Source organism: Mus pahari, chromosome 22, assembly GCF_900095145.1.
Source record: "Mus pahari chromosome 22, PAHARI_EIJ_v1.1, whole genome shotgun sequence".
In the NCBI taxonomy this organism is placed as follows: Eukaryota; Metazoa; Chordata; class Mammalia; order Rodentia; family Muridae; genus Mus; species Mus pahari.
The window spans coordinates 23,592,418-23,649,516 of record NC_034611.1 but is presented as its reverse complement, the minus strand read 5'-3'; the positions used below and the strand labels follow the sequence as shown (position 1 = coordinate 23,649,516).

Here is a 57,099-nt window from a genome sequence, read left to right as displayed (position 1 = left end):
CTATTTAGATCTATTTAGGTTCTTTCTTTTTTTATTTCTCTCTCTCTCTCTCTCTCTCTCTCTCTCTCTCTCTCTCTCTCTCTCTCTCTTTTCCAACATGGCACTTTTATTGATTCTCTGGAAATTTCACACCGTGAACACTGTGATGGTTTGAATAGGTATGGCCCCCATAAACTCCTGTATTTGAATGCTTGGCTCATAGGGAGTGACACTTTAAGGAACCATGACCTCATTGAAGTGGCCTTATTGAAGGAAATGTGACACTGTGGGCGAGAGCATTGAGGTCTCCTCAGCTCAAGTTATGCCCAGTGTGACAGTCTCCTCCTGGCTGGCTTTGGATCAAGATGTAGCTTCCTGCCATGATGGTAATGGACTAAACTGTAAGCCAGCCCCAACCAAATAATAGCCTCTGTAAGAGTTGCCTTGGTCAGGTGTCTCTTCACAGCAATTACACCCTAACTAAGACACATCCTGATCACACTCATTTCTCAGTCCCCCCATGTCTGCCCCTCCACCCTTGTGTTATCTTTATGCTCATTGGAGCATGGGTGGCCTGCCCCCTTTGTAGAACTGGGTCCTTCCCCTCCAATTTGCCCATCAGAAGTTATCAGTTGTGGAGAGATACACTTCAACATCCCCACATCACGTTTAAAGAGTTCTCTTTGATGCTGTCCTGTCTAGACTGTTATTTTGGGGGAGGGGAGTGGCATCTGGGGTAGGGGTAGGAGTTGTCACAGAAGCCTTCCATGTCCCTCCCTCTCAACTGTGCATCGGCAATCACAGCGATCAAAGCAAATGTAGCCCCATGTTCCAGCAGGAGCAGGGATCATGCATTCCACAGGATTTCTGGCAACAGCACAAACCACAAACACAGTCCCTGGCTACAGTAGCACATGGACCAGACAAGGCCCTCACTGGCAGCTCAGACCATGCACACCATCATCTATGGCCCATCTTCTAAAGTTGCCACCACCTCCCCAAATAGTGGTTCTAGTGAAGTACCAAGCCTTCCACACAGGAACATTTAATATTAAAATTATAGATTTACTGAATCAAGTACAAAAGACAGGGCTCCAATTTCCTGAATTGGCATTAGCTCCCTACAGGAGTTTGCCTAATGTTTAAAACATTTGTTCTAGTCTCTGCGTATGGAATATTTTTAGTGTGAGAGTCCACACTAAAAATAACCTTTTGCAAATAGTTCTTAAACGAGGTCTCAAGAAGGTGGTGCTCTGGGCACGGTATGGCTAGCATCCTTTGAATTCTCAGCAGCCATGACTACCAAGCCTCATACAAGATTGATCCCAGTGACACCCTCTCATGATGGAAGATATGATGAGACCCAGCCCCTTCTTAAGGATGTTAAGCAGTGAACAGTTACTGGAAGAGAGATAAACTTACAGTAGTGTGGCCCATGGTCCTATAGATAACCTTTCACTGCATGCTCCTGTAAGTAACCCTAATTAAACTCCTTGGTGCTCCTAGCTTATTTCTTTGGTTTTTCACTGGTGTCTTATCTGGGTATTTAGACACTTGTTAATCTCTCCATCCCACTCAGCACTTGGTGCTAGAACATGGGCATGATAGAACTGAAGGTGAGTTTTTTTTGTTTCTGTTTCTGTTGTGTATGATGAGACATGTGATTAAAGCTAAGCAGTCTGAAGGTAGAGCATTTGCAGGGAGACTTTTTTTTTTTTTTGAATGGTGTCTTTCCCCTTGTGGTATGGACTGGTCTGCCTTCTAGCTGCACTATCCTTGCTATGGCTGACAAGATATGCAAACAAGGCAGATGGGTCTAAAGCAGGGCATCCGTGAGGAGAATGCCATGGTGGCTATTTTCTGTTTATGTGTGTCAGCGTACCTCGTAGATGAATGGGGTCTACCTTGTGAGTATGGGGATGACCTATTATGTGACACTGTTCCTTGGGATATGTGTGTGAACAATTGTCTACTCACCACCAATAGGAAACTGGTGATGGACCTGCATAAGGACACCACAAAAGTCCCACTTGCCAAGTCAGTAAGATTTACAGGAATATGGATGAGGAGTTACATACAGGAGAACAAATGACTCAAAGCCAGTTGCATCAGCAAAATCCCAACGCAGCATGGCGGACAGCTCAAGAAAGCTGGAAACCTGGAGCACATCAAACAGCCTTCAGGCAGTTCAACAAGTTAGAGTGCGTACATCAGTTGGTCCTAACTGTCCGAGTACTCCAGTGTGTTTCTGCAGCATCCAAGTGCTCCATTGAAAACTACCTTCTCTGTGGCTAGGCTTGTCTGAGAGTATCTCTCAACAGTCCTTACTGTTTACAGATGCTTGGGAAGTGTCTTAGTCAGGGTTTCTATTCCTGCACAAACATCATGACCAAGAAGCAAGTTGGGGAGGAAAGGGTTTATTCAGCTTACATTTTCATACTGCTGTTAATCACCAAAGGATGCAGGACTGGAACTCAAGCAGGTCAGAAAGCAGGAGCTGATGCAGAGGCCATGGAGGGATGTTCTTTACTGGCTTGCCTCCCCTGGCTTGCTCAGTCCACTCTCTTATAGAACCCAAGACTACCAGCCCAGAGATGGCACCACCCACAAGGGAACCTCCCCCCTTGATCACTAATTGAGAAAATGCCTTACAGCTGGATCTCATGGAGGCATTTCCCCAACTGAAGCTCCTTTCTCTGTGATAACTCCAGCTGTGTCAAGTTGACACAAAACTATCCAGTACAGGAAGGGAGGACTCTAGTGAATCTGGTCAGTTTTGGGGACATCCTGACACTTCTGAGTTGCTTGTTTTCTGAGATTAATGAGTTTCCCTGTAGGATGGAGTGTTTGCCTCTCTTGAGAAATCCTGTGTTGTTAGAAGTTTCTCTCCAAGATGAAATGTCTTTCAGGGAAAATTGCTATATAATTGCCCAAATGACTAATTGGTTAGAGGGTATATTGCAATTCCTCCAAGTACCATACAAGGGATAAGGTCATAAACAGATTGTGGCCTCAGTTATGTGGACTTTACTCTCCACAATAAGATCTGCCCAGTACGATGAGACTGAACTGCCCATTCAGAAAGACCTTGTGTACAGGAGAAGTTACAATGAAAGAACAGGCTTGTCCTCTGCCAAGCCTCTGCCACTCGGAATGAAATGCAGGTTGGGCTAGAATAGATAATACAAATGAGGTCTGTGCCTAGGATCCACAAACATGGAATCCATGTGAAGGATCAGGCAGTAAAGAGGGACAGAATATGCAGAAGTGACAGGAGAGAAACTTTTCAGGTCACATCTTTAATATGCCTTGAGGAAGGACACATGAAATGGCATGCAGATGGGGGCCTTAATAGTGGTTAAATATAGGCAACTATGATAATCAGCGATATTCTGTCTTTGAACTGTTTAGATTGGGAAACACTTCAGTCTTTAAATTTAAAAAAAAAAAAACCTAGATTTACTTTTATCTTTATGTCTGTGTCTGTGTATGTCATGTGTGTAGGTGTGCAAAGAGACCTAAGGAAGCATCCATGTTCTCTAGAGGTGTCGTTTCAGGAAATTGTGAGCTCCTAAGCAGATTCTCTGAACTGAGCTCAGATCCTCTGGAAGAACGCCTGAGCCATCTCAACGGCCTCTGAGGAATACTTCTGTATAAGAATCAAGCAAGGGCTTCACAGCGTGGCTCATGAGGCAGTGGGATGTGGAGTAGATGGAACCAGGCCACAAGTGTGGAAAAGCGAGAGTAGTGGAACTTCCCATTCCTCGTTAAGTCCAAGACGACATACTCTGAAGCAGTCTGAGAGAAATCAGTCCCTTAGGAACTGGCTCACGAAAGGAAAGTGGTCAGGGACACTTGCTTATTGCTGACAAAAGTCTCCATGTATATAAGGTGCTAAAGGATCTTAGAGGGAGGACAGAGAACGGGACATGCCCCATGTGGCATTTGATGGCCAGTTCACGAGATCAGACTGGACTGTTGACAGGAGACTTAGGAAGGGTTGCTACAGCACTGAGTTCCGAACTGGTACAGCTGAGCCCCAGCCCGAGACACAGTCTTTATGAGGTAGGAGAGACGCTGGTAGACCTGGATGAATTAGACTGGCATATAATCAAGTTTGTAGAGTGCTAACGCCGTTGGAAGAAAGAGAAAGCTCCGATATAAAACCTTGTCTAGGTTACAGGAAAGCAAGGGCAGCAAGATTTCCAACGTGCTTCAGGAGAAAAATTGACAGAAGGCAAATTCAGTATGTCAGCCCCTGGAAGGCTTCAGTCCCGAGCAAATATTATTGAACGGGTGACCAATACCACAGTAAAGATGACTAAGCTTCTTCTAGGGTTGGGCAGTTGCCACGGACCGGGCTCAGTCGGCCTCTCTCAATGCGCGGAAATTAGGGTTTCCGTACTGGAGTGGATGTAGCAGGCAGTTAGGACCACTCCCCTCTCCTTTCGCTCCACCTCCCAGCAAGCTGCGGACTTTTCTCTCCTGCCGGGAAACTCTGCTGGTTGTGGAAATTGTTTGCTTAGCCCAGGGTTCTCCCCGCAGGCAGATAATCAATGAAGAATAATGTTGTGGGGGTTTTCACCAGAGAAAACTGCTCAGGTATGGGTTTAAGCCAAAAGGAAGTCTTTACTAGCCAGCTGGTGACTACACTGGGTATTTGAGATCCCAGGGTGAGCTGGGTGAGCTTTTAAGCACAAAACCATGCCCTGGGTTGACATACTTCAGTTAACAAGAACAGTTAGCCCAAAGCAGAACTACAGAAGCCAAAAAAGCAAGGTTAGGACATTTAGAGACTTTCCCATAATTACCGTCTTGGATGGATTCGAGTTTTAGTTTTAGTTTTAACAGGTGGTGCTATCTACATGCTGAGTTGCATGGCTTGGATGGAAGAATCTTTCACCATGAAGTCGGTTGTGCTGAAGTCTGGTGCCCTGTTCCAAATAACATCTAGCTGCAGCTCAAGCCCAGAGACTATCAGACCTGGGGAGCCTCTGGGGACACAGCAGGTGAGGGTATGCATGCACTGACCCTTGGCCCTAGGCCATTAGAGCCAAGAAGGGCCTCTCAGGGCCATCTGGCCTAGTGAAAGTGCTGGGAGATTCATGACAGCCCTCTGTGGAAGCACTCCAAGTTGAGCTGCTGTGTGAGAGGCTGACTAAGGTAGTGCCTGCCCTCTACTGCTATAGCCAACACTGATATTTTGGAGAAAGAATTGGTACAAGTGATGAAAGCATCCCATGCTCCAGTCATGGAAGATAAAACAACTTTTTTTTTTTTAGTGCGTGGGTTTTTTTTTTTTTCTTTATTAGATACTTTCTTTATTTACATTTCAAATGTTATCTCCTTTCCTGGTTTCCTCTCCAAACCCCCCTCTATCCCCTTCCCCCTCCCACTCACCAACCCACCCACTCCTGCTTCCTGGTTCTGGAATTTCTTTCTTTACCAAGTTATCATTGAGTAGAGTGTTGTTCAGCTTCCATGTGTATGTGGGCTTTCTATTATTTATGTTATTATTGAAGATCAGCCTTCATTCGTGGTGATCTAATAGGATGCATGGGATTATTTCAATACTTTTGTATCTGTTTAGGACTGTTTTGTGACTAATAAGGTCAATTTTGAAGAAGGCCTCATGAGATGCTGAGAAGAAGGTATATGTTTTTTTTTTTTTTTTAGGATAAAATTTTCTATAGATATCTGTTCAATCCATTTGTTTTATAACTTCTGTTAGTTTCACTGAGTCTCTGTTTAGCGTCTGTTTTCATGATCTGTTTATTGATGAGAGTGGGGTGTTGAGTCTCCCACTGTTTTTGTGTGGGGTATAATGTGTGCTTTGAGCTTTAGTAACGTTTCTTTTATGAATATGGATGTCCTAGTATTTGGAGCATAGATATTCAGAATTGAGAGTTCATTTTGGTAGATTTTTACCTTTGATGGGTATGAAGTGTCCCTCCTTGTCTTTTTTGATAACTTTAGGTTGAAAGTCAATTTTATTTAATATTAGAATGGCTACTCCAGCTTGTTTCTTCAGACTGTTTGCTTGGAAAATTGTTTTCCAGCATTTTACTCTGAGGTAGTGCCTGTCTTTGTCCCTGAGGTAGGTTTCCTGTATGCAGCAAAATGTTGGGTCCTGTTTATGTAGCCAGTCTGTTATTCTATGTCTTTTTTTTATTGAGAATTAAGTCCATTGATATTAAGAGATATTAAGGAAAAGTCATTGTAGCTTCCTGTTCCTTTTGTTGTTAGAGTTGGGATTCTGTTCATGTGGATATCTTCTTTTAGATTTGTTGAAATATTTTTTTTGCTTTTTGTAGGACTTAGTTTCCTTGTGTTATAGTTTTCCCTTTGTTACTCTTTGAAGTGCTGGATTTGTGGAAAGATACTGTGTAAATTTGGTTTTGTCATGGAATAGTTTGGTTTCTCCATCTATGGTAATTGAGAGTTTTGCTGGGTATAGTAGCCTGGGCTGGCATTTGTGTTCTTTTAGGGTTTGTATGACGTCTACCCAGGATCTTCTGGCTTTCATAGTCTCTGGTGAGAAGTCTGGTGTAATTCTAGTAGGTCTGCCTTTATATGTTACTTGACCTTTTTCCCTTACTGCTTTTTAATATTCTTTCTTTGTTTTGTACATTTGGTGTTTTGATTATTATGTAATGGGAGGACTTTCTTTTCTGGTCCAAAGTATTTGTAGTTCTGTAGGCTTCTTGTATGTTCATAGGCATCTCTTTCTTTAGAGTAGGGAAGTTTTCTTCCTTTGACAAAATACAACACCAAGAGGTGAAAATCAACAAAATAGATAAACCCTTAGCCAGACTAACTAGAGGGTACAGGGACAGTACCCTAATTAACAAAATCAGAAATGAAAAGGGAGACATAACAGAATCTGAGGAAATCCAGAGGAAAGTCTTGGAGAGATCAGGAATTCATTGCACATACATAATAAAAGACATGTATAGTAAACCAACCACCACCATTAAATTAAACCAAGACAAAATGGAAGCATTTCCACTAAAATCCGGGACAAGACAAGGTTTCCCACTTTCTCCCTCCATATTCGATAAAGTACTCGAAGTTCTAGCTACAGCAGTAAGACAACAAATGAATATCAAGGGGATACACATTGGCAAAGAAGTCAAGGTGTCACTATTTGCAGATGATATGATAGTATATATAAACAACCCCTAAAATTCCACCAGAGAACTGCTATAGCTGGTAAACAACTTCAGCTAAGTGGCAGGATATAAAATTAACTCAAACAAATCAGTAGCCTTCCTTTACACAAAGGATAAACAGGCTGAGAAAGAAATTAGGGGAACCACACCCTTCACAATAGCCACAAATAATATAAAATGTTTTGGTGTAACTCCTATGAATAAGTTTATGATCTGTATGACAAGAACTTCAAATCCCTGAAAAACAAATTCAAAGAAGACCTTAGAAGATGGAAAGATCTTCCATGCTCATTGATTGGTGGGAATAACATAATGAAAATCTTACCAAAAAAAAAAAAAAAAAAAAAAAAAAAAAAAAAAAAAAAAAAAAAAAAAGAAAAGAAAATCTTACCAAAATCAATCTACAGATTCAAAGCAATCTCCATCAAAATTCCAACCCAATTCTTTACAGACATAGAAAGAAAAATTCTCAACGTCATATTTTTCATATTTTCCAAAAATAAAAAAACAAAAACAAAAACCAGAATAGCCAAAACAATTCTCAAGAACAAAAGAACTTCTGGGGTACCACTATCCAAAACCTCAAGCTATACTAAAAAATAATGCTAATAAAATCCACATGGTTTTGGTGCTAACAACCTTTTAACTTCCTTATCTGGTAATACCTGAGACCAACTGGAATTTTCAAGGAATGGAGGGTTGTGGGACTTCATTTATTATAGTATATGTGTTAGTGTGTGTGTCTATGTAGGTCAGCTTTAGGGAGTCATTTTCACCTTCTGTGTAGAGGCAGGGCCTTTCTTGTTTCTGATGCTGTGTAGCCCACTCCAACCTGTGTGTTCTTCCGACTTTCAACTCATATTCTTGTCCTAGACTTTCATTTCACTGAGATTACAGACATACACCACCCCATCCAGCTTTTTAGTGAGTTCTGGGGATTAAACACAGCTCACCAGGTGTGTAGGATAAATGATTTTATCTGCTAAACCTTTTCCCAGGTACCTAAAATTGTTTCATTTCATAGATTTGAGGCTGAACTATGAGTGTTTTATGAACTTAGGAAAGCACCTGAATGCTATGTAAACACATGCCAACAATTAACTATGTAAAATCCGGGTACATGGACTGCAAGGGCTAGGCTCAGCTGTAAAATTCTTGGTAACCTTATGGATGTATAAGACATGGGATATACAGCAAGGTGAGCAAGAAAAATCCAATGGCCTGTGCCTGAAAATATTAAAACAATGGCTAAAGAACTGAAAGAAGTTACCTTGTTTGAGTTGAGAAAAAGATGTTCCCAGAAACCATAGGTTATTAAATAAAAGTTCCAGGGTCAGGGAGTGGGCTACTTTCTCTATCGGTTTTGGCCATGAAGGCTGCTGTAACCACTAAAACAATCGAGGCTACTCCACTTGGGTTTGTTGCAAACTAGGACCAGATACTAGGACTCTGTTACTGGAGACACTGCATGCTCTGGCTAGCTGGGATTTAAGTGGAATCTTATTACCCATTGACTAGCCTGTGTAGTTCCAGGTGTGTGTGTGTGTAGTCATTTGGGGAAAACTGCCATCAGTAATCCTACTTAGACATTGACCCAAGGTAGCTAACTATAAACACAAAAGGCTGAATGTAATGCGTACATTTGGGGTGCACTTTATATGGGTACAGTTATTTGCTTTCTAATTTTTTTTAAAGATTTATTTATTTATTATATGTAAGTACACTGTAGCTGCCTTCAGACACTCCAGAAGAGGGCATCAGATCTTGTTAGGGATGGTTGTGAACCACCATGTGGTTGCTGGGATTTGAACTCCGGACCTTCAGAAGAGCAGGTGCTCTTACCCACTGAGCCATCTCACCAGCCCTCTAAATTTTTTTTTTTTGAGAAGGGGATCTCTCTACATAGTCCTTTCTGTCCTGAAATTTAGTAGGTAGACAAATCTGGCTTTCAAACTCACAAAGATGCACCTACTTCTGCCTCCGGAGTGCTGCATTAAGAGTGTGTACCACCACACCCAGCGCTAACCAGATTTAAAGTCAGTTCCACAAGAGGGAATTCTTACCTGGTGCTATAAACCAGGGCACAGGCCGGAAGATGGGAAGTCGTAGGTCCTCGTGGTAAGTATTGCTTTTTATTAAATGGCTATGAGGTGTTTGCCATTACTTTCTGACTATCTTGCTTGTGTTCATAGATTGCTTGCTATCATCTTAGTCAAAAAAATTTTTCTTTCAGTGAGTGGTACATAGATTCAAAACTAGTCTGAATGCTAAAGCTGACTGGTTGATGGTTACCCACATGTAACTATATGCGATGAAGCCTAGTAACATTCTATCATGGAGAAGTGGGGGTTTCACAAGGCTCTGTCCTTCCTGGAGGATACAGACATACTTACAGCTCTCTGGGAAAGAGATTCTGTTTTCAGTGGTTAAATTGGTCATGCTCTTGTAAACAACCCATTTTTCTAAACAACAGAAAGCCACTTTTCAAGGTTTCTGTGCAATGCTGTGTTTCCCATGGCAGAGTCCAGCCTGAGCCAAGGCCGCACCGCTGTCTTGGACCCAGTCAGGAGGCCTGTCCTTTTGGGGTGCTTAGGCTTTTTCTGATTGGACCTAACAGAAAGCAAAATAGAAATTAAAATGAGCTCTTTAAAAAGAGTTTAAAAAAATTCTCATGAAAGTCCATATATTAGAAAAACAAACAGTCTTAAGTCAATAGTAACAGTTTCTACTATAAGAAACTAGCTGCAACAAAATAAAAAAAAATGAAGGTTAACAAAATAAACAATACATGTCAGACCTAGTGATTTCAGAGGGAGCACAGCCTTGCCAAAACCTTGATTTTGGACTTCAGTATTCATAATCATGAAACAAAATATTTATTTATTTATTTATTTTGGTTTTTCGAGACAGGGTTTCCTTGTATAGCTCTGGCTGTCCTGGAACTCACTTTGTAGACCCGGCTGGCCTCGAACTCAGAAATCCGCCTGCCTCTGCCTCCCAAGTGCTGGGATTAAAGGCATACGCCACCATGCCCGGCTAATATATTTATTTTTTAATTAATAATTCAGCTTTTGGCATTTTTATTTTTATTCTTTATTTTCATTTTTTATTTTTGGGTTTTTTAGACAGGGTTTCTCTGTATATCCCTGGCTGTCCTGGAACTCACTCTGTAGACCAGGCTGGCCTTGAACTCAGAAATCAACCTGCCTCTGCCTCCCAAGTGCTGGGATTAAAGGTGTGTGCCACCACTGCCCAGCTTTGGCATTTATTTTTGCAGGCCAAACCGATACAAACCAATGTAGCTGGTGAGACCACAATGCTACTAGGTCTAGTATAATATCAATGTAAGTGGATTTGTACAGTGATCGATCTGGGGACTGAAATTGGAGAAAAGGATGTTAAACACCTGTACAAACTTCATTTACAAATAATGTTACTAAAAATAAGTACTATGCAAAAAGTTTTAATGCATATTTTCTCTTTCAGAAATAGATTATTTTTCATGTAATATATCATGATTATGGTTTCCCTGCTATTGCTCCAGGTTCCTCCTCCCCTCTCCTCCCCTCTCTTCCCCTCCTATCTAGATCCACCCCCTTTCTATCCCTCATTAGAAATCAAACAGGCTTCTAAGGGATAATAATAAAATAAAATAAGATAAACCAAAAGAAGCGCATTAGAATAGGACAAAACAAACAGGAGGAAAAAAGCCCAAGGAAGGCACAAGAAACAGACATATATGCAGAGACCCGCTTGTTCTCCCTATAAAAAGTAAAAACAAAAAAACAGAAGCCATAATATATACACAAAGGACTGGGGAGAGAGAGAGAGAGAAAGAGAGAGAGAGAGAGAGAGAGAGAGTGAGAGAGAGAGAGAGAGAGAGAGAGAGACGGAGAGAGAGAAATTAAAATAAAAAACAATAAAATTTAGAAGAGAAAAATCCCCAACAGGATATTTAAGACAAGGAGCCTCTGGTGATGTCGCTGAGTCAGTTATCTGTGACTGGATTATGTGATCTAATGAATTCTGACTCTCAAGATCTTGGGTATCTTTTTAATTTTGGTTTTACAATCTTTTTTTTTAATTTTTTTTTTTTTACTAAGTGCTAGAGTACAGATGAAAGGCATGACAAGCCTTGAAATCAGTTGGGTTTTGCTATTCATTATGTGGTGCTAAGCCAATTAACACTCTGAGCCTCATTTTCTTGGCCAGTGCTTACAGAGTATAGATCCTTGTCATTGCTTTACTTTCAAGTTTGATCTTAATTGGCAGCAGCATCCACATGTGACCCTGAAAGAAAACAATCCTAGGTTTAATTCAAACAATACTTGCATCTTAACAATAATTTCTTGCTGATTGACTGCATGATAATACAAAGGTATTAAAAAAGAGTATTAACAGCCCTCACTGTTTTACTGCAGCTTATAGCCTAACTACTGGCAATGTTTCTATTTATCCACACAGGATCAATTAAATGATTAGTCATAAATATAATCTATCAATAAAAGCATACACATACTTACACACCAGCCTTCAGATAAGAGAGTTTACCCACTGAGCCATCTTACCATCTTCAGTTTGTCCTTAAAGAGATATTTACCATATTCTCATGACTATCCCACAAACAACCTAACATGATGCAGGTAGGAAGCAGTGTGGAGCACATAAACTTGGGAATTTCAATGGCCTTGACCCCACCTGAATACCTCTGTCCTTTACTGATAATAATTCAAGTCTGACAAAGCATTTTATATATGTTTACCTAACAGTATTTATGCCTCTAACTACATTACCACATGTCAAGAATAAAAAAAACGTTTATTGATTCAATATACTGAATGTCAAGATCTTGAAATTAGAAATATATAAACTGAAAGATTTTAGACTCATTTGCATTTAGTGTTTTTCTTTTTTTCTTTCTTCTTTTTTTTTTTTTTTTTTTTCAGAGCTGAGGACCTAGCCCAGGGCTACCACTGAGCTAAATCCCTAACCCCTGCATTTAGTTTTGTTAACCTATATGTTAGCATTCCTTTTAGGCTATGCCCCAGTTACCTGGCAACAGCCAGGTGTGCCTGACATATTATAAAAGGGGCTGTTTGCCCCCTCTTCTCTCTCTTATGCTCTTACTCTCTGTCCCTTCTCTCCCTAATCGATCTCCCTCTCTCCCCATCCCCATAACCCCCTCTCTCCATTTGATCCTGCTCAGCTTTGGGAAGGGATGCCCCAGCATGGGCTCACAGAGGCATCCCTTCCACCTCACCATACCCGGCTCTACCAAACATACTCTTACTTCCTCTTTCTTTGTTATAAAACACAACACTAAGTACATTGATCCAAGCTTCATTCCTGTAAATAGTTTTCATACCATTAAAAATTTCATGTGGCCGGGCGGTGGTGGCACACGCCTTTAATCCCAGCACTTGGGAGGCAGAGGCAGGCAGATATCTGAGTTCAAGGCCAGCCTGGTCCACAAAGTGAGTTCCAGGACAGCCAGGGCTATACAGAGAAACCCTGTCTTAAAAACAAACAAAACCATGCGATTTTCCCCCCACTTTAGCCATTTCAGTTGGTGTTCTCAATTGGCTGTGTTATAGTACCTGATATGGCCTTCCCCCCAGCATAGTTGTAGCCATTTTGTTCCATATCTGGCAGCTATTTTATATTGTTGCTATAATATACCTGCCAGTCATTGACACATAGAAGTGACTTGGCTCAGTGCAAGGACATACTGACCATATACTTTGCTTTGTTCTGCATGTTGTGAATATTCTGTGAGAGGTTTGCTAATCTTAAGAAATTTCACAAAGCGGGCTGGTGAGATGGCTCAGCGAATAAGATCACCCGATTGCTCTTCCGAAGGTCCTGAGTTCAAATCCCAGTGACCACATGGTGGTTCATAACCATCCGTAACGAGATCTGACTCCCTCTTCTGGAGTGTCTGAAGACAGCTACAGTGTACTTACATATAATAAATAAATAAATAAAGCTTTTTTTTTTTTTTTAAAAAAAAAAGAAATTTCACAAAGCTTTTTGTAGGACCTATGAAATCAGAGGGCAGTATGAACTGTTATGTCTAAAATAGTTTGAGATAGAGCTGACCACCAGGTACTCTTGCACCTGTGTGTGAACTCGTGTGTGTGTGTGTGTGTGTGTGTGTGTGTGTGTGTGCGTGTGTGCGCGCGTGTGTGTGTGCGCGTGTGTGTGCGTGTGTGTGTGTGTGTGTGTGTGTGCGTGTGTGTGCATGTGTGTGTGTGTTTTTCCTTCATAAGCTGTCAGAGAAAGTCGTCCATTGTCATTGTTCTGAACTATGTCCCTGGTCTGACCAATATTAGGGTGTGTATTCAATAAACCATCACTGTCTGACTGAGATTCGTGTTCATGTGGTTTGTGGAGCGACTCGTAGACCACAACCTCATTAAGCAAAAAATTTCAGAGAAAGTTCTTTACGGACATATTTTCTTAACCCATGAATATTCAAGAATCCCATCCAGTTGCTGCATTAGTTAGTTTTCTGTTGTGACAAAATATCACAGTGAAGCCAACTTACAAAATAAACAACTTATTTGGCATATTTGGTTTTCACAGGATTAGAGTCCATGATGGTGGAGTGGAAACAAGATGGTGAGAGCTGAATCTAAGGACTTATGCCTCCAATCACAGGATGGAATCAGAAAAACAACAAAACATCACGAACAACCCCAAGAGAACTGGGTTGACACATTTTTGGAATCAAAAGCCCGTCCCCAATGATATACTTTCTTCAGCAATGCAATACCTCATATTCCTACCCACGTAGCACCACCAACTGGGGACCATGTTTTGAATATCTGAGCCTATGGGGGTACATTCTTATTCAAACCAACTTCCACTTCCTGGCCCTATAGCCTGATGTCCACATCATAATGCAAAATGTATTTAGTCTAACTCCAAAAATTTCCAGTCTCTAAGCCTGTCAGGGTATACAGCTCTCATATAAAATCTACATTTCTCTGTGATTTTATTGCACTGCTTTTTGGCTTTTTAGAGTTGCAAGGAAAATATCTTAGATCATAACTTGATTTCTCAGTCTAGATACTTGTATAACACTCCCCCACAACCTTGAAATTAAACAAAACAAAACAGGATACATGTAGATGTTCTTTTCTCTTCACCAAAATTTAAATGTACCCCCGTAGTGATTATTCCTGGTTGTCAACTTGACTATATCTGGAATGAACTACAATCCAGAATTGGAATGCTCACCTCTGATCCTAATCTGGAGGCGGAGAGATACAAGTTTCTAACCTGTATCTTGGCATGGGGATCTTGAGGCATAGTGGCTATGAATTCCAGAAGATTAAGATAGGGAGATCTCTGAGTTCAAGGTCATCTGGGATTAAAGGCATGGTGGCACACACCTTTAATCTGGGCCACACCTTCTGAGGACCTCCATAAGGACACTGGAAGAAGGGAGATTCACTCTGTCTTCTTCACCTGCTTGCCTTGTGTGGCTGAGTAACTGCTAGACCCTTGGACTTCCATTCACAGCTGCTGCTGACCATTGTTGGGGAGTTGGACTATAGACTGTAAGTCATCAATAAATCCTCTTACTACATTCCATAGGATCTGTGACTGTAGAGAACCCTGACTAATACAACCTCTTAAAGGTTTATACAGTTGTAAGCACAGTTCATTATTCATCTCTGGAAATACGTCTTCCATTATTTTCAGAAATATTATTTCAACTTCATTTGTTTTGTTCTGTTCCAGGCATTTATATAAAAAAGAATATCTATTTATCTATCTATTTATTTATTTTTGAGACAGGGTCACACCTATGTAACTGGATATCCTGGAACTCCCAAGCTGGCCTCGAACTCACAGAAATCTGGCTGCCTGCCTCCTAAATGCTAGGATTAAAAGCCCGCACAACCACAACCAGCCCTAAATATAGATTTTTTTTTTTAATTGTACTGGACCAGCATTCTGAGCCTTCCACTCCTGTCCTCCCCCATTCCGTGAGCATTCTTGTTTGCCTTTACTAATTGGTTTTTGTGGCACACGAGTTACACTTGTTAAATCTTGCCTCAAATCTTCAAAACACCCTGACATCACTGTTAATCCGTTTTACCACTGAATTTAGCAAATGGACTTTACTAAGCTTAGTCCTTTTTATCCCTTTCTATCATCACTTATTCAAGAGTAGGCATTTCTTAGCTTTTCCCGTTTTACCACGTTGTAAAAATTGTTTAATTTCCTACTGTAGGACTGATATAACGTAAAGATTCTCATTGAAAACAAACCACGATTTTAGTAAAATTAAAAAGAAAATCTTTTCCATATGTCTTGGCAAAGGGCACAACTACGGAGCGTTTTAATGCGCAAATTGAAAGCTGTGCAAAAAGAACGTCCGTGATGTCATCTCCGTGCGCCCCGCCCGAGCCAATCGCCCGGCGCGTCCTTAATCGCACAGTCCCAGCTTCCGGCGCGCCGCTCGGAGCGGTCGGAGCGCGCAGGCGCCCTCGCCCCCCCTGTCGGCTTCTCCGGGTTTCAGTGGATCGAGCTGGATCCGGAGCCGCCTTGAGGCGGGGCTGGGCCTTCCCGGCGGCCAATGGCGCCCCGGGTGAGGGTTGAGGAGTGGGAGGTGCTGGCCCGCCAAAGGTGCCGATCTCCTCCAGCGCGTGTGCCCGGCCGCCTGGTCGTCATGGAGGAGGTCTTGGCTGAAGAGCTCGACGATGAGGAGCAGCTGGTGAGAAGGCATCGGAAGGAGAAGAAGGAGCTGCAAGGTGACGGGAAAGGGGCTGGGAACCTAAGAGACGTCCACACCCAAGCTTGGGAGCGTGGCGTGTGTCCCGTGGAACCTGGACGGGCACACGCCCTGGATCCGTCTAGGCTTCCGCCCAGATAACTTTTGATCTGTCTTCTCCAGCTTTCTCCGTTCCCTCGACCCCACTCATTTGCAATCCCTGGAGGTGTCCCCGTGTGCGACCTGCCGTGGACCCCTCGCGGGTCCGGCGCACGTGCTGCTGCTGAGTGATGTGCCTGGAGACCAAAGTCTCGGACCTCCTCTTCCTCCCTTCCCATTCCTGCCCCGGATCCCGACTCCTGGCCTTAGTGGTGTGGTCTGAATTGCTTCACCTTGGCTTGACAGTCACAGAGGAGGATATTTAAAAGGCGGAAGTTTTATCTTAATATATAGTTTTTTTTAACCTTGGTTTTGCCCGGTCAAACCAAACAAATTCGGGGTTGTGTTTACGTTGGGTCGCAAGCCTCATTCTGGCCTTTCTCCATAACTGATTGTTGTGTCATGATTAATTGCTTCTATAATTACTTGACATTCTATAATTGGACCTCTTCCCACCCTCTTACTGCGTTTCTTCCTCCGGGGGCTCTGACACGGGCGGTTTTGTTGATGACTTTTTTTTTTTTTTTTTAGCCAAAATTCAGGGAATGAAGAACGCTGTTCCCAAAAACGACAAAAAGAGGAGGAAGCAGCTCACAGAAGATGTTGCTAAATTGGAGAGAGAAATGGAGCAAAAGCACAGGGAAGAGCTGGAGCAATTGAAGCTAACATTCAAGAACAGTAAGGTATGGGGCGCAAAGCTTGTCTCTGAGCCCGAGCAAACAACTGTCTGAGTGGGTTGAACTGCTTATTGAATATGTTCTCAAAATTCTGAAATCCAGTCATACAGCCACACATCACATTTCCTTGTCATTAGTTTTTCTTAGACAGAGCGTCTTGTAGTCCAGGCTGTCACCCATCTGGATTTGGAGCAGAGGATAAACCTTGGACTTTCAACTTCAGATCCTACTGCTTTGATTTCACAAGTGCTGGGATCACAGGCATGGACCGCCACACCTCGCTGTACATTTCTTCAGTATTTTCGTGACCAGGTTTATGGCCGGATAGGAATTTCTTAGTTTTGTGCAAGATCTCGTCTTCTGTAAGTCTGGATTCGTTTTGGTTTTGCTGACAAGGGAACAGTTCCTGTGTCTCCATTTACACAGAGTGCCAAGTACAGTGTGCGTTAGAGTCTTTGATTTCATTCCTTGTCTCTAGCCTGGCATGGTGATACATGCCCGTAGTCCCAGCACTCAGGAGGTACTCAGGGAGCTTGTGAGTGTGAGGCCAGCCTGAGCTTCATAGCAAAACCCTATCTCAAAACCCAACAGAAGCAGCAGAAATGAAAGGGACAGGAAAACTTTTATCGGGGCTGCCAGTGTGGCTCCCCAGGTAAGGTGCTTGCTTTTCAACCCAATCACCGGAGTTCTATCCCTGGAACCCAGGGAACTACATGGAAGAAAGAGAGAAAATTGACTCACACAAGTTATCCTGGCCTCTATGTGCTCTTGTGGCATGTATATACATGTGCACATATATGCTCTCTCTCTCTCTCTCTCTCTCTCTCTCTCTCTGTCTCTCTCTGTCTCTCTCTCTGTCTCTGTCTCTGTCTCTCTCTCTCTGTCTCTGTCTCTCTCTCTCTGTCTCTCTCTCTCTCTCTCTGTCTCTGTCTCTCTCTCTCTCTCTCTCTGTCTCACACACACACCAAACAAGGTGTGCTGTTGTGTTTAGACATGTGCTGTTAGCATTGTGCTAATTTTGTGTTTCTAATTGCCTCCCTGTGTTTTCTAGTAGCTGGGTGTTCTTTTAGGCCTTCAATTTCAAGATTTCCTCTATAGATTTCCAAAGATAAAGAAAAGTTTGGTTTATAGTCCTTTGTCACCTGCAACGATGCAAATTCTCCAGAACAGAAAACTGTTCTCTTTGCCATTAATTAAACTTGTTTTGTGTTTGACCTTTCCCCAAATTCTTCTGTCTTTTGTTAATATGGCTGATAGTTTTATCAGAATTGGGGGGGGGGGAAGAAAAGAAAAGAAAATCACAAGATTCATAGAGTTGATGAAGTCTCTCAGAAACTTTAATAGTTTACCGCCTGGGATATAGTCTTTGGAGACTTCTGCGTCTGTTTCAGATGCTTCGGGTTCTGTTATGTGTTTACCACACTAAAAACTAGCTTGACTTTCAGTTATAGTAATGGTAACTAAATAACAATAATAACTGTCTTTGTAATTATTACTGATGCTACTAGTTTGTAGCTAGGCGAAGATAGAAATTGCTCAGTTGTTCTAACCTGAAGAATTATTAGTGCTCATTAAGTTTTGGCTAATTAGCATGGGGGCGTGACTTGTCAGCTTTAGGATATGAAGGTGGTAATGAGCATAGAGGATTTTATATGGGAGCATTCTTGGACAGGAAGGCTGTCCGTGCATGAAAGGAAGGTATTTAGAGTAATGGAGTAGGTTCAGGAAGGACAGAAGGCATGCAGGGATGAGCCTAGTGTTTGGAGAGCTATGACTTTACAGATCCACGGAAGTAGAGAAAGATGGCGAAGCACGCTATCTACTCCTGTGTCTAATGTTACTGCTCAAACGGGAAGTAAAAGGTTTGGATGCATAACTTTTCAGTAACAATTTAGTAGCCTAACACGTTCAATAAATTAAAACATTTTTTTATTGATTGTTCTTTTGTATTCCTGTTTTTTTTTTCTTTTTCTTTTTTTTTAATGTTTTTGTTCTTTCAGATAGATTCTGTTGCTGTTAACATTTCAAACTTGGTACTTGAGAATCAACCACCTCGGATTTCAAAAGCACAAAAGAGACGGGTATGAAAATCATGTCACCATGTACATAAGCTAGTGCTGTTGTGTGCTTAATCCTTTCTTAGGTATTATATAAGAAATGAATAGAAAAAAACTGGCGTTCCTTGTCAGGGGACTTGAACTAACAAGTCGTTACCATATCTCAGATAGTAGTCAACGCTACTTACACTGAAATCTCATATAGTCCCAACAGTCTTGTGAAGAGGATTTCATTTCCTGGCCTTTATTGAAAATTAATAGGTATAAGAAATAAAAAGTAAGATACCTCTAGTTTGCAATTCTTATATAAATCAGGGAGGCTAAGGATTGTTTTTTCGTCAACAAATATTTTATTGTAGACTTAATTTAGAAATTTCAAAGAGTGTGATCATGAGACTGATTCCGAACCCTGTTTAAAAAATGAGTGCTCAGGGAGAAGTGAAGACTTGAACTTAGAGGTGCAAGAAAACACACAGATGGGCTGGAGAGATGGCTCAGTGGGTAAGAGCACCCGACTGCTCTTCTGAAGGTCCGGAGTTCAATTCCCAGCAACCACAGGGTGGCTCACAACCATCCGTAACAAGATCTGACGCCCTCTTCTGGAGTGTCTGAAGACAGCTACAGTGTACTTACACATAATAAATAAATCTAAAAAAAAAAAAAGAAAATTATGTTGGTATTTATATAATGATGTATAAAATATAGTATATTATAAATTATAATACATCCTTAACACTTGACATGAAATTCCCTTCTTGGCATTTTATTGTCATTAACCATTATATATATATATATATATATATATATATATATATATATATATATATACACACACATACACATACATACATATACATATATTTGTTAAGGATGTATTATAATTTGAAGGAAAGATAAATGTTTTGACAAGATATTGTTCACTGGAGAAGTAATGTACAATGAATGTGGAATGAGATAGAGCATTAGATTTATTGGAAATAATTTGTTAATGATCTTAGCATACTGAAATTGGCAGGATGTGGGTAAGTCTTTCCACCTTAAGAAAGGAGGTTTAAAATTGAGTATTTTGGTTCTGAATGCTGTTTGACTAACTGCTCACGTTTTCTAAGCTCTAAGTGCGTATTTCAGAGTTTTGGGACATAGTGTAGTAGAGCGTGGGAGGTCAGTGTCTGACACATGGGTCAGATAGGGCCTTAGGCTGCTCCCCAACCCCAGATATGGTTTGAATTTCATGTACTCTCATGACTTGCCACTCAGTTTCAATAATAGGTAAGGGAAAATAATATCTATGAGGACTATCATGGGCATTAAATAACAAGCTGTCCACAATATAAGGCCTGGAGAACTGAAGTGTCAACAAATACTTGCTAAGTGTATCATATTCCTTTTACAAAGGCCTTTTGTATGACAGCTAATTTGCAAATTTAATCAAATATTTATCATATTGTATGACTTATACTCTTGACTAATATTGCCATTGTGAATTTCAAAGAATCATTTAGAGTGCATGCTGTCTTGAAGGGCTACCTAGTTCAATTTCTTATATATGATAGCCATTCTTTTGTCATGGTCCCGCACTGTCACCTTGCTTCTTCTATACATTAGCAGGTGTTTGTGTGCCAGTAAGGTAATAATTTTAAAAATTTATTGATACTTATTAATTACAGTATCTAATGGTAGCTTATTTAATTCTAAAAACCAAGCTACTGTGTACCTAGACCTATCTTTAAAAAAAAAATTATTTCTTTCCTATCTGAATTTTAATACATTTTCTAACTAAACTCTGAGAAATTTAGTATGATTTATAATTGACTGCTTATCACTTGGCAGAGAAAATGGTTCCCAGATTACTTTGTTAATCTAGTGGGCTTTTGGAGTAGAGAACACTAAGTGTTCATAATACTTACCAGAGTGGAACCTGGATCTCAGATAGGCAAATTGGACATTATATTATTTAGAACTGTTCTTTTTGCTAAAGTACTAAAGATTAAAAAGCCAGTTAGTTAACCACTGGTGGTGGTTATTGGTAGCGAGACAACCCTGGAGGACAAGCATGACATATTTATAGTGATTTATCATAAGACTCTTATGGGGTTTTATTTTTAAACTGGAGAAACATGTAAGCATTAAACTCAGGAATTTGTGCCTAAGAAGATGGCTCAGTGGATAAAATTGCTTGCTGCATAGCCTGAGAACTTGAGTTCAATCCCTGGAATCCACATGGTGAAGGACAAAACCATCTGCTGCAAGCCACCCCTCCCCCCCAAAACAAAAACAAAAACCAACCAAACAAACCCTCAGTAAATATTGGGGGGAAAAAAGAGAACTTGGAAGCTCTTTGTATTTTGGGAAAACAAAACAAATCAAAACAAAGGTAGAAATAAAATAATTGATTTCCAAAACAAAGAATTTGAGAAGTAGAATGGGACATAGGTTTTTTTTGTTGTTGTTTTGTTTCTTTGTTTTTTGTTTTAATTTTATAAATGAGAAAGATGAGACTGGGTTATCTCAATGAGGGAGAATTTAGCGCAATTCTGGACTAGTGCTCAAGTCAGCATAATAGTTTTGCTAGCAGTGTGTATACAAGCTCCATGCTCCTGTCCTTCCCCTATTCTTGTAGACCCGATTGCTGTTCTGACTCTAGTACTATCCTTTTAGAAAAGTGTCTAACGTAGGGAAGAAACTCCCACAGAGACAAGGATCCAATGGATTTTACACCCGATTTACTGGAAGCTAACTCAGTTTCATTTTAATTCTGAAGCACATCATTGCATAAAATAAGATGATAGAAGTTAGTATTCCTACAGGGCTTGGGAGATAGAGTGAAGTGCCATTCTGAGAGTAAAATGTATATGACATTAACCCCAGCTGCCATCTGCTCCAACCTTTATTCTGATTCAGGTGCCTGCATAAAGGAGCTCTGTGTGTTGCCCCCAGCCCCCGCTCTGCTCTAACAGCTGTATGGCCTTTGGAAATCTTTCTGCGAGCTGTTTCCTCAGAAGAGGAAAATGAGGGGTTTTGGATTAGATGATGTCTCAGGTGCTTATTCTTCTTTTCCCCACTGAAACTGTTTTTAGGCTTTTATAAAGTTAGAGTGCCATCTTGTGTTTCAAGATTTTATACCCAGATCCACAGTTGTAGATGAAGTAAATCATGCCACTTTTCTGTGGGTAAAGCTGGTTTATGTTTTGTTGGAGAGCTATTGCTGCTTTTGTTGGATTCAGCTACTTAGACCCAGGAAAGAACATTTGAAGTTGTCTCATGTGGCTCATCATGGAGCCATTCAGTTTATTAAATTGTGCCATCCCATTCACGTTTGCCCCAGGGAGTTGAAATTAGAACACGGAACTTCTTACCTTTTGCTAACATTGCTGCATCGTTTTCTTCCCTTCTGTAATTTACCAAACCAAGATTTTCAGGTGCTGGAAGTATGACTTAGTGGCTAGGAACGCTAGGTACCCCTTCCAGAAGACCAGTTTGCTTCCCTGTTCCAACACTGAGGTCCCAGTCATCTGTGACTTGAGTTCTGGGGTCTGACTGACAGACACCCCACACCCTTCTGGATTGCTGGAACCTCATGCATCTGGTGCACAGACATAAAACGTGGCAAATACTATACAAGAAAAAAAGGACATTTTTAAAAAATTGCAAAATTTAGTGAGGGTTTTCTTTCATCTTAGGTTGAAAGACAGTTTTCCTCCAAGTACATAAACACATGTGTGGTTCAGATTAGAAAGTTGTAAAAGCATAGTGAAAACTCTGCAAATAGACCGTTCCGCCGTTCAGAAAGAACAAACTACAAATGCTATGTTGAGCCTTGTACTTTTTAGTGCTTTGTTAGGATGAATAATATTTACTAATGACAGACCTGTCTTTAGCAAGCCACTTCATCTCCTGAAACTTTTCTCTTGTATGCTAGTTCTGTGAATTGTTTTTAAAAACATGAATGTTCTCCAGTATATGATTCTTAGTAGTTCACATATAGGGACATTTTCCTTTGTCTCCAAATTTCCCATGGTACTCATTAATGCATCTCTTGTTGATTTCACTGAATCCCAACCATGCCTGGATATACAGCCATGGGGAGATCTCAGATATTTGTATTTTCTTATTTAAGTAAGAAAGCATATTATACTATATAAAAAATAATGTCATTTTGTTACAAAGACTGTCACATTTTCAGTAATAGCATTGTGTTTCTTACAATTGAAAGAAACTCTGGGAAGGTATTTACTCAGCTTTAGAGTGTCAGGGGAGCATATGGTTTAGAGGGATTTTAGAATAACTGTAATATTTGAATTGCTTGACAGCAAGTTTTTTACAAATCTATTTATTAACTATTTATAGGTGTTGGGTCCACCTTTAAAAAATAGATTAAAATAGTATCTGTCAGTATCTTTCTGGTTGTTTTAACATAGTAAATCCTCTGTAGTGGAGAGATACAACCTTGGAGTAGTTTGGGATTAAATATATTAATGTACTTTAAGGCTGAGGAGGACTGAATCTTTTTATTTATTTATTTATTTTGAGATAGGATGTTATCCTGTAGCCCTGGCTGTCCAAGAATTCACTTTGTAGACCAGGCTCATCCTGTACTCACAAAGATCCGCCTGTCTGCCTCCTGAGTCCTGGATTTAAAGGCGTTGCACCAGTATAGGGACTAGATCACTGAATCTCATAAGACAGAACTTTGAAATTAGCCAGTCATGTTCATGTTTTTAACGATTCCTTACAAGGACTGGTGTGGTTGCAAATGCCATTAATCCCAACACTTGGAAGTCTGAGGTAGGAGGTTGGAGAATATAGGCTAGTCTCAGCTACCACAGCAAGGCACTGCCTCAAATAAGCAAATTAGTAGATTTTCTAAGAAGATATCCCTTGCCCCTTCCTAGCCACTCCTCTTTTTCTTCTGTGAAACAGGCTCTCACAGTGCAGGCCAGGCTGGACTAGAACACTGCAGGCCAAGATGTCCTTAGGCATTTGATCCTTCTGTATCAGCTTCCCAGGTACACTTAGAGACCTGGGCCACTGCACCTGGTTATACGAAAGGCTTCTTTATGTGTTAGTACAGAGCGAGGTCCTGGGAACATAGCAGTCAGATGAATGAGATCATTGTCCTCTATGGGTTGTAGTTAGAGAGTTCTACAAATGGTGAGATGATCAAAATGGCAGCGCTTGTGGGAGAAGGAAATGGCAAAAAAGCCAGACTGATGTCTCCATTCTTAACCAATGTGAATTAATTCTAATAGTAACTTTCCTATATTCTTGTCCTAGGAAAAGAAGGCTGCATTGGAAAAGGAGCGGGAAGAAAGGATAGCAGAGGCTGAAATTGAGAACTTATCTGGAGCCAGACATCTTGAGAGTGAAAAACTTGCTCAAATATTGGCAGCGAGAGAGTTGGAAATTAAACATATTCCATCTGATGGCCATTGTATGTATGGAGCACTCGAGGATCAGCTGAGAGAACAAGACTGTGCGCTGACTGTAGCTACCCTAAGGAGGCGGACTGCTGAGTACATGCAAAGCCATTCAGACGACTTCCTGCCGTTTCTGACAAACCCCAGCACAGGAGACATGTACACGCCAGGTACTTAGCTTTCTTCACCACATTTTGTTAGTGTTTCTGGTTTTCAAATAAAATGCTTCCTGAGTGTAGCAAGGAAGACCTTTCTTAATGAAAACAAAAGATCATTAACATTTTGGCATGTTTATTTTCTATAATTTGAATAGATGTAGATATATTTTACTTTACCTTGTAAGTACTTAACAGTTTTTTTATTTTTTTATTTTAAAGATTTATTTATTACTATATGTAAGTACACTGTAGCTGTCTTCAGAGACACCAGAAGAGGGCGTCAGATCTCATTANNGATGGTTGTGAGCCACCATGTGGTTGCTGGGATTTGAACTCAGGACCTTTGGAAGAGCAGTCAGTGCTCTTAACCACTGAGCCATCTCGCCAGCCCAGTACTTAAAGCAGTTTTATAGTTAAAATATATTTATTGCTATATGTAAGTTATGAAGAAAATAAGAGAGGTTATTCATCAAAATAAGTAGGGCTAGTCACTGTTGGAAGATGTGTGTTAATTTATGTTTAACAAAGTTACATGTTTTGATCCGTCTTTGTAAGTATGCATGTGTATAGCATCAAGACCATGAGCAGGATATGATTATGAAATCTAACTTAATAGGAAGGTTAATAGTTATGTAAAATTTGATTTTATAAATCCCACAAACAATATTCCCTGTTTGTTAAAATAAATTGATGATTAAGGTACAGTTTTTATGATGTTCTATGCTGTTGAGAGAAATGAAATGGAGGGAAGATCACAGGTAAGGAAGGCAGTGGCCACTGGGAGAGGGTCACATAGCCAGGTGGCTTGGAGAAGGGATGGTGTAGGCTGACCCCCTTAATGGTGTCTGCTCTCTATGGAAGAAGGTAGGACGTAGCACAGGATGGACAGAATGAGCACTGGCCTTGGTGGTCTGTTGTGAGTAAGTGAGCCTTAGGTATCTGGGTAGATCTTAAGTGTGACTTCATGGATCAGATTTTAAGTATGTCTACCCCACACTGCTGGCGGTAGAATATTTAATTCATGCTGCATCAAAGAACAGACAAAGGATTTAGTTTATTCATTCAGCCAACTTGTATTGAAGGCCATGGTGTGCAAAGTATTTTAGGGACTGTTTTGAACAACGAAGACTTAATAGCGAAAGAGATTAACACACGGGGTCTATTGTCTTTTAGTTTTAGCTTTTCTTTCCTTCCTTGGACAGAAGGATGTTTGGTCCCGTTTTGTTTTTATTTCATGTGTATGGTTGTTTTGCCTGCATCTATGTATATGTACCATGTCTTAGTCCTTTGGGACCAGAAGAGGGTTACAGACAGAAGTGAGCTTTTCTATGGGTGCTGGGAATTTAACTTCTTTCCAGATTCTCTGAAAGCAGCAATACCACGGAGCCATTGCACCATCTCTTGCGTAGCTCATGTTCATGTGCTACATTTAACAGTTTATGTGCGCAGTGATAAGCCTATCATAAACTCAGAGATTAGGGTTTCACTTGTCAGGGCCCAGTCAGTAACATCTCTCCTTGGCTAAAGCTGACATTTATACAGGTCATGTAAGAAATGTAAAACTTCAAGCACAGAAACTGTTGGCTGCTGCCCTGGGGAGACTAAGCTCATTTGTACGTTGACCCTTTATAGGCTCTTGCAGTAAGCCTAAATATAGAGGGGCTGCATAGTTTCACCTTGTGTGGCAGTTTGCATGCAGTTTTGGCTTTAGAACCCTTGTCAGGATAGAGTGACTATTTGACACTTAGGAGTCCTTGCTTTAGATGATGATGGGAGCAGTAATTACAGACGTCTCTGAGTCTCAGGTGGAAGGCCAGGAGCAGAAAGGCTTTGCTCTTCCATAGAAAGATGGTGGGAAGGTAGGGTGGGTATATTTAGTGCACTTCTAAAGGGAGGTGGTACAGGAGGGAGTTCTTGATCAGGTATGGTGGGAGCTACAAAAGAGATTGTGTGAGTGATTTCAGAAGTTATTCTGCTCTGTTTCCTACAGAAGAGTTTGGGAAGTACTGTGACGATATTGTAAACACAGCGGCATGGGGCGGTCAGCTCGAGGTAAGCTGAATCACAGTGATTGTGGATTAAATTATTTCTGAATCCCACTTGTAGTTTTTACGTGTTTTTCAGCTAAGCCCAGTTTTTTCTTTCTTTTTTTTTTTTTTTTTTTTTTTTTTNNTTTTTCGAGACAGGGTTTCTCTGTGTAGCCCTGGCTGTCCTGGAACTCACTTTGTAGACCAGGCTGGCCTCGAACTCAGAAATCCGCCTGCCTCTGCCTCCCGAGTGCTGGGATTAAAGGCGTGCGCCACCACGCCCGGCCCCAGTTTTTTCTTTCTATATTTGCTGTTTATCTCCTGACAAAGAAACAGAGAGCTATGCATTCTTGTGTCTGTGCTTAAACCATGTCCCCTTCAGTAAGTGAAGTATGATTTCATCTTAAATAGCCCAGTGTTGGATTTATGACTTAACAGAAGCTGGTGCTGCGCCTGTGTGTTGTTATTTGAGATACCAGTCTTCTTGATTTTTCTGTATTTTTTTTTTTTAAAAATGAAGACAATCAAATGAAGACTTACTTGGTGTGGTGGTGCACACCTATAATCCAAGCTGGTGAGGTGCCATCTTTGATGCTGGCCTGAGCTACACAGGGAGACCGTGTCTTAAAAAAAAGAAAAGGTGTTGATCTTATTTCCCAAAGGCGAATTTTAATCTAATAGTTGGTGTTGCAGAATTAACTTCTCCTTTATCAGAAATAGAAATGAGCCAGGGTGGGACCTATTATGTGCCTGTAATGCCATCACTAGGGAGACTGAGGTCAGAGGTGTAGTTAACTCCACGCTAGGCTATGCAAAATAAAAATTGTGTTTTATATAAAACGTACTGTAGCTATTGACTTCCTCCTTGATAGTGGATTATGTGAAAGCAATAAATCAATGTATTGACATTTTTGTATACGAAAACAATAGAAACTTAACATTATTACGTCAGAACATCTATTTACTATTTAAGCCTGGTGTCTGAGATGTTAGAGAAAGGATGAAATGGCAAATCCGAGGCTCATGTTCTGACTTTTCCTCTGTGCTTTGGATGATTCTCCAACTTCATGTCCTAGTTTTCAGATGACTCAGTAAGACGCCTTGTAGTATGTGAGGGAGTTCGTGAACTGAGATGCCAGATGCATGCCTCTAGCAGTGCTGGTACTCTGTGGAGGTGATCCCTTGTCTTCAGTGGTCTGCACTTCTGAAGGCCCTTCACACTGTCGTTTGAATAGGAGATGCAAATGTTCCTTAATACAGTGCTGTAGTTGGACCTCTCCACCAGAGGGAACCATCCCCATTGTTTTTCTCCTGATTCAGACACAGCAAATGTTCCTCTAGTAATGATGGATAGAGGGACTTGAAGTACCCTTAATGTAAAGGTTCACAGAGTAACATATGATGGTTTTGGATGCTTAATTCTGTTAAATTGAGAATTTGAGACACTTTAAGAAAAAAAAACATCATTTATTCATTCATTGTTTATGAATTTCTGTAAAGTACAAGTTGTTTTCATGCTTAGATAAATGTATACTTTTTATCAAATCCAAAGCCAAAAGACTATCTTACACGGCGTGTGTGCGCACGTGCTCTTGGGTGTGTGATCACATGAAAGCCATAATGCACTTGTGGCAGTCAGGGGATAGCTTTCAGGAGCTGATGTCATTTCTGCCATATGGATCAGATTCAAGTAGCCATGCTATGCCATGAGCACATGCTATGCCGTGAGCACATGCTGTGCCGTGAGCACATGCTATGCCGTGAGCACATGCTATGCCATCTCCCTGGCCCTATTTTTTGGCTTTTGAAGGCATTGATATTGCTTTGCACATTATTCTGTACTAGTTTTAAAAAGATTTAAAAAATGTATTTCAGAGGAACATTTTTCAAAATAGAATATGTGATTTTATTTTATCTTTTTCATGGAGCATAGAATCCAGTCCAGAGTCTTGAAGTAAGTTTTAAAGGGTCTGTGCTCGTGGCGTAAGTCTTGTAGTGGGTGCAGGCATACACTGGGGTGTTGGAAGGCCGGTGGCGATGCGTTTGGTTAGGAACTCAGGTCCTAGACTCAGCCTTCTCAGCTCTACATAGATGCGTGGTTTTCTGTTTGGCCCACGGGAGGTGTTTTTAACACCCTTCCACCCCGGGTTCCGGGGTTAAAAAGTAGCGGTAAAGGGAGGGTGCTGCTCCTCATTGGAGCACTAGGTAGTACTTGGGGGGCAGAAGCAGGAGGACTCCAAAGTCGAGGCCAGCCTGCCCTACGTGGCAAGTTCCTAACTCTCTGGGGTCATGTCAAGGAAAACTAATAAACAAACAAGCCACCGTCCCCAACAGTGACAAAAACCCTCAGCTCACCAATATTTGTTCCATAAAGTTATGAAGACTGGATGAAATAATCCACATAAAGTGTGCTTGATCATAGTATGTCAGTAGTTGGTAGCATCACTTTAATTACTAGCTGCTATTTATTAGGCTTGAACCTAAGTTCTTACTGCATGTTATAAAATTAAAGTAATATAGCTTGCTGACCAGATGGAGATTCTAGCACAGGGCAGAACCGTTCACATACTTAATACGTACCTTGTTCTTGCTGAAAGTTACAGTGACATGGTTCTCGATTCTCGATACTGACTGCATCAGTGTCCTCTGAGAAGTTTTTAAACGTAGGCCTCATGATTTACCAGACCTTATTCCCTGTCCTTTGGCTGTTAACAATTTGGTCTGATGCTTAGCCACCAGTACTTAGAAAAACTGTAGCATTATGAGAAATGGAATGTTTTCAACTTCAGAGAATGTAATATGCAATCTACTCTTCACCCACTTCACCAAGCTTGACTTTGGTATTTTTTACACTGCTATTGTGTGTTCAAGACAACTCTTGCCTTTGATGTAGTTATTTTATCCTTTCAGCAATTCACCAAAAACTAAGAGTCTGTTTACCTGAGCTCTTGGTGCTCATATGAACAGAGCAAATCTCTGCTCTAACTGGTTGCCATGTTCTATGTATGTACTTCATTAGTTTGTGTTTTGAATAAGATTTACATTTTTTCTTGCTAATTTATTTTCTCCTCTGTAGCTAAGAGCTCTGTCTCACATCTTACAAACACCAATCGAGATACTACAGGCAGATGCTCCTCCTATTATAGTTGGTGAAGAGTATCCGAGGAATCCATTAGTACTAGTGTAAGTACCTAGGAAATTTTACTGTTATTTTTCATAATTCAAACAAAAAAGCATGTGAAAAGATATTAGGTTGTATATACTGACTATTCAAAATGCTGTAATTAACTGGACTAATTCTGTTTATGTTAAAGGCAGTCATAGAACCAGAAAGCATCTGAGTGTGTGATTTACATAGTTGTTTAGAGTATTGAGCTTTTTTGTTTGTTTGAGTTAAGAATAATGTTCAAAAGGCTGTGAAATTTTAGTACTACTTTTGTGTATTGCCCCACTTGACATTAACAGCACTAAGTTCTAACTACCACCCTTCATGCTGTGAATGTATTTGCATGAGTGAGAATTGGCCTTTCATATTCAGCTTGGAGGAATAATTTTTCTAGTTTTTCTCTTGTGCATGTTTGTGTGTGTGTGCGTGTTTATTAGCTATTCTTACCATTTATGATCGAACTTTAGTGAAACTTTGAGCTCATTGAGCCCTTAGCATCTTAGCCTTTACAATTCTAGTGACTAGACTACTTGTTCACTTCTAAGACTTGTCACATAATGTAGCCTCTTAATGAATATACTCATAATAGTTCATTAGTGATATATCTATGGACTGAGGCATTCAGAGTGCATAATTATATATGTGTGTATATTATATATATTTATTATAGTAAATAACTCATTAAAATGCAGTTTCATTCTTTTCATTTCAGATACATGAGGCATGCGTATGGCTTAGGAGAACATTATAATTCTGTTACACGGTTGGTGAACTCAGCTACTGAAAATTGCAGCTAGTTTACAAAATGTTACACTGTTTTATAGAGTGTGCCAGTCTGCCAAGTGCTAGATTGTTGTAAATGCTCCTGAAGAACAGCTACCTGACAAGATATGACTAAGCTTACTAACAGCTTAAGAACCACGTTGGATTAACTTTAACCAGTGCTCTCTTAATGACAGTTTTAGAACTTAAAGTCTATCGTGGAGGACGTCATCATAGACCAAGGTGTTAATCTTCCCGCTAATTAATTTTAGTTGTCCTGCTCATTCTGGTTTGGAATAAATTTTGTTTTAAATTTTGGGCCCCCCAGCTTTATGTTCCAAAAATGAAGATTTCAATTTAATTTTTCTTAAAAGAGTGTGGAGACTCAGTCTCTGTCATCGTAGGAACATATTGTAGTGACAGCAGGTTGATCAGTCTTATAAAGGGCTCGTGATCCCAGAGACTTCGGTGTTCCTAGGGTCAGGAGTGTGGCGCTTTTTATGCAGAATATCTCTGCTGCTAAGAGGAAACTACTTCAGTAGTTAAGAATTTTTGAATACTTATATGAGAAGCAGTATAAAGAAATGAATGAAATCAGTGGTAAATAGGTGTTGTGTCAATTTTGAATCTTTCTAACAAACTGGAGATTTCCCTTTTATATATGTGTAGCTTTATAAGTTTGTAACTCCTGCATTGCTGGTTTTGCAGCCAGAGGCTGGAGTTAGGGTTGAACCTTGTTTCTCTTCATCTAGAATTTGTACACTTGGCCCAGCACTACTCAGCTGCTTTGCTTTCTCTGGAGCCTTCCCCACTGAGAGGCATCCAGTGGCCTCTCACTGCTCACCGGTACAAGGGGATGCTGGAATAATGCAGACAGGGAGGGCCGTGGCCACACCCCCTTCTTAAGTCTTCCCCCTTTCCAGCTGTCCTAGCAAGGTCTCTGCTTGTGCTCACTTTGTAGGATTCAAAGAAAACCCTGGCTACACATTGTTATACAATGTATCACTTGTTTTCACTCACGTGTTTGATGATTATCTTTTATGTATAGGAAGAGTTGAAGGTCGCTGTTCAAAAGCCGAGAGATGTGTGGTAAAATCAGTACAGAAGAATTTTATGTAGAATGACTCATGTTACTCANATTTTCAATCACTTTGAGCAGTATTCTTTGTAGGAAAGCTGTGCCCACACACAAGTCTGTTTGCTGTTCTTGTGTAACAAAGTGCCATGGGATAGGGACACAGCTCTAGCAGAGCACTTGACTGTCCTGGGTGAGGCTCAAGGTTCAATTTCTAGCACCAACAAAACACAGCAGTTTATGAAAATGAAACTTTTTGTTGCAATCTGTTTTTTTTTTCCACGTTAGAAATATAACTAGAGCATCATGTGTATAATANTTGGGCTTTTGACCCGTGTATACTGTCCATGAGTAAGCAATGGGCTTATGATGTTAAAAGCAGGTAATAGTGGGCAGGCTGGCAGAGACTGGTCACAGAGCAAGGACTTTCTGAGATCATTCCGGCTGACTAAAACGTACTCTGCCAGCTACTCAGTGTATTCTGAAGGCTGTGTCTGCTTTGTAACTTTTGATCCTTTTTTATTCTGAAATTTATAAAAACATAAAGTTGTAAAATAACTGCTTTGAACCTATTTTGAAGGAATGGTACCTTCATCTTATAGTATCAGCCTTAAGGAGTAATAAAACAAAACATTATGAAACAGTTATTGAAAAATTCCATTTTCAACAAAGATACCCTAAAATAACTTTTGTTTTTTGACAAGGATTCAAATGTACTTAATCATGTATTTCTAATTTTTGTTTACATGTTTTATTTTAAAATGACCAGTATATTTATGAATAAAATGTATGGCCCACTTTTACCATTTTAGTGATAAATGGAAGTCTTTTAAAAATGGTAGGTGTTAATTTAAAAACCATGTATGCAAATTAAATTTGCTGCTGCTGGTCGGATGGAACTCCCACAAGTTTTCTTTAGTCTTGATTAAAAACATTTATATCAAAATTCTAGAATGTGTCTTCAGCCAAGAATTTTATCTACTTACATATATTTATAGCCTGTAAAAAGTAAAACAAAGAATGTGTAATTGTTGTGAGCAAGATAGCTTTGCTCATATCTGATGTTTACCAAAAGAATAAATGATAAAGGAGTTGAATCAACATGTGTATGTTCAAATTGTCATTTGTTTAACAGTTTCAGGATTTAGCAGTAGAACTCATTTTGCTGTCAAACTTTACCCAGCCTTTGTTGTTTTTCTTCGCATATTGAGAATGTTACAGATTCTTGCTCTTAAGGGCCTCTCAATAAGTACATGAGCTATCATTATGCCCAAAGTAAAGAGAGGTAATAAAGTAGCAGCCAGTTATGCTACTGCCTTTAGAAGAACTAAGGTGGGAGCTTGGGACCACATTGATCAATGAACGTTTATTTTGGATCAGAAGGTTCTAAAAACATTGTGTAATATTCATGAGGTTCTTTGGTTTGGTTGTTTCTTTTTGTTGTTTGGTTTTTTGTTTTCATTTTTTGTTTTTAAAGAAGGACATCATTGAAAGGCACATCTGTGCCAACTGGTGTCTGCAAATTGGTGCCTGCCCACAGTTAGTATCTTGGTGCAATTGTCATGAACTAGTGAAAAAGCAAATCAATTGATTGTTGAGAATGTAATTGCTAGTTTTATAACTTTAGTTTTTAACATTAGTTGAGCAAATTTTTTTTTCCTGTATTTATTTATTTATTTTACCTTCTTTAAGATCTTTCTCCATCTTTAAACTCTGGTAGCATAAGTTCTTTCCCTTGAATCCACTTTTGTTTTCTCTGACTGAATACCCACCCTGATTCTTCTTATTGACCACCCACCCTGTACTTGAATCACTGAACACACCCTGACTCTCGCCCTCTCCACACCCACTCCTGGTCTCTCCTCACTGAACATCTACCCTTCTCACTGCAGGGAAATGCAAGTGCTTTTCCTGCTTCACCATTTATCTGCTTTCCGAGTCAAAGGGACTCTTCTTAGGCACTTGTCCCTAGACCCTCACACCCAGGCTAGGTTGGTTAATGTATGACTCTGTAGTGCCTACCCACTGAGAGTTACTTGCATGTGTTTATTTTCCCCTAGTTTAAGTGCTTAAAAATAACTTCTTTTATTCTCTTTCTTTTTTAAATTTTAATATTCTTAATTTTCCCCCTTTCCAGTCTCTCCTCCATGAGTCCCTCATCCCATCCCCCTCCCCTTTGCTTCTAAGAGGGTGCTCCTCACCCACCTACTCCTGCTTCACCCTTCTAACATCCCCGTTTTCTGGGGCATCAAGCCTCTACAGTACCAAGTGCCTCCCCACCCACTCATGCCAGATAAAGCAGTCCTCTGGTACATATGTAGCGGGAGCCATGGACCAGCCTGTGTATATTCTTTGGTTAGAGGTTTAGTCCCTGGGAGCTCTGAGGGGTCCAGTTAGTTGATACTGTTGTTCTTCCTATGGGGTTGCAATCCCCTCAGCTCCTCAGTCCTTCTCTTGACTCTTCCATTGGGTTCTCTGGGCTCACTCTACTGGTTGGCTGTGAGTATCTGCATCTGTCTTGGGTGCTGGCAGAGCCCCTCAGAGGACAGCCATACCAGGCTGTGTCTGCAAGCACATCCTGGGATCAGCAATAGTGTCAGGGTTTGGTGTCTAAATGGGATGGATCGCATGGTGGGGTTAGTTTCTGGATGGCCTTTCCTTTAGTCTCTGCTCCATTTTTTTTCCATGTTTCCTTTAGACAGGAAAAATTCTGGGTTAAAATATTTGAGATTGGTGGGTGACCCCATTCCTCAACTGGGGGCCATGTCTATCTACTGGAGGTGGTCTCTTCAGGTTCTATCTGCTTGATGTTGGGCATTTCAGTTAATGCCATTCCCATTGGGTCCTGGGAGCCTCTATCATCCCTGGTTTCTGGGACTTTATAGTGGTCCCCTGTGCCCCCCACCCCCCTGGCCCCCATCCCCTACTGTTACACATTTCTATCCACTGTCCTGGCCCTCTGGACTTCTTTCCTGTCTCTTCCCACCTGATCCTGCTCCCCCTCTCCCGTCTTCCACCCAGATTCCTCCCTCCCTCTGCCTCTTTTATTTTGTTCTCCCTTCTAAGTGGAATCAAAACATTCACACTTAGTTTTCTGTATCCATTCTCCAACTGAGATACATTTGGGTTGTTTCCAGCTTCTGGCTGTTACAAATAAGGCTGCTATGAACATAGTGGAGCACATGCCCTACTGATATGGTGGAGCCTCTGTCATCGCTGGTTTCTGGGACTTTCTAGTGGATGGGTGGGTGTATATGTTCAGAAGTGGTATAGCTGGGTCTTCAGGTAGAACTATTCAATTTTCTGAGGAACCGCCAGATTTCCAGAGTGGTTGTACCAGCTTGCAATCCCACCAGCAATGGAGGAGTGATCCTCTTTCTCCACATCCTCGCCTGTAGCCTGAGTTTTTGATCTTAGCCATTCTGATTTGTGTGAGGTGGAATATCAGGGCCGTTTTGATTTTCATTTCTCTGATGACTAAGGATGTTGAACATATCTTTAGGTGCTTTTTGACCATTCTTGTTAACTACTGTTAAACAATTTGGCTTGGGCTGGAGAGATGGCTCAGTTGTTCTTCCAGAGGTCCTGAGTTCAATTCCCACCAACCACATGGTGGGTCACAACCATCCGTAATGAGATCTGGCGCCCTCTTCTGGAGTGTCTGAAGACAGCTACAGTGTACTTATAATAAATAAATAAATCTTTTTTTAAAAAAAGGTCTATATGATAGATATGAAACATAGATAAGTTTCATACTTGGACACAAGACTCATTCTCAAGCTGACGGTGTGTAAGCAAACCGTCCATAATTCTGAGGAACCCAGTACCCTCAGTTTCAAAGAAGCCTCAGCCTGTAGCATGTAACTGATCCTCTACCTTTATCAATGAAGATAATGCCCGATTTTAATCTTCAAAATATAAGGAGTGGATAGATGAAATAAGTATTAAAAGCTATTTGATAGACTTCTCACAGAAGGTTTATGGGGCCAGTGGAATTAAGCTATAATGCTTTTGGGAGGAAGTGTTTGTCACCGAGTCTGAAGGTAGGAGTTTGGTCTCTATCTCACAAGGCAGACGGAGAGAACTCATTCTCCTCTGACCTCATGTACGGCCTTTATAGTCGTTTTATTTCAGCAGTTCACATGGCTAGCTAGTATGACTTACTAAAATACATTGCTGCCTCTGCAGAGGGCTGGTGAAGTGTTAATTTGCTAAATCAAGGTCTCTTGCGACTTCTTTTCTGTGTCACCCATGTTTATAGTTTCAGCCAGCAGCATACTACCATGGGATGAATATGAACTCCAGATTATGAGACTTAAGAGATAAGAGGACCATGTTAAAAGTAGGTTGGTTTTGAATCAGCAGCATACTACCATGGGATGAATATGAACTCCAGATTATGAGACTTAAGAGATAAGAGGACCATGTTAAAAGTAGGTTGGTTTTGAATCTCGTGTTCTTCAGTCCCTCTGTTGTGATCTTCTCCCAACAAAAGAGCATTTCTAGACTGCCCTTCAGTTTGCAGGTTGACAGTTGGCTCTCCTTGTTTTTATACTGTAGGATAAAGTTATTGGGGTTGTCTCATGGACTTTGGTAGAAGAGAGTATTCTGATACTTCAGCAGATAAACTATGTAGGTTAGAATTGGTCATGCAGCCTAAGCCAAATACAAAAGGATCTAAAAGAAGAGTCGTAAGATGGGACCAGGATATTTAGAGACTGTTACTAATCTTTGTCATATGCACTGGAGATAGTTTAATTTAGGATCAGACAACGAGTCTTAATTTCAAACTCTTCACACCTCTGCTTGTTATGGATCAGGAGTAGTATGTGCCTACTAGAACTCTTACTGTTCTTGTGGCCACAGTAAAATGCTTAAGTAACAGATTTCTCACAGTTGGAGAGTTTAGTTAATCACCACAGGCAATGCATGGCGACAGGAACGTGGGGCAGTGGGTCACACTGCCCCTCGGTTAGGGAGAAGATGTACTGTTGCTGAATTTGCTTCCCTCTGAGTCAAAGACCCTAACCCATGCAATGGTGCCACCTCTGCTTAAGGTGGTTCTTCTTCCCACCTCAGAGAGTCCAGCCTACACGTGACCTAGAAGCGTGATCAGAGCTTTGTCGCCTAGATCGTTTCAGATTCTGTCAAGCAGGCAGCATCACAAGAACTGTAATGAAAGCTTAGGTGTGGTTAGAGATGGCTCAGTGCTTAAGGACTCAGCGTTCTGGCAGAGGACTGAGTTTCATTGCCAGCACTCGTGTGGGGTGGCTCACAGCTGCCTGTAACTCTAGCTCAAAGGGTCTCTGCCCTCTTCTCGCTTCCAAGGGCAATTGTACTCATGTTTACATGTTCTCACACAGGCATGCATGCACATGCATAATTAAAAGATAAAAATAAAATTGTAGAGCCCAAAGTCTTCCTGGAACTATCATTCCTTAACAAGGAAAGGAAAAATTAGGGTAATTTTAGCATTTTAGCATATTCTATGTGATTTATGCTTATGAGAATAGTTACTCTATAAGTGATAATTGTTTTTGATGTTTGGGAAGAGAGGCAGAATCATAAGATATTAGTCTCTTGGAAAAGTAAACCCTGAAGAGAGTTTATAATCAACTTTGAAAGGTCCAGGGCAAGGAAGGCTTTACTCCTGCCTCTGGTGGGCAGGCTGAGACCACCAGAGTGGGAAAAGGTTAAAGTCACCGAGGTTCTGTTTTGTTTCTTATCTAGTATCAAATTTTCTTGTTTTTTTTTTTTTTTAAAGTTTGATTTAGCAAGGCTTGCAGTTTTGGTTATGCTAGTACCCTTAAATGAGTTCTTAAATTGTGAGTATTGTGAACCAGTCAGCACAAATGGGGAACACGTTTTCTGAGTTCATAATGAATAGTCAAGTGCTTCTTAGAAATACTTGCTGTATGCTTCGATAAATTGACAATGCTTGTTCTAATTATTGCTGAATATGATACAATTGCACAGTTACAAAACCAGTAGTTTGTGTGGCTTTGAGTTTGGGACATCGCTCATTGGTCTGGATGTAGCCCCCACCACATGCAGAGTCTTCTAAAAACTTCCATGTACGTTTTGTTTCTAGTGGAAATCACTATTGACTGTAACCCTGTGGCTCACTCCCTCAATGAGGTTCTCTGCTTCTGTAACTCAGCTCTTTACTGGTTCTAACTCCATGGGCTCTATTCTGGTCCCAGCTCTTTTTCTCAACCATGACTCTTTCTCACATGGCTTTAAAGCGTCTAAAGTTGGTGTGCTGAATACAGCAGTTATATTTTGTTTGGCCCATGTGATTTAACTTTCTTTAAAAGAAAAGATTAGTTGGCAGTTTAAAAACAAGGAGATTTCACTTTAAAATTCTTGTTTTTGCCTTTTCAAGGAAAAAAAAACAAACAAAAAACTTGAAAGGGTTCCTGCTGCCAGGCCAGGGTTTCCTGGCAGGACTCAGTGGGAAGCTGGTAGCAGCTGTCTGCTGTAGGAGGACAGGCAGTCTGCTTAGTGTCTGCTAACTTGTGTTTCTTGTCTCCATCAGACATGCCCAGTGTCCAAGCCACAGTCCTGGCGTTACTGTAAGCCATTCCTTCCTGTGCTTCGCTTGTTTTGTTTATTCCCCATCACTGGCCTCTGTAGATGTTTAGGAATTGATTGGTTTTGGTTTTATCTCCGTGTTCTGTTTTCTTCTTCCATCCCTTTATTGGCTATTTCCTTCTGATTTGTATGTTTTTAATATTTGGTAGAAGATATGTGTGTATCTGTTTGTATGTTTTAAATATTCAGTAGAAAATATGTGTCTATCTGTTTGTATGTTTTTTTTTTTTATTTTTCTGTTTGTATGTTTTAAAAATAGATTTTAGGGCAGTTCATTTCAATAGATAGTAATTAAATTCCTTCTCTGGAATCAGGTTCCACTGGCAAAAGAACAAAACTTACTATAAGACATTTTATGTGATGCTTTCATGAACTTAAGGAAAGTTGCTTAAAGCCTATAGTCTCTATCAGAGGAACTAAGAAGTCTCTATTTATGTAATTATGCTGCTTGTACTTGAGGATGAAGCTTTAAAAATTACCTTACTTAACATTAAGAGTGGATAATTCTCTATTTTTCACCAGTGACATGGTCTTCTAAATTTTTTTTAGCACTAATTAAGTACTTTATTAAATAAATACAATACCAACAAAATGCATTCAAATTTTCTCTAAAAAAAAATCACTTTAAAGGCCTTTCTAATCAGGCTAATGACAAACACAATAAAGGCAGATATGCTAGTATAACATAATTGGCTGATTTTATACAGCACTTATATCTTTTAGTCCACAAGTATATTATTAAATGATAGAGAACATCTAATACAACCATTTCTATATCACTAGTAAATGAATTTCTAAGAAAAAAAGATTTTACAGACCCCATCTTTTATACCCACCCCAACAGTCTAACTCTAAAGAGGATAAAGCCGATGCCTTTCCTCACAAGAGCTCAGGACTAAAGTCGCTTTGCTATCAGAATCTGTATTTGTGATCCGTTATGAGCATTGAGACAAGAAAGCACAATGCACATTGTGATCGCCTATTCAGCAACAGCGAGCACTGCATTCAAAACTATCTCATCCCAGGAATTAAATTAGGTCAGCCACATTCATGGGCATTTCCTCCACTGTAGTATTGTAGAAAGTCTCAATGTCACAAAGAATCCTCTTGTCTTCTTCAGTAACAAAGTTTATAGCCACACCTTTCCTCCCAAATGGACCCCCTCTGCCAATTCTGTGAATATAATTTTCATGATTGGTAGGTAGATCATAGTTTATAACCAAGGACACTTGTTGCACGTCAATCCCATGAGCCAACAAGTCAGTAGTGATCAGAACACACAGCTTGACCCTGATCGAAATTCCCTCATGATGACATCGCTTCTGGTCCATGTCACTATGCAAATGCAACAACTCAAATCAAGAATCTATTCAGTCATACATTTAATTTCTTTTTTTTTTTTTCTCTTTTTTTCTTATTTTATACATTTAATTTCAATCATGTTTGAGACCAAGTGTCCCTGGCTGCTACAGGCAGATAGCAGACGGGTATAGTTAAGAAACAATTATTCTGAGCAGGGGGAACGACAACACAGCACTGAGCAGCTATATTGTAGTGAAATCCTGCTTGGTCTTCTAAATTTTACAAATTGCTCATAGAGATCCAGTCTCCTAACTCATGACAAGTTACTTTGTGTACCACTTCTGACAGATCATTACTTAGCTCTTCCTTTGAACTCCTGTAAGAAGGGTTACCTAGGCAGATACATAATAAATATATCAGATATCCAATAAATATAGTGAAGTTGTGATGGATGAGGAAGTAGATAGCCAAGTGTGGTGGTGCAGTACTCGGGAGGCTGAGCCAGGTGGATTTCTGTGAGTTCAAGGCCATTCTGGTCTACATAGAGAGTTCTAGACCAGACATAGTAAGAGTACATTAAACAAAAGAGGAATAAAGAAGGGGATGTTGTCCCATGGATGGCAGCAGGGAGGCACGTACTGCATGTGGTGTGCACGTGTTAAACACTGTCGGCAGAGTAGCGCTTACATCTCAATGTTTAAATAACAGTGGAGATCTTGGTTTATTTGTGTATATGAAATCGCACAAACGCAAATGAACTTTTCTTGAACACTCACTTTGTTCCCGGAGCTGTGCTAACTAGTTTATGCTCATGGGCTTGTTCACCCTCCAGTGCCAGGTTTGGTGTTTTCATCCCTGCTGTAAAGCTAAGGGGAGGAGACCTGAAGAGTTCTTTGTCCAGGCTACATAACTAGTCACCAGTAAGGCTCTCACTGGAAGGGAGGACTGTGGCTGTACAGGGCCCTAACACCAAACTTTCTATTTCCATATTTGCTTTAAAAAGTGAACCAAGAGAAACCAATGCCATTCATTATAGGACAGGGAGTTACTATAGCCATTTTGAGCACATGAAGCATCTGCTAGCTTGAAAATTTTTACCCAAGTCTCAGACCACACTTTAATCACAAAATAAGCTTGCCAAAACAAGTCAAGTAAATGCATTGGGTTCTTTCATAATCTGTATTTATGAATTCCTGGTTTTTCATGCATTTTCCTGGCTTTCAAAAATCTGTCAGTTTTTCACAGGGGCCTTTGTTACATTCAGAATTAGCTAGATACTTTCGTAAGTGCAACTAGCCTTCTCTTTATCAGTGAAATAGATGGCTGTTTTCACTTTAAGGTCCTTGACATCCTAGGATACATAATTGAGCATTCTCATAGCACTTTGTACTTCCAGAGTCATTTATAATCATTAGTTAGCTATTTCCCAGGCGTCTCTGTGGAATAGACTCGTATTCCCTCTTGTTGTTTTACTGATGAGAAAAGAGATAGAGCCAGTTTGACTGACTTGAAGTTCACATAGTAAGTCATTAATTCTGGTCTGGATTGGCATCCAGCTTTAGCTTCTTGGTTCTGTCCTGGGTTCACAGGCTGGGGTTTTAAAAAGCTGATGATTTTTCAATTTTCTTGCCAAATGGTTTGATTTCTGCTTGCTGGGAAAGCTCCCAATGCCAGCATTCCACGAGGCTCTGCAGCAGGCAGTTCAGCAACCCTCTCATTTGTAGCTGCCCACACATAGGGGTGTATTTAAGATACAGGTCCAAATTCAAAAATGTGAAAAAGCAAACTCATGTCTTTTTCTATTCCATTTTCTAGGTTTCTAATATCTATAAATCTGGACTTTCACAACTGCCCTGTCTTGACAGATATCTTCCTATATCCCCTCTCCCTCCATAGCATAAGAGGTCATCTAATGTACCTGCAAAAGACCAATTACAGTTATGATCTTACCCACATCTATGACCTGACTTCTCATATTTATCCTTCCTTGTCTCTAAAACAGTACAGTCTTTTGATGCTTTAAAATTGGTGGACCCTCATTTTTGATTGTTCACCCAAGTTTAATGAACAACTATTGGGTGCCTGCTCTGTCAGTTGTGCTGTTAGAGATTGTCATCCAAATGCGGCTTAGTATATAATAGCAAGGGAGAATAAGAAAAGAACATAAAATAGAAGATACAAAATACGAAGTGGAGTTTAAAGTCTGCTTTGGAAAGTTTTCTCCTTAGTACAGAGCTTCCTTGGGCAAATGAATAGCATGAGCAAAGGGGTAGGTGTGCCTAATGTCATCACTGTCCTACGGGCTGTAAAAGGACTGGCCTGCTGTGGATATGACATTTTTAGCCCACTCTTTGGGATATTCTAGCTGACAAGCAGTGAGGGGCCATAGACTACTTTACAGCAGATGTATAGATTTTGTTACAGAAATGTAGTTGATGTTGGAAATGTCCAGCGGTCGAGTGCTAACCCAGTATGTGTGAAGCCTCGAGTTCAGTCCTCAGCACTATCCAAGATAAAGAGGTTGAGAAGACAGATGTGTAAGGACAGTAGTGGTTGAATCCGAGACTGTGGTGCAAATATAAAACAGTCCAGGTAAGAAGCTGTGTGTCTTTCCGTCATTAGCAGTGGGAAAAGAAGGGGACAGGTAGGAACATGATAGTAGGGTGGTTTTGTGCTGAATAAGGTTAGCAAAGCTAGGATTTTTGCACAGAATCCTTGTAGTATCAGGGCACTTCTGGCTATAAGACACATTATACACAACATGTAGAAGTCTTACGCTACAGCTTGGAAAATAGTCGTTATTGCAGGGGCATTATGGTTCACTTTGCGTGTTAACTTGACCACATTCAGAACCACCTTACAGGCAAACTTCTGAACACATCTGTGAGAATGATTCTAGAGGAGATTGATGAGCGGCAAGAGTTGCATTCAGCATGGGCGGCACTTGAAAGAATGAGGACCCAGGAAACAGCCCTGTCTGTCTGCATTTGCAGCTCAGGCCCGCATTGCTATCGATATTGCTCCTCCCGCTGAGGCTCCCTTCTGCCATCAGACTCCAACTTTCTCGACTTTCCTGCATGAACTCTATACCAGCAATGCTTCAGAGAGCTTTCAGGCTTCCATTGCCAGATTGGAACAGCTGAGGTGGCCTCCTCCATAAACTGAGTGGCTCCCTGACCGCTTCCTCTTCATCTCGAAGACAAAAATTGTTAGACTGCCTTGCCCGTAATGTATAAGCCGATCTATTAAATCCGCATGTGTATCACATACACAGTTGCTTGGTTCTGTTTCTTTAGAGCGGCCTGCCTGATAAGGCACCACATACCCTTGCACTTTTGCTGGCTTAGGAAAATGCATGCTGAGCTTGCATTTCCTCTTAGCTTCTGTCACACCTCCTCCAGCTTCTCAGGGCAGGCATGGCATTGGTCACAGAAGCAATAGGCTCCAGGGGCTCCAAAATTACATGAGGTTAAGTTTACACAACAAATTCCATTTTGTACACCATGACTACTTTTGGGCTCATTTTCTTATTTAAATTCTTTTGGGAGTGGGCCTCAAGTGTAAGTTATAAGAGTTCTATATAGACTATGGGAGACTTATGTCAAGAGTTCTGTATAGACTATGGGAGACTTATGTCATACTAGCGGCTATTGGTGAAGGGTTAGAGAGCTGAGGAAAATATCAAGCTAAAGGAGAGGTAAGCTTCTGTGTAGCAGAAAGTTTAGTACAGCTATTTGCCTTAACAGCGAGAAATGAACATATGTCCCCAATGCATGTTCTAGCTAAGGCTTTCTAAATATTTTGTCAAAAATGCTGTCAGGATGATAGTAAAAGATGAGAGATGATCAAGAAGAAAATTTAAATATAAGGGAGCATGCCTTCGGGAGTTTGAACAGTAAAACTAACGGCTCTACTTGGTTGTCAAATTGACTACATCTGGAGTAAGTTAAAAGCCAAGCTGCTGGGTGCGCTTGTGAGGGATTTCCTCGTGCATCAATAGAGGTGGGCGGATTCACTTTACATCTGTGCCACACCTTCTGGTGGCAGCCTACATACAGGATATGGAAGAAGGAAGAGGAAGCTGCTTTTTTTTTAAACCTGCTTGACCTCAATCTCACTGTCAAGGTCATTTCTTTACTTGTATTAGAGCCTACTTCTAAAGGATTCCTGCATATACTGAAGATATCCAGTCTTATGATGGACCCGTTGAACAAGCATGGATTCTTGGACCTTATGTTGGAAGACAGCCATTATTGGAATAGTCAGATCACAGGCTGTAAGCCACTCTTAATAAATCCCATGTATCATTCCATCAGTTCTGTTTCTGTAGAAAATGCTGTTACACCTAGCCTCTCCAGATAGGAAATGATGCTTAAAGTGAGAAATGTTTTCCAGACAGAGCAAATCTAAGAAGCTGAAGTGCATGATGCTGACGATATGTGGATTTTGTTTACAACATAGGAAGATCAAAGATCCCAACTGAATGGCTAGAATCTATCTTAAAGGTACAATTCCATAGCAATTGCACCTGGAAATCCAAGATAGAGGACTGATGAGGTGGCTCAGCAAGTAAAGGTGTTTGTCACCAAGTTGGACCTGAGTTCAGTTCCTGAATTTTACATGGTGGAAGGAGAGAACTGATTCCTACAGGTTGGCCTCAGACCTTCACATGCATACTGTAGCAGTTCTCACACCTACTACATATACTAAAAAAATGTTTAAAGGAATTCCAAGACAGACTTGCATGTTCTGGGGATAGCCGCGGAGGAGATATTGTTTAACACAATGTGGTAAAAGCTTGAAAGACCCACTGAAGTTGGTTGGTTTGTTCATTCCATTTATTTATCTACTTATTCATCTACTTTGTCTATCTATCTATCTATCTATCTATCTATCTATCTATCTATCTATCTATCTATCTATCTATCTATCATCTATCTATCTATCATATCTATCTATCATATCATATCTATCTATCTATCATATCTATCTATCTATCTATCTATCTATCTATCTTATCTATCTAAAGAGATTTGTGTTAGTTTGGATAGAAAGGAATAATGCTAAATTAATAATAAACCTTAATGCTTGGTAGGATTGTGTCTACCACAATAAAATGGTACATCCATCATGGAATACAGTATAGCAATGTTTCAAAAGAGTATATGTACTGGTACTGTATGATATAATGATCCTACTCCTAACTGTATACCCTAGTTAAATGAAGTGTTACACCTTTAATTCCTCAATGTTAATTCTAAGAGCCAAAAGCAGGAAGAACCCAAATGCCTTTCTTTTTTTTTTTTTTTTTTTGGTTTTTTGAGACAGGGTTTCTCTGTGTAGCTCTGGCTGTCCTGGAACTCACTTGGTAGACCAGGCTGGCCTCGAACTCAGAAATCTGCCTGCCTCTGCCTCCCGAGTGCTGGGGTTAAAGGCCTGCGCCACCAGGCCTGGCTCCAAATGCCTTTCATGAAGATGAAATGATGTGTAAAAATTGATAGGTTAGAATATTATTTAGCAGTCAAAATTAAGTATGGTTTATGATTTTATATGGATATGCCTTGCAAATGTTATACTCAGAAGCCAGTATTATAACTTCATCTATATACCGTGTTCAGAGTAAGCAAAACTTTTCAAAAAAGGTTTAGAGTGGGTTTTAGAACATGACCTCATAATTCTATTTTTCTCACTTGCTGCCAGGAGGTAGAATTTAATTTGTCGCACTTGAAATGTGGCCAGATCTCAGGGACTTGACTTGCTTCTTTCTAATCAAAAGATTGTTGATTTAAATTAACAATCTAGAAGTGATGCCCCATGACTTCAGGCTAAGTCATGGAGGTAATGTTTCCTCCCTACGTTCTATCTTGAGATGCCCAAGCTACATGTCCAGGCTGTTTACCTGAAGGTCCTAGTCAGCAATCAGCATCTCTTTCGAGATACAGGAAGGTGACTTTAGATGATTTTTGCTTATCTAGCCTTTGTGCTGCCACAGTGGTCATCAAAGGGAGCAGATACAAGCTTGGACCAGATTAAGATTGGTGAATAAAGTAATGTTTTAAATCATTGTATGGTGGTTTCACAGCAGTAGATAACCAGAGTAGATTGGGTTTATCCTATTGATTACCTGCAGTATGGTTTGTCAGAGCAATAGGAACCAGGATCAGGTAACAGCGCCCTCATTCACTTTCTAGGTGATTAACAATCTTCCAGTGTTCACATACCATCTTGAAGGATTCTGGACCTACAACAGTCACTTAGAGGTGATGGTGGCACAGCTTAAAAGGTTGCTCCTTGTGTATCTGTACATGTGTATTTATGTTCATACGTGAGATGGCCCATGTGTGCGCTCATGTAGAGGTCCCAAGCTGCCTTTGGGAGTCTTTCTCTACTTCTAATTTATTGATGTAGGATCTACATGGCTATTTTAGCGAGCCAACTTGCTGTGGGGATCCAAGTCTCTGCCTTTCTAGAGTTGGATTTAGGTGAACTACCAAGTGTGCCCTGAGTTTCCTGGCTTCTGGAGATCTGAACTTTGGAACTCATACTTGTGCAGCAAGTAGTTTAACCAGCCTGTCTCCAGAGGAAAGATTTATACGATCTTAGGAGAAAGTTTTTCTATATTTTAATTCTTATTTGTGTATGTGTATGTGCGTGCGCATGTGCATATAAGTACAGATGACCGCTGTTCTTATTTTGGAAACTTCTTTCTTCAATAGCACTTCCCAGTGACCCTTAATTATTTCTCTTTCCTGGTTTTCTTTTTACCCATAGCAACTCTCCTCGTCTGCTAGACGAGGAGATATAGATTTACATCATTATGATTTGTTTTCTACAACTGGACTATTTTCTTTGAGTGCAGAGCCTTTTTTTCCCTCATTATTTTCTTTTTTAAAATTATTTTTTAAAGGTTTATTTATTTATTATATGTAAGTACATTGTAGCTGTCTTTATACACACGAGAAGAGGGCATCAGTTTTCATTACAGATGGTTGTGAGCCACCATGTGGTTGCTGGGATTTGAACTCAGGACCTTCGGAAGAGCAGTCAGTGCTCTTAACCGCCGAGCCATCTCTCCAGCCCCCTTAAAATTATTTTATTAGATATTTTCTTTATTTACATTTCAAATGCTATCCCGAATGTCCCCTATACCCTCCCCCCACCCTGCTCCCCTATCCACCCACTCCCACTTCTTGGCCCTAGCATTCCCCTGTATGGGGCATACAAAGTTTGCAAGACCAAGGTGCCTCTCTTCCCAATGATGGCTGACTAGGCCATCTTCTGCTATATATGCAGATAGAGACACGAGCTCTGGGGGTACTAGTTAGTTCATATTGTTGTTCCACCTACAGGGTTACAGACCCCTTCAGGAGAACATAGCCTTTTAACTTCTTCATCTACTCCTTTTTACTTCTTGCACTAGAGTTGTGTTCTGAAAACTTGGTAGATTGAGTATCATTTATAGTATTTAAATATTTGGCAATCATAATTAAGTTTGCAATATGTCTAACCAAAGTGCCTCCGAGCCTCTGCATATCTAGGTCCAGATGGGGTTCCAATGATCAAAGGTCGAAGGCTGCAGCACCCTTTTCTGTCATTTTCAACATACCTGCGAAACAGTAAGACTAGTATTAACCCCTGTGTGCCTGTTACTTGGCATTAATAATGTCAATAATTATCAACATTGTGTCCATCCTGCTGCTTCCCCTACTTCCTCTAGCTTCCATAAGCATTTCTAAATGTTGGATACATGTAAACCAAGTCCTATTGTTAATACCATATAGTTTTATATAAGCAGAATCAAGGATTACTATCATAACGAGCCCACCAATACATTTCTCTTGACTGATTGCTGTGTTTATTGAAATCAACAATATGTCCAGGTGCACCTGTTGTATTTTGCATTTTGCTATTATTTAATGCTCCTTTTCAGAACAGTTTTTATTTTTAATCACGCAGTTGCTGAAACTTCATTTCACTTTTCCCCATAGAGCACTGCTTCTCAACCTGTGTATCACTACCCTTTTGGAAATCCTTTGTCTCCAAAAATATTTACATTACGATTCATAACCATAGCAAAATTATAGTTATGAAGTAGAAATGAAAATAATGGTATGGATGGGATCACCACAGCATGAGGAACTGTATTACAGCCGCATTAGGAGAGTTGAGGACTGCTGCTGTAGTTTCCCATGTTACAGGTTTGGCTGAATCTTCCACTGAGGGTGGCTTCAACTCTCTGGGCCTCCCCTTTCTGTATGTGTTGGTTAACCTAAAGCCATTGTTAGATGTAGGGTTGGTTTTCTGCATGAGGTTTCAACTGCACTCTGCGGCACACCATCAGGTACTTTCATTGCACGTGGTGCTTTCAGTTGTAAGTGGCTAAAACTGATTAATGGGTGACTGACCTTAATCCTACCAACAGAGTTCCTGTATTTCATTAGAACTTGGAGAAAATGATGAATTTTCTAAGGCTTGTTAAAATTCATTTATTAGCTCCAATTTCTGAATGAATGAAAACTGTGAACTATTTGAATATACTGGCATGCAGTTTATATTACAATAGTGTAATACATGCTTGATTCATTTCTCCTTTTATTAGTTTTTAGACTGAGCTGATGTCCCACCCACTCCAAGTATGATTAATGAGTTCTTCCCTCCTTTTATAAGATGCTCTTATGAACTCCAAGGCTTCAGTATTACTTTTTTTTTTTTTTTCCAGATGTTTAACCTTCCTCATTTCAAACTGGAGGAAGACTCCCAAAGCTGGCCAAGTAGCCTGATATGATCTCAGGATTTGATATTGTCCATGTGTCTGGCATGGACAAGCCTGTTTACCCATGCCCTGTCTTGTATGCTTCTGGTCCAACCTGCAGTGACTGTTTCCCCTCTCTACTTAGAAAATCACCTAATACCTCCTAGCTTCATCACAATGGGGAGTGGTTTTGCATGTGTGACACAACAATTCTGTGATTACATATTCTTGAGATATATAATAACTCTTCCTCCATAATGGTCACCTCTTCAAAAATCATGGCTGAGAGATTATTGGTAACAGCACTGAAGGGTGGCAGGAACACTAAGATCCTGACTTTGAATGGCAAGAGGATGACCAAGATGCCCTCGGCATTGGAAAAACTGCCTAATCTGAAGACTCTAGACCTTCAAAATAATTCCATCTCCAAAGTATGCCCAGAGCTAAGGACCTTGACCCAGGTGAGGAACCTCAGAGCTTTTGGGATTGAAGATAGAAAATAGATTAAAGTCGCGAATGATGGAGCAGTGACACTTTAATATCTGGAGAATTAGCTCTCTTGAGACAATGTGGGGTGCTGCTGGAGAGGGATGAGTAGCTGGTCTAGCTTAGGGCATTACACATGGCAGGAAAGATGTTGCAAGTTACTCCTGTGCCCTTTGGCCCACATCTGGAATTAGAATTAGATCTTTGCTCATCTTCCTTCAGGCTGTCATCTGGAAAGAGGTTGGGAGCCTGGGTCTGGTAGTCTTTCTACCTTGGGGCTCACATCTGGAAGTAGGCTTTGAGGATTCAGGCAAGATTGTGCCCACCTCCCTGGGGGAACCGTCCTGAGGTCTTTACATATGGAATTAAGACACATTTAGAGTGTTGAGGAGGCATTTCCTAGAACTGGCTGGAACTTCAAGTGCAGAGGAGAGTTGATAGGAATAGGAAATGAAAGGAATTTCTCCCCCTAAAACAGCCTTTAGGAGATGGTTGATGTTTAAAATAAAGAATACCCTTCTTAAAGAAAAGCAGTTGACGTGAATGAGTCCCAGATGCTTATGTTAAACGTTTCTGCCTGATAATGTCTGACTGCAGCTGCTAAAAATCTTGAGGTTAAGTGGGCACAAGGCAGCAGCTTTCCTTCTGTTGATTTCTTCACAGTCAATACTGAAAGAACCTTTAGACAACTCAGTCATTGCAACTTACTGAAAGTTAAAGAATAAATCTGTCATTTTCACACGGCCTCGTTTACCCTTTATGAAATCATAATATTCAGTAGAAGTTAATAGTAACTTGAAATGGTGTAGTTACAGCTCTAAGACAGGAACTCACACTTCTCTAAAGGACAGATGATTTTCTGAGCTCTCACTAGAAACCATGAAGTGATTTGTTTTCCTGTTTGAATTTGTTTCTGTTTGCATGTTGTTGTTATAAGAAAACTCATTGTTTAAAGGCTTATACTAAAATTATCTTTTATGACACTTTCAGTTTCCGTCCTCACTTCCATGGTTAGTTATTCTCAACTTATTCTTTCTTTGGCGTGTCCATTTCAGTTACTATCTTTCAGATTCCTATATAGTAAGCTTAGTTTCTGTACAGTTACCTTTTCAACTCAGCATGATGGCACACTTAGATCTTTCAGTAGCCACAGCCTCCCACTGCTCCCCACTGTGCGCTGTTAGCATCAACATGTGCAATCCACTCTGGCCTTGCCTCGTGGATTCATTACCTTTTAAAAGCTTTGTAGCATTTGCATAACCATTATCAAGTCTTTACTTTGCCTCAGAGAATTCTGCAGTATGTATGTATGTATATGTATGTATATATGTATGTTTATATATGTATTTGTATAAGCATTATTATTATATATACACAGATATATATATATATATATATATATATATATATATCACTTTATTTTACACTGCTGCACCTAATCCTTCATTTCTTGCATCTTTTCATTATACTGGCTTCATTTTATTTCAGAGTAATGTCACATAGTTTTCAAATGCACCTAATTTTTTCCCACCAGGACCTCCATTCTCCAGTCCTTAACTAAGCTTATTGTCCTCTGGTTTTACTGGATGCTGTCAGTCCAGGATGTCACTGACAGTCATCCTAAAGTGGACTCGGTTGGTTTCTGAAACTATTTTTCTCATCACGTCTCCCACTCACCTTTTTTCCCCCTTTCCTATACCTCCTTGGCTGCTGCCTCTGGATTGCTAGAATTAAAACTGTGTATATGCCTGCATGACCAACAGGTTATCTTTCTTTTTCAATTCAGTAAGTCTCCATATATCATCCTAGTCTGAGTATGTTGTAGTTAATATTTAGGTCCCTTGTATATTTGAAACACCCCTTCATGTTACTGATCCATATGTACCATCTTGTACAAAGCTCAAGTCCAAGTGGATCAAAGACATCCACTTAAAACCAGATGCACTGAGTCTAATAGAAGAGAAAGTGGGAAAGATCCTTGAATTCATTGGCACAAGGGGAACAGAACACCAGTGGCTCAGGTTCTAAGATCAACAATTGACAAATGGGACCTCATGAAACTGAAAAGCTTCTATAAGGACTATCAATAATACAGAATCCAACCTACAGATTGGGAAAAGATCTTCACTAACCCTACATCTGTTAGAAGGCTAATATCCAAAATATACAAAGAACTCAAGAAGTTAGACTCCAAATATCCACATAACTATTAAAAAATTGGGCACTGAGCTAAACAGAATTCTCAACAGAGGAATTTTGAATGACTGAGAAGCACTTAAAGAAATGTTCAACGTTCTTAGTTATAAGGAAAATGCAAATCAAAATAATCCTGAGATTCCATCTTACATCAATCAGAATGACTGAGATCAAAAACTCAAGTGGCAGCACATGCTGGTGAGGATGCAGAGAAAGAGGAACACTCCTCCATTGCTGGTGGGATTGCAAGCCAGTGCAACCACTCTGGAAATCAATCTGGTGGTTCCTTAGAAAATTTGAAATAGTTCTACGTGAAGACCCATATACCACTCCTGGGCATATGCCCAAAAGATGGTCTACCATACCACAGGGATATGTGCTCCACTATGGTCATAGCAACCTTATTCATAATAGCCAGAAACTAGAAACAACTCAGATATCCCTCAACTGAAGAATAGATACAGAAAACATGGTTCATTTACCGAATGGAATACTATTCAGCTGTTAAAAACAAGAACATCATGCATTTGAGGTCAAATGGATGGAACTAGAAATTATCATCCCGAGGTAATCCAGATCCAAAAGGATATATATATATATATATATATATATATATATATATATATGCATGCTTATATATACTTACTGATGTGAATATTAGCAAAAAAGTACAGAGTACCAATAATATACCTCATATACCATAAAAAGTTAAATAAGAAAAGCCCAAATAAGAATGCTTCAATCCCACTGAGAAGGGGGAACAAAATAATCATGGGAGGCAGAGGGAGGGAGGGTCCTGGGTGGGAGAGGGAGGTGGAGAAGAAAATGGGAGCAGGATCAGGTATGGGGTGAGACAAGAGAGAAGCCCAGAGGGCCAGGAGAAGGAGTGGAAATATGTAGCAGCAGTGGCGCAGCAGGGACGGAGTTGGAGACCTCTAGAAAATCCCAGAGACCTGGGATATGCGTGTCTCCCAGGTCTAAATGGGGTTGACCTTAGCTGAGATGCCAAGTAGTTGGGAGATGGAGCCTAAAAAGATCACCTCCAGAAGATAGCCATGGCTCCCAGTTGAAGCATGAGACCACCCACCCATAGGCTCTTGTGTGGTGGGGGAAGCCGAATGAGGGGAATTTGACTGCTTATCCCATTTGGGTGCTGGCCTGTAGGAAGCATTGAGGTTCTGCTTTGGGGTGGAAAAGCTGGGCCTGTGACAAGGCGGGGGGCTGTGGGCTTCTCAGACTCTTGCACATCCAGGCATCACTGTGAGTCTTGGAAGAGCAGAGAACTGAATGGGGGCCCATAGGCTGGGGACTACATCTAGCCTGGGGCCGGGGAGGGGAGGCGAGCTCCAGCTTGTCTTTTGGGGTGAATTTTCTTATCTTGGCTGAGGCAGGCTTGGTGGAGGTTATGGCTAGGAGTGCAGAGGGGCCTTCTATGGGAGATTAGGGTACAACTCTGAAGGCAAAGGCCTTCTCCATGGCTCCCCACTGTGGTTCTTGATGAAAAAAGATAGTCCATAATTCCAAACAGTTTATTGGCTGTTCATGGCAGAAAAATGGGTCTATAATGTACCATACTCCCTTCTCAGGGTGGGCCTGAAATTAAATACCCTTTGCAGGGAGAAATGTCTGGGAAGGGAAGCTTATTGGCTAAGCCCTCCAGGCCTCTAGGTACCTCATTGGCTAAGCCCTCCAGGCCTCTAGGTACCTCATTAGCATGGACAGCTCTGTTTTGGACCTACATGACCATAGGACACATTTCTTTTGGGGGGAGAAGCATAGTATGTGTTCCAAGTCAGGAGTCTGGCAGGGAGCTGGGAGTCACCGAAGCCTCAGGTGTGTGCCCACTGAGTCTCGGGTCTTGACCTGTTCTACCTTACCAAACTTCCTGGCGTGGTTTTACATCCAACACTCACCCATCTTCAAGACCCAGAATTGTCCCTGTCTTTTAATGCAGAGATAAAAATAGAGCACAGACTGAAGAAATGGCCGTCCAGTCCAGCCCAAGCTGGGATCCATCCCACACACTGGCCCCAAACCCTGACATTATTACTGATGCCGTGTTGTCCTTATAGACAGGAGCTTGTAGACATGACTGTCCTCTGAGAGACTCTACCAGCATCTGACTGAGACAGATTCAGACATTTACAGCCAACCATTGGACTGAGGTTGGGGAACCCTATGGTAGAGGGGAAGGATTGAAGAGCTGAAGGGGATTGTGACCCGATAGGAGAAACAACAGTATGAACTAACCTGTACCCCTCAGAACTTCCAGAGACTAAGCCACCAATCAAAGAGCATACATGGGCTGGTCCATGGCCCCCAGCACATATATTCTAGGGCACTGCCTCCTGCATTACCTGCCTTCTCTCTTTCAAATTCCTGACCTCTTTTCATCGTTGTTACATGCATATATGCACATACACATACATATTCCTATATATAGCTTCCAATAGGAGATGGTGTACCTAATCCTGTAGCAACTAAATGCCTCAGGGAAGGAGGATACTGGTAGGGATGGGTGGGTTGGTGGGGGAGCACCTTCTCAGAAGCAAAGGGAAGGTTGGGAGAGGTGAAAAACTCAGGGAGGAGGGACCAGGTAGGAGGGCAATATTTGGAATGTAAATAAATAAAATGTTTAATAAAAGGAAAGAGTGTCTGTATTATGTCTTTATGATTGACTAATAGTTATATAATAAAATACTTGCTACAAAATATTCCTTGGGCAAGAAACTCCAAAGATAGATAACCTGATTTTATCTTCTTTTCGTGCCCCTCTTGTTTTCTTATTGTATTAAGAGAGAATATAGATTTTGACCTCTGTTACTCCCTTCAGTTTCTTCTGGCTCAGCTCAGTGCTGGCATTTAAGAAGAAATCAGACTGTTTTGAACCCAACTGACTTGAACTTAGGTTTCTGTTGATGGATCTTTAGTGTGCTTTCTGAGTGCTTCAGCCAAATGGTTGTATGTAGTTTGCTGTTCATAAAGTAGTGATGTTTCTTATATAGGAGTTCAAGGTTGGGAAATCTATTTGTATGAGAAGTTACAGAAGAAAACAAAATGTGCAAGTCTTGGAGAATCAGTATAATTCTGCTCACTCAGATGAAAGTGAAAGGAGAGCAGAAAGAAGAGTAAGGGATGGGGAGTGGAAGGGAAAGGAGGGTTAGCAGAGGAGAGGGAGGGAAGGAGAAGTGAAGACAGGGTTGGGGTTGGGAAAAGGAGGCTTTGCTGAACCTGTTGTAAGTCTGGCACAGTTATCAAGCTCTTACCAGCTAATGTGAAGTAAAGCACTTGGTTTCTGGCACTCACCAGCATAATGCATAGATTATTAGCCAAAGACGAGTACATTTGTTTGGAAGAACATTGCAAAGGAATACTTATGCCACAGGAAACTACTCAAAGAGGTTGAAGTAAGGGGACGTAGCTTTTTCTTTTGTTTTTGAAGTCATAGTTACATCATTTCTCGCCTTTCCTCCTTTTAAATCCTCCCGATTTTCCCATCTTCTCTTTCAGATTCATGACCTCTTTTCATTGCTGTTACATGCATATATGCACATACACATACATATTCCTATATATAACTTTCAGCAAAATAAGATATTATAAATTATTCTAATAAAACAACCCTTGGCTTAGCAAAAAGAACTAAGAAAAAGGTTTGGAGCCCATCTACTTTGAACCAGTTCCTGGACAGATGTACTTGCAGAAATATTTTGTGTGTGTGTTTGTAAAGTTATGTTTTTTTTTGCAAGGTGGTGATTATAGTATGTTTAATTAAGCATACATGTACTGTACTATATAACATGGTACTGTATAATTTCCTAGTAAAGGTTTTGAGACATACAGGGCTAAGCATGTCTCTGAAAACATGTTGAGCAGTATTAATTAGCAGGGAAATGCAATCCAAAGCCAAAATGAGATGTAACTTAAATATGTTAGAATGACCTTAGTTCAGTGAAATGTGACATGTGTTGGTGAGGATGTGAAAGGGGTGGGGGTGGGGGTGCCTTTGTATACGATGTATACTCATTGTGGAAAACACTGTAGAGCTTCCTAAAAAAAAAAATAAAAAAAAATAAAAGAAGCCACCTTAAACTAGCTTATGATCCAACTGTCGTACTCTGTGTGTGCACGGAAGGAATAGTATGGATGATGAGAAGAAACATCTGCACCACATGTTCCTTGTGTAGCATTATTCATGGCATCCAAGACACAGAAGCATCTGCAACTTCTATCCGTGTATGAATAAGGAAAAGGTGTGTTTGTGTGTTACAATGAAATGTCATTCAGTCTTAGAAAGGAAGGAAGGAGTCCTGCCACCTTGACAGCACAGACAGTCATACTAGCTGCAATGAGTGGACATCGAAAGATATTTGCCCCATATCAGCTAGATGCTATGTAAGTCTAGCACTTGGGGGCGAGAGAGGCAGAAGGGTCTCAGTTCAAAGTCATTCTCTGAAACAGCCAGTTCTAAGTCAACCTAGGCTACAAGAGACCTCATTTCAAAAATGGATGGATGGACTGAGACAGACAGACGTTAAAACAATATCCTTTCTAAAACCACCCATCTTAAACCCCCAACCATGTGTTATATAAATTACTTTCCATTACGTCTGAAATGTTCAACTCATGCAAACAGATATGGAATGGTAGTTACATGGGTTTTGCAGGGGTGGGGGGATATAATAAGGAATAAATCAAGGGGTACAGATCTGTTATGAAATAAAAACAAGTTTGAGAGATTGAACATGCAATAATGTGACTACAATTAATATATACTTGCAACTTTCTAAAAGTAGATCTAATGTCATTCTGAGAGAGAGAGAGAGAGAGAGAGAGAGAGAGAGAGAGAGAGAGAGACTATACATCCTTGATTAGAGACCATCTAGCTGTTCTAGCCAGTACTTAGTTCTAATGGATTGGTGCCCTATCAAAATCAAGCATTTAAAGTTTCTATTACAAGTGCACTTTAAAAGTACTGTGTGTGTAAGCAAAAATTCAGCTTTTATGCTTTAAATTTAGATTTAATTCAGCAAATAGACTCCATTGCTTTGTATTAAAGGATGCAAGAATTTTCCTCTAAAGTACTGTTTTCTTAACCTGTGGGTCACAACTCATTTCGGGGTCAAAGGATCCTTACACAGGGGTAGCATATCTGATATACTGCATATTAGATACTTACATTATGATTCATAACAGCAAAACTACTGCTATGAAGTAGCAACAAAAAGGGTTGTAGAAATAAGATGGTTGAGAGCCACTGATTCCATTTCAAAATATTTAATTACCTCTTAGTTTCAATTAGATATTTTTCTTTTTAAAACTTATAAAACAATATGGCATTGTAAATTTGGTCAAACTTTTGGAGAAAATGGACTGCTTTCATGAACTGTGTCCCTGCTACTAACGTTAGCCTGTACTTAGAGAGTCAATGACTAAGCTGATAGTGGGAAAGCAAGTGCTCTCTAGAATGTCTATGTCCCGGAGCCCACTGTTGACCTGGACAAGAGAATGTTGTTGATACTTCTGAGTCCTTCCTTACATATGGGACTCCTGTAGCTAACTTTCATGGTTAATGAATGTATGTTTGTAATTCAATCATGTTTTAGTGGTATTAAGCTCCGTGCCCCAATGTCTTATAAAAAAAACAGGCTGTGGTTATAAGAATGTGTGAAAAGTTGAGTTAGAGTTATAAATTATTAAGACAACACGTAAGCCTAAAAACTGAAAGTCATCGTAATTGTCAATATGTGTATGTGTATTTATTAATCCCCTGCTACTGTTAAAGGATGATGCGTTGTCTTCTGGGTGTGTACAATTTTAGCTAATGGTAAATAGTTGCTCTCATCGCCAAGCGTGTTATTGTACTATCTGTAGTCCTTAAAACAACTTCAAGAAGAATAATAGACATCGTTATTTTTATTTTAAGAAGAACTAGAGTTCAGAAATTTGAGTGACTTTCCTTAGATCATAAAGTAGACAGTATTCAAAACCTGCACTTTGCACACTGCATTATAGTAAAAGCTGCTCAAAAATAGAATAAAATTTCCAGATGAGAGTTTTACATTCAATACAAGAAAATTGTGTACACGGTGCATTCGTGTGCAATGTATGTGCAATGTGTAATGTGTATATGCTTGACTATTTTGAGCAATAGCAGTTAAATAATATAGTATAGGACAGACCATACAGTAAAGTCATTTATTTCATCACAAATCATAGCATGAACTTCAGATTTCTTTCTCTGCAAAGCCAGGGCTACAATTGGACCACAGGAGACAGGGATCAAGACTGCCAACCAGCCGGGTGTGGTGGCGCACGCCTTTAATCCCAGCACTCAGGAGGCAGAGGCAGGCAGATTTCTGAGTTCGAGGCCAGCCTGGTCTACAAAGTGAGTT

General features: G+C 40.4%; 2 protein-coding genes and 1 non-coding gene across 3 annotated transcripts in view; 2 read left to right on the top strand and 1 right to left on the bottom strand.

Annotated features, from left to right (window-relative positions):
* Positions 1–15,726: 15,726 nt before the first annotated feature.
* Positions 15,727–31,946, top strand: Otud6b (OTU domain containing 6B). Its single transcript, XM_021222349.2, has 7 exons — positions 15,727–15,916; positions 16,567–16,718; positions 18,713–18,793; positions 24,044–24,356; positions 26,335–26,396; positions 29,448–29,554; positions 30,250–31,946. The coding sequence occupies exons 1-7, from the start codon at positions 15,742–15,744 to the stop codon at positions 30,332–30,334; spliced, it is 975 nt and encodes a 324-aa protein (XP_021078008.1). The 5' UTR covers positions 15,727–15,741; the 3' UTR covers positions 30,335–31,946.
* Positions 31,947–39,407: 7,461 nt separating this feature from the next.
* On the bottom strand, positions 39,408–39,536 carry LOC115063027. Its single transcript, XR_003842909.1, has one exon. It is a non-coding gene; the product is annotated as a small nucleolar RNA SNORA63 (small nucleolar RNA).
* An 8,468-nt stretch (positions 39,537–48,004) lies between these two features.
* Lrrc69 (leucine rich repeat containing 69) overlaps positions 48,005–57,099 on the top strand; it is a 104,516-nt gene continuing 95,421 nt past the window's right edge. The window contains exon 1 of the mRNA XM_029533433.1: positions 48,005–48,483. Within this exon, the coding sequence (XP_029389293.1) occupies positions 48,280–48,483 (204 nt within the window). The 5' untranslated portion in view covers positions 48,005–48,279. The remainder of the gene's footprint in view (positions 48,484–57,099) is intronic.

Bases quoted from the DNA above. Each gene is read 5' to 3' on its own strand.
- Otud6b (XM_021222349.2), top strand. From the start codon at position 15,742: ATGGCGCCCCGGGTGAGGGTTGAGGAGTGGGAGGTGCTGGCCCGCCAA. The intron at 24,357-26,334 runs GTACTTAGCTTT...TGTTTCCTACAG, and splicing joins AGGAGACATGTACACGCCAG to AAGAGTTTGGGAAGTACTGT. The intron at 29,555-30,249 runs GTAAGTACCTAG...TTTTCATTTCAG, and splicing joins AGGAATCCATTAGTACTAGT to ATACATGAGGCATGCGTATG.